Source organism: Diadema antillarum, unplaced genomic scaffold (genome assembly GCF_040938485.1).
Source record: "Diadema antillarum isolate AM-2024a unplaced genomic scaffold, OU_Dant_1.0 seq00000981_RagTag, whole genome shotgun sequence".
Taxonomy (NCBI): domain Eukaryota; kingdom Metazoa; phylum Echinodermata; class Echinoidea; order Diadematoida; family Diadematidae; genus Diadema; species Diadema antillarum.
In genome coordinates this window covers 293,185-345,490 of record NW_027271821.1, presented here as the reverse complement: position 1 = coordinate 345,490, position 52,306 = coordinate 293,185, and the positions used below count along the sequence as shown (strand labels likewise).

At 37.3% G+C, this 52,306-nt stretch overlaps 2 protein-coding genes across 2 annotated transcripts; both read right to left on the bottom strand.

The window, feature by feature from the left end:
- Positions 1 to 15,964: 15,964 nt before the first annotated feature.
- Positions 15,965 to 27,391, bottom strand: LOC139742156 (15-hydroxyprostaglandin dehydrogenase [NAD(+)]-like). Its single transcript, XM_071652725.1, has 8 exons — positions 27,335 to 27,391; positions 26,344 to 26,462; positions 25,587 to 25,713; positions 21,209 to 21,315; positions 20,261 to 20,357; positions 19,472 to 19,548; positions 17,648 to 17,799; positions 15,965 to 16,105 (listed from the first exon to the last, which is right to left on the bottom strand). Exons 2-8 carry the CDS (start codon positions 26,434 to 26,436, stop codon positions 15,979 to 15,981), a joined length of 780 nt encoding a protein of 259 aa, XP_071508826.1. The 5' UTR covers positions 26,437 to 26,462; positions 27,335 to 27,391; the 3' UTR covers positions 15,965 to 15,978.
- Positions 27,392 to 29,835: 2,444 nt separating this feature from the next.
- Positions 29,836 to 39,955, bottom strand: LOC139742155 (15-hydroxyprostaglandin dehydrogenase [NAD(+)]-like). The gene is made up of 7 exons (XM_071652724.1): positions 39,863 to 39,955; positions 37,902 to 38,028; positions 36,337 to 36,443; positions 34,557 to 34,653; positions 33,385 to 33,461; positions 31,552 to 31,703; positions 29,836 to 30,057 (listed from the first exon to the last, which is right to left on the bottom strand). Exons 1-7 carry the CDS (start codon positions 39,953 to 39,955, stop codon positions 29,949 to 29,951), a joined length of 762 nt encoding a protein of 253 aa, XP_071508825.1. The 3' UTR covers positions 29,836 to 29,948.
- Positions 39,956 to 52,306: the final 12,351 nt, after the last annotated feature.

Sequence of the window (52,306 nt, the reverse complement as noted above, 5' to 3'; positions counted from 1 at the left end):
CTTGTGGATCCTTAATGCTTCAAATTACAGGAAGTGTCAGCTTTCTTTTCAGTTGTGGTTCTTTGTTGTTTCCTGTTTGCTAAGTGTGTTAAGAGTGCTCTTAAAATCTGACACCAACACAAAAGGAGGAAATATGTCATTGTAGAAACATTATTTGCTGGTTGTATGTTCCACAGACATAGTTTCAAGTTGAAAGGCAGCAACCATAGTGTTCATCTCGACATCTCAGATGTTTATGGAAAAAGATATCTAGCAAGTCACTCTGAAGACCAAATTCGTCACAGCTATAGATAGAACAGAAGAAAAGGAACCCATTTTGGCACTGTTATATTCATTTCCCCAGTTACAGGATATACAGTAGACTCTTGATAAAGCAAACTGTGGTATTGAAATGTAGTACATATTGACATTTTATTGTATCAGGATTGCGAGAGCATTAGAATACACAGAAATTGTGATTTTTTTGACCAGTAATTAGTGTTATGATGAGATGCTCCCTTATCACTCTGCTTTTACCGAGAATCTATATGTGTCTCATCACTGCAGATTTAAGAGTTTCTATTATTGTGATATCTCATTTGATTGGAAGGGTCTGTATCAATATATAGCCATTATTTCCATTGTCAATGTCAAAATTATCATCGGTCTTGTCTTTTTTCTTTGCTTGGGCAAAAATACTTATGTACCATTTACTCAACTCATGTTCAATCCCTCATTGTGTGGACTTTATTCATGATACCACTTCATCATAGGGTCTGTTTGCTTTTATTTTCCCAAACATGAAGTTGAGGCAGGGGAGTCAGCCGCTGACCCCCAGCCTGAAGAGAGAACGTCCAGTGCAGCGTCCAAGCGGACGGCTAAGCGGTCATCGAGCCAGAGCAGCCAGCACAAGGCCGTGAAGCCGAAGGAGAAATATGACCCGAGGACCGTATATGCCCAAACTGCCCCAAAAGAAAGGTACTTTTCCTCATTAGAAGTGTTAAGTTGTTTTATATCTGCACATAGCCTACTTCCATTGCGTTAATACTAGGCTCATGCATATACAGACCGAAAAAGCATAAGAAAACTAGAAATGTCGCTACGGCGACTGATGCCTCCGCCATAATGCATGATTCTCCCCTAGGTGTATAGTACAATGTCTTCAAAATGTGTGATGACACTTTCACATAACTGGCAAAATATCGAAATAACAGGTTTGTCAGAAATATCTTGAATGTTCACTTTCCACGAACTGGGTTTGCTATAGTCGTCTATTAAAGAGTGCAGGTACACATATTTGGGGAATTGAAAATTTTTACTCGACTTCTGACCGACCTTATTATAAGTTTATGCATTGAGTATAATTTTCAAGGTATGAAGAAAGAGTTTAATTACAGTACAAAATATATATATTTTTTCATTTAAACCTGACCTTTGACCCTTAACCTTTGACCTTCTGGCTGGAAATTTTCAAGAGAATCTCCATTAAGTAATACATGTGCATACATCTAAATTTTAAAACTAATAATGCAATCATTGCATATACTAGTATATGAGGGAAATAGTAACATTTTGAGGAGTTGACCTTGACCTTTGACCTCCTGACTATTGACCTATGACCCCTAAATTCCCTAGATAATCCCTGCCAGTCAGTACATGCATATGTACCAAGTTCCATGAAGATACATTGAACCATTTGCGAGAAAAGTGATATTGCAACATTTTCACCTAACCTTTGACCTTTTGACCTTTGACCTTATGACATGAAACTCTCTGGAGAATCTTTACGCAGTAGTACATGTCTACACTAAGTTTCACGAAAATAACTGCAGGCATTGCATAGATATGGGAGAAATAGCAACATTTTTAGCATTTGACCTTGACCTTTTGACCTTTGACCTCTTGTCAATGTCACTAGAATCTACTCAACTAATTGTTCCATCATACATCATCCTTGGACCAAGTTTGGTGAAAGCTGCTTCATCCAGTTTTGAGTTATCACGTAAACAGATAAATTTCAGGATTTGACCATGATCTTTGACCTTTGACCTCTGTCCGATTTCACTGAAAAACTAATTAAGTAATTGTCCCATCATACATCATCCTCCAACAAAGTTTGGTGAAATTTGCTCCATACAGTCTTGAGTTATCGCGTAAACGGATATAATTTCATGATTTGACCTTGACCTTTGACCTTTAGCCGATTTCACCCAAAATCTAATCAAATCATTGCCCCATCATACTTCATACTTGGACCGAGTCTGGCAAAATTCCAGTAAATATTACTCAAGTTATCGCGTAAACGAAAGCGGACGGACGTACGTACGGACGTACGGACGGACAGACAACCCGAAAACATAATGCCTCCGGCACCACTTCGTGGCGGAGGCATAAAAAATTGTGATCTAAATTGTGCACTAGTTCATGAAGTAAAATTGTGACAGGCACTGGTTTATATTGAAAGCCAAACTGTGTATGAGTCAATCTTGTGATGTTAATTATGGGTTGTAAAAAATATATATGATCTGGCACATCATTCATGCACACTTCACACTGTAAATAATTGTGACTTTTCAGAAAGAAAAGCGCAACTCTTTCAGAAACTAAAATAAAACTATTTAGAAACATTGCACTTGCAGTTACGCATGGATGCCAATTTGAATCTCACTGATAGTTTTTAGCGTCGCAATCCAAATCGCCACCCAAATAATTGGGACTATTAAAATTGTTGACTGTGTGAAAGGGCTTTATGCAGACCTCCCAACCATACTGAATTTGGAGGAAAGAATCTGATTTTTGACCATTCTCATCAGACAAATCATTACTCTACTACACCTACTTTGCCCTAATTCTAACTTTCCTGGGATGATGTTCCAGCTTTACTGTCACCTATTGCCACTCACATGGCAAATCCATTCAGCTCTTCCAGTCAGACATGAATTTGTACACTTGTCTGAGGATGGTAGTAGGGAGGGCACTGGTGTCACAGGCAGCTAAAGCTTGAACCCTGGATCCGCCCACTTGACCGAAGCGCACTGCGCCTCAACACTGTCACCCATGTACATTGGTTTTTGTTGTTGTTATTTTTGCTGTTTTAATGTTTCTCTCTTGTCAAGAAATTGAAATTTTGTTGCTTTATCTTCTCTTAGCCCTGCTGTACTCAAATCAGAGTATCGTTCATAATGCTTTAATAGCTAGGCATGGTGCGTGAAAGACATAATATGTGCATGAATGGCCTCATATCCTCCTTGCAAACAGCTTGCCAGACATTTTATGTCGATCACTACTGTAATTTAATACAAGTAGTTGTCTTGAGTCACAGCTAGACTAAACCATAAGCCTGACCTACACACCCCTTCTCTCAATCTTTCTGTCTTTCTTTCCTTCTCTCGCTCTCTCTCTCCTCCTCCCCCTCTCTAACTATCTTTCACACCACTTTTCAATCCTGCCTTTGAGATGGGGGGAAGGGGGGGGGGGGCATTCACCCCTTTACCCAGCTTTATTCACTGATTGGCAGCATGCTGGGGTGCTTTGTATACCTATTGGCGCAGGTGTCTGTACCCTAATTGTCAATGAATAGAGATTGCCTAATCCCCCTAATCCCCCTAATCCCTATTGTGTGACCCCCAGCCTTCCTGTTGGACTTGGAAACCTGGCTACATGGAAAAGGATTTCTACTAGACTCACTTCTAAGAGCTAAAAAAATACAAACAAAAACAAAACAGCAGGGGCTGATCCAGGAATTCAGTAAAGGGGAGGCGCCTTTACAAAATTAAGGGGGGGGGGGACCGCACTTGCCCCCCCCCCCCCCATTTTTTCTTTTAATTTCTTAGGTTTTAACAAAAAATAAAGAAGGGGTGCGCACCCGGTACACCCCTCTCTGGATCCACCACTGAAACAGTATGTAAAAAAAAGGTTTTGATATATGTAATGCACATGGAATTATCGCTCAATTGATGTTAATTGATCTGCATCTTAATTCTTCCTCTGATAATCCTGTATAAACTGTGACTTTGACCTGTTATCAAAGAATCTTTGCATCCATGTCTTATCTAAAAAAATTAAGATTCATGCAACTGACTGACAAATTGCCCTACATTGACGTAAATAAGCACTGAATTGATACGAGTACGTACACCCATGATTTTTTTATCATGGCTACTACTAAAATATTGATCAATTCAGTGCTTTTTTACGTAGATGAAGGGCAATTTGTCACTCAGTTGCATAAAAAAACCTCTCGACGGAAGAATTTCATGAATTTGAATAATCTAAGATTCCATGGAATCAGATGCCATCTTCACCAAAAGTTGTCATATAGGCTTCCAGGTCCGAGTAGCAAATATGCCACTAACCCCCTAATCAAACATATGAAATAGTACCATTAAGTCATGAGTTGTGACTCGCATTCTTCACTGTTTACAGTAAAGTTGTGAGAAGATACCAAGCGTTGTACTGATACACTAAATATGAAAAAGGAAGAAATAGATTCACAGATAACAAGAGGAAAAGGCTAGAGATCAAGGACCATGAAGATGGTCAATGAAGATAAAGGGAAGTTTGATATCTAATCACTCCCTGATGGATATGACGTCTGTGCCTTAAAGTGTATGTGGTAAAGTTTTGGTTGAGATGGGGCATTCAGATTTTAACTTTTTGTATGATATTTAGAAACAACTCACAAAATATTTAAGAGCATACAATTAAGAGGTATTCAAAGTGTATTTGATGAAAATTGTTTTTGAAATAGCTGAGATATCCCCAAACAAAGTAAGACAAAGTGGTCCTTTAAATAGCTAATACAAGGTGGGTCCCACCTGCTATTAGGACTTCTTTCTTTCTGGATATCTCAGTCATTTCAAAACCTATTTTCATCTAGTAAACATTGATTTCCTCTTAGAATTGTATGCTCTTATATATTTCCTGAGAGGTTTCTCATTATCTCAAAAAAAGGTTGGAAACCTGAAGCCCCATCTCAACAAAACCTATACCATCCCTTCAAAGAAAAATAAAATTTAAATCAAGTCATAGTACTATTCAGACAAAGTACTTCTATTGGAGAGATTTTCCTCTTAATTGCTTTGATGTTATTTATGTTCTCTAAATGCTTGTTTCCCTTGTCAAAGGCACTCCAAGAGTAAATCGGCTGGAAAGGGTGGGCGGACGAAGAAGAACAGTCACGGAGAAAAACAGAAGAAGGAATGACAGTACAACAACAAGGCAAATTGATTTTGTGTGTGTAGGATCTTTATAAAGTGTTTTAATGGTCCAACTCATTGAGTTTTGCAAGTTTGAGACATAGAGATATGGAAGAAAATCATGTATTCAATTCTGGCAGGTGTGTTCTCATTCTGATTGAACTTTTAATAGGCAAAGGGCAAAAAGTCTGGAATTCATGAGTTGTTGAATTTTTCTCACAGTTTGTGCACTTTTCTTGATTAGAACTCTGTGATAAAATACATGCTTGATGTAAATGAGGCAGACATTTCCAGTAGCACTTGTGATGGTTTTGCATTTAACCAGTATGAGCTGACCCTTTAAATCCTCACTGTAGGCAATTTCATGATATTGCATCCTGTTGAGTGTTGAACATATTTTTTTTTCCATAAAAGTCTCTTTAATAGGGATGGTAACTACATGTTTCTAGGTAAAGACAGTGTAGGTAGCAGAAAAAAAAATTCTTTCATTTGAACCACTCATTGTTCATTCATGGTTGTGTCGGTTGCAAAGTTTTCAAACACCTCTTATTTGCCAAATTCATGGCCAATTCTTATTGTCAACACATGCTATAAGATTGAAGTGCTTGAAGAGCTGTCAAATTTGCATTGGTGGTGGGGGGGGGGGGGTCAATTTCTTTCTGGTCTTGAGCAGCTTCAATGAATGCAGCCACTCCCATTAAATCTCTCTCAAGTGGAAGATGTGGAATGAAATTCAGTGTTGCCAATTTGATGATTAATTAGATGCTGAGTTTTATAGCAAAATTCCCCATGAACTTCACAAGTTGAGTGCCATTTGCAGACTGAGTATTATAAGAATTGCACCAAGACTGCAAAGAGGTGTGCTAATATTATATTGATTATGTAAAAGACACAAATGAAAGAAAACAAGCATTGAAACAAAAATGAAAAAAAGTCTAGAAAGACAGACACATCTGTTTTTGTTTTTGTTTTTGTTTTTTGTTTTTGTTTTTGGTGTTTTGTTTTATTTTGTTGGTTTTTTGTTGGTTTTTTTTTTTTTTGGGGGGGGGGGTCAAAGCTACTTGCTGCATGAAAGACACTGTTGTAGAATTATGACTCAATAGTTGCGGGTTAAACTTGTGAGTAGATAAAGGAATTTTACTACCTTGTAAAGCTTGTATATCAATATTATTACTGTAAAGGAACTTCTACCTTGAAAAGCTTGTGTATTTCATGTTTTGTGTGAATGATGTTGGATGTGCAATATTGAAAGTGCTTTATCATGTACACAGTTTGTTCATTTGTAACCACTGGATTTGAAACCACATTTATGTACATTATCAGGTATTTTCTTGTCATTGTAAGGGACAATTTCTTGAGTGGTCATTTAATAGGCCTATGTGATTCACTTTGAATGTTTCAACTGCCTGTTTCAGTTTTGGTACCAAATTAGCATACTTCTAGAGATAACTTGATCTAGTGGATAAATGTTAAACATCCTTGTGTTATTAAGTGATTTGCCATAATGAAACATAAACACATGGCTTAATTCCCTGAGACAGCATTTACTCTTAAAACATCTACTATGACAAATAATTTTATGGGACTGTGTAGCATTAGATTATTTTTGATGAACCAAATGTGACATTTTAGTAATTCAATATTTTGTTTGTGAACATTTCGATTTAGAAGCAGTTTTAGTTAAAAACATGTTCCTTCATATCTCTGCAGTTCAGTCTCTCTGAGACCACTTGTGATACACCAGTAACAAATATGTTTCTGGATGTATTTTCTGAGGACTGTGCATACATGTGGGTTCACACTTGGGCATCAGATATCACGCAACCTTGCATTAATGTGTGACTTTGCATTCAATACCAAAGCAATTAGATGTCATCGAAAGAGATTATTATTTTTTTCTTTTTTGTTTAGGCCAGAATTTTAAAGCTGTGATTCTAAGCTTAAAACTGATGTGGGCCCCTGCAATTTAGCACAATGGCACACTCCTAACTAACTGAAATGACTGATAGAAAACTCAAACTCCTGGAATTTTGCATCATTTTTTTTTTTTTTTTTTTTTTTTTTTTTTTTTTGGGGGGGGGGGCAATTTTGAAAAGGGATCAGTCCATGAAGTGCAATGACCCAGGGATCTATAATTCCATGGCAACCACAATATAGGAAGTACAGTGTATTTGATTATCTTGAAACTCGCCATACTCACGTACTACATTCTATTCATATTAGTTTCAAAGTAGAGCCTAAGTGCTATTACTGAAGGTTTTGAAAGTTCTATAGGGTTTATATGGGTTTACGTATAGGGTTTTTATGTTCCCAGTACCTCAAGAATGGACAATGGAGAAAAACAATGTCAGAAAGAAGGCATTCTCCAGCAAATATCAACGTTGTTGGCCAAAAATCAGAGGGAGACATGTGTTTTGAGGCTTTCTTGGAAAATCAACCATTCAAACTCATCATGGTTGATATGATGCCAGGTCTCATATGGTCTTTAAACTAGATTTGGATGAATACCAACATGGCCTAATCCTGATGTCACTCTTTCTCCCTGATATTTCATCCCATTAAGTAAATTCGTTAGAAGGCAAGTATGAATTTGTTTACTGAAAAGATATATATCCATGATATGGTATGTTTCACAAACATTTCCTTGGAGGACAAAGACAGGTAGACCCACAAAACATCTACTCTGTGTCACACATGCACACCCGAGTCTGAAAATGAGGCCTGTAAAATTTGATGATGTGTGACATGCTGTAGGAACCTAACCTATTGCCTCTAGTGTACAGCAACAGAGATGATACAAGGCATGGTTGTATGGTTCCACGAACCCAAGGGGTAATGCAGCTATATGCAGCTGAGAATAGTTAGGTGGATCCTCTTTTCATATGTCAATATTGAATCTCCATGCAAACACTTGGCACAATATCTCCCCATTTGTTGACATGGAGGTCTCTTTCTTATACATCTAGTGTTAATTTCCATGTGGCTCCGATACAAAAGCTATGAGCCACACAACACATCAGTATTTCACAGAGAAAACCCACAATGATTTTATCCTACAAAATGATAAGATGGGTGTAAAAAAAAAAAAACACCACATAATATGGATGGCTGTACTATGTCATGAATAATATATCCTATATTGAGGCAAACTCAGATTTAAATGTGTTTGGAGGAAGAGATATCTAACCACATACTTTAGAGGGGAGGTATTGTTTTGAAGAATCCAGGCAGTACATAGAATCATAAACGGCAAAGTGTGAAATTTATGTGATTGGGGGATTGTCATTGTTGGAACTTGTGTTGAGGGTATCAAAGGTTAATACTGTACAGAGAGAACTCCTCAGATAGTTTGGCACTAGGCTTGCTGTGTGTCAGTCTTTTGTTATAATTGACAATGAAAGAGACCTCAACGTGCTGTTACCATGGCCACCAAGGTCAGGTGGAGCAAAGTTTGCCCAGTCATTGTGTGTGATTATGTGTGATGGTATATGTGTCTCTGTGTGTGTGCGTGTACATGTGTTTGTGTGTGTGCTTGTGTGGGTGTGTTTCCCACGTTTTTCCATGTGAAGAAGTTGTAGCTTGCACTGATATTAGTGATTCCCCTCACTCAGTGACTATCTCTTGAATCAGTTAATACAGCAATTTTGTTGTGCTTGTGTGTGTTGTGTTTGTGTGTGCCTTGTTTCAATGCTATTACTTGAGAGTACAGTGTACGAACAGTACTGGATACTGGGAGATGGTTGATCACCTTGCTGAAGACTGAAACCCCCATCCCACCCTCATGGTCTGGACAGCAGCTAGAGTGGACTGGAGGGCTATCAAGACCTCTCCTGTACCCAGAAAGTACCGTGGCTCAAGAACTTTCACTTTCAATGTCAGTATGTCACATCTCAATTTTACAGACCAGACCACAACAGGAAAAAAAAAGAAAAAAAAAAAAGGAAAGGATTGGTGTGTGTACACAATGATAGCAGGAAGGCAATGTTCCTGTTTACAGTTTAAGAAGAGCAAGCAACCAGTAAACTTGCATGATGATTGCATGATGGGTGTCGGCCTGTGTTTACTGTATGTGCAGAGCTGGGTATCGGTATGGATGTTGGGGATCTGAAACCCACTGTGTTTTAGGAAATCTTGTGCTATAATTATACTGTCAGTGTGTGAAGAAAGGGGTTGATATTGGATGCCAAAGTGAACGAGTGGAATCAGTTCCATAGTGGAATTAACCCGTTCCATACTGAATACCAGATTTCCCATAGACTTAATACACAGGCCACCAGGTTCCCGTATGGAAGAGGTTAATGGAAGAATGCACACAAATGAACAAAGGTCACGTGCTGGCAAGAGTAATCTCATGGTAACAATTATTGATGTGACGTTACAAAGGTTTATTTATGTGTTTTCTGTAGTGCAATCTTAAGAAAAAAATTTGTCAACCCCAAAATTGCTCCAAAACGTGATTTTGTGTACAAATCCAATGCAAATTGTGTTTTTTCAATTAATTCACATAAAAATTCATATCTTGACTTAGAATGGACGAAATTAATTTATTTTAGCATAATAAAGCTTCGAAAAATGTCTGTGACAAATTTTGGCCAAAAAACAAACAAAAACAAAAGGTCGAAAAACAAAGAAATACATAAGAAATTAAAAAAAACAATCAAATACATAAGAAATTAATTTCGATACAGATTTTTTTTTATCGTATGTCTCAGGAGAATGATACAAGAAACATTTTAAAAAAGAAATAAGCTTAATTAGAGCATTAATAAGTGATTTAGAGCCCAAAACTGATTTTATGCATAAATTACAATAATTAATTAATATAAAATATAAGAAAAATTTTTCGGAGAAAGCAACCATACATTTTGATAGTATACGTCGCGGGCGTCGCGTGTGCCAATTTTCGGCGCGATCACGGACATTTTCTAATGGTGCAACTTAAAGAAAAGTTATACTGAATCAAAAATTTCATGATCTGTACAAGCTATATATTTATTCTTGATAGTGCAATAAATGCTATAGCTGGCTATTAGTTTAAAAAAAAGTGACTGATATCCGAGTTGTTAATGTACATGTATATTTGGTATGTCATTACATATTTGTGTGTACCTACATACAAATGTATGTGTGTGTGTGTCTGTGTCTGTGTGTATTTTTGTTTTAAATCACATCTTCTTGTCTAATATTCTAGACATGAATATAACCCTAGGTTGTTCCAAAGGGTCCACAAGGATTGCAAACAGCTTCACTAATTTGTCAATCTACCAGTAATTTTCTGTGGATTCAAATAATTGTGCATGTTTTAAACAACCTCCATTTCCAAAGAACCCTTTCTCATCAACTGCTGTCTAAACCTGGATGTATTAGGCAGGGTCCTGCCATGGTGGTGACATAGTCTTCACTTAACCCGTTGTAGACAAGTCCCGAGAATCGCGGGCAAGTGTCTATGGGAAATGCATGTTATAGCAAAATGAGTCCGTCCTCAACAGGTTAAAATGACTAACACCTCAACAGGTGGCAGCAGGAAGGGAATTTTCAAAATGTGGAGGTGGAACATACAATACAGCAGTGCTGAATTATTATCATGCATCCACTGAATGAGCGATAAAGGGTGAAATCACAGGAAATGATGACTCTTGTGTTGTCTGGGATGTTTTGTAGTCGCCTCTCATTCCCTGAACAGATTCTAAAATCTCTATGTATGGTACATCAAGCGGGGCCCAATTCCAGTCCCCCTCCCCTCCACCCCCGCCCCGAGTCAAGAAGTTAGATCTAGGCACATGAAATTTTTGAATAAAGTTTCACAAAGATTTTGTTGTACAGAAACAAACATCCAACTTTACAAGCACATAAAGTGTTCTAGTCACAAATCATTTATTCTGAAAGGTATTTATGATGCATGGTGCCAAATACACAGTGTTAATATCAATGTGATAATAATATGTGAATGTATTATTTGCAATATGAGCATACGGTGCTTTTGGGAGTAACTGCTATTGCATATAGTATATGAATCACATTGTGAAAGAAACAATCTTTCTTATCACAATCACATGTGTATTACACTTAAACATTTACGAAATTGTACAATCCTTACTCAAGCCTTATTGAAATTGAAATCAAGGCCAGACAAAATTACTGTTTTCATGTCTATCAAGATGAGACTCGCTTGTAAAAAATAAATATAAAAATAAATTAATCAATAAATTAATTAATAAATTAGACTGATAATAATGATTATTAAAAAAAAAAAAACTTTACTATTTATCACCCTGTAACAAACATCATGAAATACTATGTTCTTGAACATGCAACACTGGAATGTAGACAGGGGGTTTATTTCATTACTTTTGATAGCAATATAAAATCCATTATCATATACATATGAATTAAGTTTGTACTTCGAAGTAGAACCTTCAAGCTGAGGTACATTCTTGACAAAGGGCCCCAAATAATTGTGCTTCTCATATCATGGTTTCATTAAATTTGGTCCAAAGGATGCCTCCTATGATGCAAATGCTACAACCAAGTTTCTGATAAAACTGCTTCTCACCAGCATTTGCTGACCAAATTACATGTACTATTCATTATTATTATCATTATTTAATTTACATGTATTTATCTATTTATTCATTTATTTATACATGTATTGCATTTAAGTCGGCTTTCAGATGATCAAATTGTTAGGACATGCAAGTTTTGCTGCATCTGTTCAGTTTATAAACCTTTTAAGCTTGTACTTAGACTTTGGCAAGACACCAGTGGATCATAAATAGATGTAAGATGTATAGCTTTGTAATCCTGTGTGGCTAATACCGTAAATTACTTCCCATAGTAAAGCATTCACAATCCATTATATTAAGAGTGTAGGTTCTCAGACATAGGCCCTGATTTGGGAATTCCTGGATATTCTTCTTCATCAGTGTTCTGTGGTTAAAATCTCAGACATGATTAAAAGAAAAAAAAATGGTCTCAAATGCACAGTACTGCAAGATCATGGCTTCAAACTGGCAACTTCAAAATCATGGCAACCAACTGTTACTAATTAGTGCATCAAAAACCCCTAAGTTTCAGGACAAATCTCTGGGAGTTTCAAGTAGGCTCTCGACTTGTACTGCTTGTAATACAAGCTCCAAGAAACTGTCGCAAGCACCACCATACATGCTGAGTTCCTGGTAAAAATATCTAGAGCTAAAAATTCTTTGAAGAATTGAGCATTTAATATTGGTCTGTCTCCGATTGTATACATGTATACATCCCTCACATTTTAACCTGTGGCACAAAAACAATGGATCTCCAACAATGATCGCAGTACCATAAGTACTTTTTTTTTTTCGTCATCAATATTTAGCATGAAACTAAAAGAATTACTTCCATTTGTCTGAAACCACAATAAAACACATCAACAAATTACAGCATGACATATTGGTACTTTCACTTTCCTGGCGTAATGAAAGAGCACTTGACTTGCCTCCTTCAGAAGGCATGGAGAATACCACAGTATCACCCATAAAATTATGTCAGTAGCAAATCGAGTTAGTGTGTACTTTTCATATACAATGAAATTTCATGGAAATCTTTATATTCTCTATTTATTTTCTTTACATCATTTGATTGCTTTGACATCACATATTGTTGTAGCCTTCATAGCCAGCAATGGCAACATTGACTGAACCAAAGTTGCAAAAAAGAAAAAAAAAAAAACACACAAAAAACCCACATAAAAACACAAAACACCCAAACCATAACATTTGAACAAATGGTATCGTTTTCCTCTAACTTCATTAGTTACTGTTTTTTCTAATGACAATTGTTCTCACATTTACTGAATCCATATATTCATTTGGATTGTTTCCCCCTTTTAAAAAATGTTTAGAAAATGAAATTTTATTCTGTGATTCAGGTATAGAAAAATCAAAGAAGAGCAACAAAAAAATTTATCTATCCTTTGGATTTCACCTTAACTAATGATTCTACATGTTACTAAAGGAAGCCCAATATAAACTAAGAATATTGCAAAGCCAATATTAGCTTGGGCAACCACGGCTAGTGAAACATACTGTTTGGCCAGTTTAAATATGAATGGGCAATTGCCCAAGGGTTCATGTTGGGCAAGTGGGAGAAATGTCTGAAGTCTCTATTCTCCCTCAGAAAGGCAACATTTCAATTGTGATATTTTATCATCTAAAGCTCAATTTCTGCCACATTTCATAATTACAGAGTGAGCCTGAATATGGCTGGAATCCACAGAAAATTCTGCATACTGTATACACCATATACAGTATTTAGCGAGTCTAAAGTTTTGGAAAGCTGGGCTTCCTGATAATTCCTTGAGTGGTTAAATTCGCAGTCATGCAGTACAGTAAACAAATGGAGAAATGTTCGCGTGTATTTCACCATCATGTCGAGATTAATATAGTTAATATCTTCGTGGGTGGTACATTCCCAAATACATGTAGCACCAACTCGAATCATTAGAGAAAGTGAAAATCCCAAGAAATATAATGTCGTATACAGTATACAGATAGCAAACAAGAACCTTCTCTTTCTGGTATTAAATCTTTGTCATTTGAAAAATATATCTCACAAGATAAGGCATTTGTTACATTTGCACTTCAGTGAGGCACCATAGCCAAATCAAATTTTTTATGACAAAATGGCAATCATTAAATCACTCCTAACACACATACTGCATTCTCCTGCATATACCATCATCATACCCGACAAAAAATGAGCTGCATCAAATATATCACTATGCATTTACATAATTCAGTATATTTCAGTCAGAGAGCATTAAAAAAATAAGCAAAATACAAATCAAACTAATATTTTGTGAATACAGAGTACACCACCTTACACCCATGATATAAAATTATTGCAAATACCAATATTGCAACAACATGATGCAAATTGAAAGGGTTTAAATTTTATAAATTGACAAGTCCAAAATTTGTTAACATGATTCCATTGCCACATCAAATCTACACGTTCGGTATAAACACTTTCATTATATAATCTACCCCTTGAAAAATAATATCGCAGTGGCGGATCCAGAGGGGGGCGCAACCGGCGCACGCCCCCCCCTTTATTTCTTGTCAAAAACAAAAGAAATAAAAAGAAAAAAAAATGAAATGAAACCCGGAAGTGCCACCAGAAATATTAGTCACGCCCCCCCCTTTACAGAATTCCTGGATCCGCCCCTGTATCGGTAATCATAATGTCACGATACTTCTCAAAATTGGCTGGAATTACTAAATCATTAGTATTACTAATCTCATTAGCCTCGGTCACCCTGGCAAAAGATCCAGATCTTAGGGATTGCTTTTGAGATCCATATCATATGAATCTCTGTGAGTAAAGAAACTAAGATCAAATGGTGATATTATGTAAGTAGGTAGGTAGATAAGAAAGAAAGATAGAGAGATAGGTAAACAGATGGATAGATAGATAGATAGAAAGATAGATAGATAGGTAGGTAAATAGATGATAGATAGATGAATAGATAGAAAGGTACATAAACAGATACAGATAGAGAACAGAGAGGGAAATAGAGATTAAGAGAGAGAGAGAGAGTGTGTGGCTACATCTGAAGTTTCGTCATAAAATGGCACATTGTGGCAAACAGCCTTTGGCTTGACTGGCAATGATCAACAGTGACATAATCAGACATATCTTGCACTGCATCATGCTGTGCATTCCATTTGACAAGAATTGGTTATAAAGAATTAATCTGGCAGAATTGCTGCCCGAGACTATAACTCAAACCTTTCACGCAGTCACTAATCTAAATTATTCACAGCTCTACCAAAATTTGACCAGGCATTCTGAAGTAGAAGATGAAAATGTACAATAAGGGCCCAAATTTTTAAAGATTCCTTAATTTGGGGGATTGGGGGCCCCCTGGGGCCCTCTGGGTGGGGCATGGTGCCCATTTTGATAAATTGAGATCCTGACCCCCTAAGGATGCTACCTGCCAAGTTTGACGAAAATCTATCATGAGGTTTTCAGGAAGAAGATGACAATGTACGATTCAGGCCCCCATTTGGACCTTCCTAACCAACCCCCCCCCCCCAACCCACCCCCCCCCCCCACCCCTGCCCCCAAGAGGGGCACCCCTGGATCTCCTATGAACAAACTCGAAACTACAGTCATTAATGTACTCACTCATAGTATTATCTTAGCTGTATAACTTCTGATTCTAGAGAAAATTTTGAACGATTCCTTCATTTGGGGGGTTTGGGCCCCCCTGGGGGCCCCCTGGGTGGGACATGGTGCCCATTTTAACAAATTGAGATCCTAACCCCTTAGGGATGCTACCTGCCAAGTTTGGTGAAAATGGGTCATGGGGTTCTAAAAAAGAAGATAAAAATGTACAATTTAGGCCCCATTAGGACCCCTCCTCACCTCCCTCCCCTGGGTCCCAAGGGGGGCATCCCTGATTCTGCCATGAACAAACTTGAAACTGCAGTCATCAATGTACTAACTCATAGTATTAACTTAGCTCCATCACTTCTGGTTCTAGAGAAGAAGATTTTTAAAGATTCCTTAATTTTGGGGGATTTGGGCCCCTGGGGGTCCCCTGGGGGCCCCCTGGGTGGGGCATGATGCCCATTTTAACAAACTGAGTTCCTAACCCCCTAGGGATGCTACCTGCCAAGTTTGGTGAAAATGGGTCATGGGGTTCTCAAGAAGAAGATGAAAATGTACAATTTAGGCCCCATTAGAACCCCTCCCCACCCCCCTCCCCTGGGTCCCAAGGGGGGCAAATCACTTAACTTCGAGAGCCACGGCAGGATACGGCTCAGAGCTTGGCTAAATCTCGGAAAACTTTGAAGTCAATGCCCTTCTGTGGTGTGATCCTCATTACCTCACCATGCTTGGAGTCATCCTCTACCAGTTGTGTAAAGCCTTCAGCAACCATGGATACTCTAAACAATAATAATAATAATAAGAAGAAGAATAATAACATCAATAACAATAATAATAATAATAATAATAATAATAATAATAATAATAATAATAATAATAATAATGATAATAATAATAACAATCATAATAATAATAATGATGATAATAATAATAACAATGACAATAATAATAACAATAATAACAACAACAACAATAGAATACTTGCAGGGTAATTACATAAGCAGTTACCAGAACCACTGCTTAGGCAGGTGGTGAGGTATTTTGTCTACGCATGAAAAGGCAAGCAAGACCGAAATTACGGGAATGCAGAAATATTTGCAGAATATATCAGCAAAGTTTGAAGAAAATCTGACAATATTCGTTCGAAAGTTATGAATTTCTTAAGTTTTGGTGCAGCCATTGCTTGATGAGAAGACGGCAACACTTTATGATGCAGCATGATATGGAAAATGGTATGCTAATGTTGCTGCACTCACTCAACCCACACTTAAATTTGGGTTTCATTCCCTTTACTGGTCGGATTCCCTTTTTCTTACAGTACATTTCTTATCCATGTCTTATCTTGTAAATGATGTGCCACACTGAGAGGGATACAGCTATATTACCCATATTTTGTCTATTAATCTGAAGGACATATGATTTTGTTTCTTTTTAGTAAATTGAAAATCATTTCATACCTGCAACTTTTGTTTCCTTTCATGATCAAGTCTGGTTGACTCAAAACTAGGATATGCATGCACACTCTGCATATGAATGTTGCATCTTGGCAAAATTATCAACCAAATGTATGATAAGATAATGTAAAAATATATTTGCAGTCGACTTTTTTTAAGGCATTTGCTCAAGATAATGAGTGAAGTGTCAGGAAAGCACATTGCTACTACTGTTATGGTTACATGTAAGTTTAATAGACAAAACTGTGCAAACATACAAGATTTGTATTTGTTTTTGTGTTGTTGTTTCTCCTTTTGCTTTGTGTTGTAAGTTTTCACTTTTCCATTTTTGTTTTGTTTTGTTTTTTTGACAGGGGCCTTTTGTTTGCCTTTAAATTCCTGTTAAAGGTATCAAAAGTAATTTCTAGCATACTACAGCACAATATGACACTTCTATATAATCTATTTTTGCAGGTAAAGATACTCTTTGGAATAGTTTCATCTCTTGACTCTTCCCCCCCCCCCCAAAAAAAAAAAACAAAAACAAAAACAAAAAATGAACAAACGAAACACCCACAAAAATTGAAAAAGTATATACTTCTGAAAAGGTAGTATTATATCCCCTTTTATGTAAATGCTTGTGAAAACAAATGTTACAAAGTCTTTGTGAGGTACAAGAGGTATGAATGATAGTCTTGATGGGCTAGTGACACAAAGGAGATTGACATTTTTTCTGTCACTGTCAATCTTTTAAGATGAGCTCCCGAGAAAGCAAGGACTGACTGGCAGCAAAGCACCCATATACAGAGTCTCTCGCATTTTCCCTCAGAATTAACAAGTTATCAAGGTGAAGATTGGTATCAATATGTTGTGTAAGTAAGTACTCACGGCACTGTTTGCAGCGTCTTTCCGTATATGGCTTCGGCAATAGGGTTGGCATCTACGAGGTCCCTCATACCCTGTAAAATGGCTGTCTCGCTGAAGCTTGGACACAAGGCGTTCAGACGGACATTACCGTGGTTGAACACACTGTCGGCCATCTAAGTTGGGGGAAATGCCAACACTGAGATATTATGATCATCCTAATTTTCACCTTGGGCATCACTACAATCTTCATCCTTGCCATCACCATCACCATTACCATCATCACTATCACCTCCATCATTACGTCTATCATCACATCCATCATCATCATCATCATTACCATCCCCATCATCACCTTCACTAACACCTCCATCATTACAACCACCATCACCACCATTTTCATCATCATCACCACCATCACCATTATCATCATCATGATCATCACCACCATCACCATCATCACCATCAACATCAATGTATAATCATCACATACTTTATGTACTCTTGAAATCGATATCATTTCCTTGATATCGTTTGTCATCAAGGGCTTATTTAACTAAGGGATGTCAAATTGTACTTTACACAAATACTACCAGTTGAGATGACAATATGAAACTTACTCACAGCTGATCGGATGCTGATTATCCATTGGCATAATAGTGACAGTTACAGTACAAACTACTGTAAAAGTGGAAATTTTTGCGCATTTCGCGCAACCAGTAACTAGCATGAAAATACAAGCACGCGAATATTTTTGCATGCCACATATTCTAGCAGTTAATGTCCTGATTCCGCAGAATTAAAAACATGCGAAATCCATCTTACCTGGCTGAGCGCGAAAAATTACTCGCGCGAAAATATCCACTTTTACAGTAAATGTTCTTCATTATGGAGTTCTTGATTCTGATCTGTGCTCTAAACTTAATGAACACAATTTGATTTGTTACTATTCAGCGTTGTCATCAAATATTAATCATGAAAAGTTTGTTAAAGGAGACAAAACTAAACGTTTGCCACCAACTTTCTAGTCTAAATAAGCATAAGGAATGATTATCCACTTAACTGCCTTTAAGATGTTAGCAGAAATGGATGAGTAACATTCCATGAGATTTTAGTGTACCTATGCTCTAAACTAACCATTAAAGCCAAAACATTGTTTTTGTATGCCAGCAGAACTGTCGATGTATTGCTCTGAAATGTACACATAAGCATAAGAAATGTGTGAAATAATGTAATTACACAATTTCAGTTGGGAAACAATGAAAATTAAAAATATTAGCAAACAAGGATCGCCAGAAGTCCACAATCTCAGAGCTTACCCCATTGTGGTTGCTACATAATTTTTCATAATTGATTAGCGGTAATTAACAGATCAGATCACAGCATTATCCATCGATCTTCAATGCTAGAGTGAGTCACATGCAGCCGGGAAATACGATTGCAAGGGCACAATTAATCACTGTGTTACATTCTACCTTCCCACAATGCTGAATGTGGGGTTAATGGTGAGGGCTTTTCTGCACTAAAAGTTGTGTATTATGATCAAAATTAATCCACACTTTCTGATCTCAAAACACTCCAAAACAACTCATTAACCTGGCAAATCGCATCCAACGGGTAAGCTTCCTAGTAGACCTTTTCAGTGTATTGGAAGCAAATGCCAAATGATGAAAGATGAATTTTTAGCCCCTCCAAGAATCATTTTTAGGCTTTCACAGTAAATAACTTGAATACCATAGAGTATCTGTCTCTTCAACCAAGGCCCTTAAAATTTTGCAGGTAGGAGCTAATAACTGAAACAAAATGGCTGCAGTATGGAACACTCAATAATAATTGATCTGTACTCACCGCAAAGCTCCTTGTAAACCCAAGAACGCCGTGCTTAGCAGCAGTATAAGCTGGAGCGAACGGCATTGCCAATAAACCTTGGGAGGTGACAATACAAACATCAAAATCTTCATTATTATTAAATTTGATCAAACTGTAGAATGTAGTGGAAGTCAGCACTTGTTGCAACAAAGTTGACATTATTTATTACACTTATCTTCTTCACCATTCCAAAGAACTCTGGAGATTATTACTCATTTACTCATTATAGCAAATTTCCCACAAGAACAAAAAATGAAAAATAAATGAAAATATAAATTGATAATGTAACATATTATGTCACTACCAGGTACAATATTCTAAGAGTACAGGACCCTGTTTCATAAAGCTGTTCATAAAGTTACAAACAACTTAAGAACGACTGGTGATCAGTTCTGATGTGCTATACTTATCAGAATTTCCATAATTGAGCATAAGAACTGATCACCTGTTATTCTTAAGTTGTTCGTAAGTTTACGAACAGCTTTATGAAACACCCACAGGTACACATACACTGTAGAAGCTCTGTCTTTTTAATTTAATGTATCGTTCTACACCTGTGACATCATAAGCTGTGGTGGTCTTGTCATCCAGCAGTGGCAGCATTTAAACTTTAAAAATTCATAATTTCTGAATAGATAGTACAATTTTTCTCAAACTCTCACTGATGTGTTCTACTAATATTGCAGCATTCTCTCAATCCTTATGCATATTAAGGTGAACTTGTCCTTTAATGGCAAGTCTGAACTACCCAGTGAGAGGACAACTCACCAGCCATGGATGCAATGTTGATGACCACCCCTCCTCTGCCTCCATTCTCTTTGTCCATGTACTGACGAGCCAGATATGTCCCCCTCATCACTGCTACCTGCATGGGGTGGTGGCAGAACATTTTGAAATATAATAAGATATATTACAGGGCTCCACACTAACTTTTATTTTTGGTGGCCCAAAGGCAAACATCCAACCTTTTTTGGCGGCCCGATCAGGCTACCAACTTCTTCATTTGTGAAATTTTGGTGGCCCGACGTGCGGTTTTGGTGGCCCTGGGCCACCGGGCCATCGTTAGTGTCGAGTCCTGGTATATCATTATTGTACCTTATCACATTGATAATATGTTATCCAGCATCATAAAATCCACAAAGACTGTTGCACTGGTAAACATTCTAGTAGGCCTGATGATACATAATCTGGTTCAACTTGGTTACCTTGTTTTTGTTTTTGTTGATGTTAGTTTTTTTTTTTTGCGTGTGTGTGTCTTTTTTACACCTCTCAAAGAGGAATTAGACCCATATATAACAAAAAAAAATTGTGGACTGAGTGAATATGGAAATATCTGTGAAGTTTGAGGAAAATTGGACAATCTGTTCAAAAGTTATAAATTCTTAAAGTTTTGGTACTGCCATTGCCAGATAAGATACAATTCATGATGTCACAGTACAACAACAATATAAAAAAATTATGAAGAGAATTAAGATCAAAATCATTTTGTTTTGAAAATTACACATTCCTTCCAGTTGTTACTGACATATGTTAAGGGTATGTTATTGCCCCTGCCTTTTGAACGATGTAAGTCAAGTGCTCTTTCAGCGAATTAGAAAAATGAAAGTATGTTGACTTTGGCATGACATAAATAGGACACAAATGGATGTTCTTAGTTTAACTTCTTTGACTTTTGACTTTGGACCGACATAATACTCAGGTACCACACACACTTACAAGATCAACCTCCACTGTTTTCTCCCAGTTGTCTTCATCTCCAATGCCAGCGTTATTGCAGACAATGTCAAGGCCTTTGTAGTGCTCCAGCGTCTTGGCAAAGGCATCTTCAAAATGAATAGTGGATCACAGCATGGATTAATGATCATCTTCTTACAGCTAGTAGATTGAAAGCAGCTGCACAGAGGTTGGTTTCACACCATACTGAGTAATCACTGATCTTTTAGTGGTAAAAGACAAATCTTTATTCTGCCTACCAAGCTTTATCTCATCTTGGATAGATTACACACAGGCAGTATCCATATATCCATATCTCATCCTGTTTTGGCTTGCATGAGTGCAGGCTATATGAAGTCATTGACTTACCAGTACTGGTACTCAACCTTTTGATTGTCCCAGCTTAACCGTGCCATTGCACCACAAGTTTGACAGAGTTGCATGTCAGATAACTCCCTGCAGAGCTTGAGCAATGCTATCATAGGAGCTCAGAACTATGTGTAGTGATGAACAAGGGTTGCATGAATAATTGGTGACAGTTCTGACAAAATTCTAAGGGTATCTTATTCACGATACTGATGAGTAATTATAATGATAACAGTATTGTCTGGATCCGACATGCCCTGCCCTCAGTGAGACCATTGTCTTTCACTCTTGTAATATAATCCAAGCTCAGGAAAATACATTAAGGCACCGCAGCCCCCCCCCCCCCCCACACACACACACACACACGCACGCACAGGGTGCCAGCCAGCAAATATTATGTAAATGTGAGGCCAATCTTGAACACTATAGTTTTTGTTTTAATCAGTTTAGTTTGTAAGCTTGTCTTTGTTTTTGTTTATGCTTTTTGGCTGTTTTTTGTTTCGTTTGCTTTTTTTTCTGTATTTTTACAAAATCCTTGACACATTTAGTTTATTCATAAAAGCCCAGCTAGACTTTATGCCTTCCCATATGGGCAATTCCATGGTATGTAGGACACAGATGCCAAAAATTCAAAATGATATTTGTTTCAAACACCATACATTTTCAGACAATACTTGAGTTGAAGTTTTAAGAATCATTATGTTTTTCAATAAAAGCGGCCATTTTGATTTTCAAAATGGCTGCCAAAATATGCCTATAACTCAATGGTAAGAAAGAGTGTATTGTCACATAATTTACCCTCTGTATATCCACTTTACTAGTACTCTAAACAACAATCTTTTATATGCATGCAGTTACCAGACAAGTCTTTTACCACATGATAGAAAGATAAAGCTGGTTGCTTTAAAGAAGTTGATAAAAACTTTTAATTAGTTTGACAATGATGGATGTAACGTCAGTTACCAAAAACAAGGAATTTTTAACTTTATTCATCAAAGAAAGTGAGCTGTATGATGTAACTTAGGATTTGTAATGTATGCCCATATGCCTTCCTTTCAATACCAGAAAATAAGGATACTTGGTAAACTGGAGAGTCAAATGAACACATCAAAATGTGTAACGTCAGTTACCATGACAGTAATTATAACTTAGGCAAATTTTTTGACTTTAGGCCATTTCAATACATCTGGGAAGTCAAAGGTTATCAACAAAGAGCAGCAATCCCTTTGATAGGGAATGATGTCATCACCATGGTACACTGTATGTCCATGGATACATTCTTTTTGGTTCACTTTATCTTATTTATGTATTTATCCTATTTTTTTTTTTGTGGGGGTGCTTGAGCTTTTGATTTTCGGTTCAGCACCAGTTTAAGGTTAAATCATCTGGATGTTTAGGTTTACCACATGCAATATATAATGCACTCAAATTACTATACAGTACTCACTGTCCTACGGGATGATAAAGCTACCAAATTTGTAGGCCTAATCAATGATGTGGTTGCATGGTAACCACCTTTTTCTATTAAACATCTTGTGTACAGCTGTATACCAACAGTTTTATAATCTTTACTAATGACTACTTTTGCAAGCATTTTTCTTTTTTTCTTGAAGCTTAGTGGAGTTTCTACCTCAAGGCAAATGCACGAACAGATATATTTCTTCGCTTGCACTTAAATGTGTGGTTTAGTTAATATGGCACATCTTGAAATGGTACATAAGCAGGCCTGACATAAGGCATGTACTGTCATTACTGTTTGAAACTAATACTGATGTTGCTCAACATTTAATACTGATGTTGCTCAAAGTGAGAGGTGATTCTAGGGTAAAATAAAAAACTGTTCATATTTGTTGATTACTTTATTTCATTCATGCAGGGACATTTTTGTAATACATGATAATTATGAACAGGAAGATTTGTTTATATTGATCTTAGAATTCTTTCGGTGCAAAGTCCTATTTCTTGGTATCTGGGATGTATTTGCAAGCCTTGATATACCAGTGAAAAGGAAAAGAAAAACAATTACATTCCTTCAAGCAAGGAATAAATAAATAAAAAGAAAACAAAAAGCATGTTTCTTCTTCACAGAAAAAAATGTTATAGGTGTAACACTATTCATTGAAATCATTATTGATAATGGAGATCATTTTTTTTATTTGTGGCCCTAACAATGCCTTGAGGGAGAAGGAGTAAAATAAAGAAAAGAAGAAAGAATATATCACAGTAGATTTCATACATATTTATGAATATTTTTATTTGTATACATGTGTTTTTTCCCCATGACCTGAAAGATATTTTTTTATCACACACAAAAACATCTGTGTTTTGTGTAGTACTGCAGGGCATTATGGGTGGGGTACTCTAGATAGAAACTTTCCTGTTCATCAAAAAAACAAAAAAACAAAACAAAAACAAAACCCTTAGTTAGGTCAATATATATACTTTGAACTGCTGAATCTAAATGGCTCTGTGCAATCATAACTGCTGAATAAGCATTCAATCTTAAGACAAATGTCAAGAAATATCCTCTCATGTGCATTTACATTATTTTTGCTGAACTGTGTGCTATGGCATGGGGGGGGGGGGGGAACTTGCCCCTAAGGGCCCCATCCCATTTTTGTCTTTAGATATTGTTTTAATTTGTTGCTAAGTAAATGCCTTGGATTGTTACTGGTATACTGCAGCAGTATAATAACCTGTTAAATAAATTAGTTCTTTGTAAACCCCATAGCAAAAGTATGTGTAACGTCAGTTACGTAACGTCAGTTACTGACATGTTTACCTTTAAGTTTTCATAAAACATAAAGAAAATGGACTTATGTTTCATTTCATTTGGGTATTTGTAATTGATGAACCAAGGTATGATTCCATATCAAACAAATCACTCTGAAAGGTCAGAATTATAAAATATCACAAAACTATTCCTAATCATGATTTTCCGTGTGTAAACCCTATGGCAAATGTAAGCGTAACGTCAGTTACGTAACGTCAGTTACCGTCATGCCTTCACTGAAATTGGCATGGTGCTAAAAGGAAATATCTAAAGTGCACATTATTTTGCACACCTGTTCCTAAGAACCTAGGTGTATTGCCATATTAAACACATAAAGTTTACAAGTCAGGGACATGAGATATTTCCATTTAAATCTACACCATAATTTCCCATGTCCTTTTTCCGTAACGTCAGTTACCGACACATTTTCACTTGCTATGTGATAAGAAATGCAGTTTGAGAGAAAAACTTTCCACCCATTTCTTCATTCTCATGAACTCATTCATCAATGCTAATTACAAGCCCCGGGTTCTTTCATTCACAAAACTACAACATAAACAATTTTATGAAAATCCTTACGCGTAACGTCAGTTACCGTGGAATTGCCCATATGGTGAGCAAACAATTCATTTTGTTTTTACAAAGTGTATTAATGAAGTTCAGCCAAGGCATATCAGAAGAGGGAGGAAGATTTTACATGTGCACCTCCCAAGTGGAGAGCAAGCACAGACCTGGGTATATCATCCCGATCTCCCTGAAAAACGAAAAAGTCCACGATGTGATCTCTTGCTTAACCCCCAAATACTACACAATAAAGAAAACGATAACATACAAAACCAAATGCAGACTGAAAAATTCTACATAAAGTATCCTTTGACACTCATATGTAAACACAAAAAATGTGAGGGCAATATTCAATTAGCCCCGGAGGCTAGAACTTCTAACATAAGTGCTACACTCGAATATCTAATTTGGGTAATTCAAATGTCTACTACTGTAAAAGTGGATATTTTCGCGCTACTAATATTTCGCGCTCGGCCCGGTAAGAAGAGTTTCGCATGCTTTTAATTCCGCAGGATGAAGACAGTAAGAATAGGAACATATGGCATGCAAAAAATATTTGCCTGCTTTTATTTTCGCGCGAGTTTCTTGTTACGTGAAATGCGCGAAAATTTCCACACCGCAAAAATTTCCACTTTTACAGTATTACATCACAATGCTTCTAAGGCCATGTGTCTTTACTTTCTAGCTGTTCCTTGTTGGAGACATCGCAGTGTAGAAAGATGGCCTTGTCTCTTCCATATTTCTCATTCAGTTCATCCTGTGTGGCTTTGCCCAGGGCAACGTTGAAGTCAACAATGCTAACACCCTGGATAAAGTAAGAATGTGAATGAATATTCTGAAATACAAAATGGTACTTCACACTTGGCTTTGGTTGGGCAAGTTTAATAATTATGAAGGCTAAGAAAGGGTAGTGTTTTTTCCCATGTTTTCTTTGTTATTAAGCTATAATTTTAACAAAAAGATCTTTCAACAAAAGATCTGCTCAAATCGATCAAATGTGACACACACAAAGGGAAAAAAACTGTTTTGTATGCACTTGGAAATGAATGCATTTCTGTTTGTTTGTTATCCTCTTCAATCAGACCATCTTGAAAGTGGAAGGGACCTGCACGGGATTATTATTTTCTTTAACATTTCCAGAATTACGGCGAGTTTTAAAATAATAAAAAAATAAATATAAAAAATAATCTCCCTACCGTGGGAGGATGATACCCCCACATCCCTTTACAGAATTCCTGGAGCTACCCCTGTTCAAGATGAGAAACATATCAAAAGTATGATGTTTGACAACCGAATTTTCAGTTTGTCAGCATAATAATCCACAAAATGTTCAAGATGTTTAACTATAAATTACAATGTTGTTGTCTTTTCTTGTTGTATTCTTTTTGCTTTATAACAAACAGGCATATCTACCACTAGAAGAAACTGCACTTACTCTTGCATTCCGCTTTAACAGCTCTTCCGAGAAAGCTCTCCCAAAGCCATGGGCGGCTCCAGTGATGAGTGCTATAGCACCCTGAATCTTCATCTTTCAGGGGAGTCAGAGAGTTGAACCTGTCAAGTTGATAAATGCCAAGACTGCTGAACTGACGAAATATAAGTACAGTGGGCAAATGGTGGAAACTCTACGCACAGAGATATGATGTACTGTAGAAGTACTGGTAGAATCTACCCGATGGTAACACAGGCAGCCATTCTTCCCAAGGACTGTGTGTACATAGAACTCTCTACTAGCAGATGTTAACAGATAAACAGTCTCCATTGGTAGGAACTTTTCATTGAATATTGACAAAATGCCGTGGATAAACCTAAACCTAGGCTAGGTCATGAGGTAGAATCAGCCTGGCAGATTTTTATTTGCACCTTAGACCTGAATAAATAGGACAATCAGCATGCAGCATGCTTAGTACTTCATTTTTTTGTGACAGACACACACCCCCTTTCTGCAATAATCTTCAGGGGGTTCAGGAGTGAAGAAGGAGAAGAAGAAGAGAAGATGATGGATATAAAATACATGATGATAGATAGCATTTATGAACAAACTCTTGGTCCCACTGGTACGCACTGGAATATGATTTCATAGTCTATCGTCACTGATGTTGCCCACATAACAATACCTGGTAACAAGCAACATGCATACACAGAGACAGATTTATTGGCCCATCTTGATTCCCTACGCTATGGCTACTATAGCCTATTACACGGGTTTTGACAACTAACGGCAAAATAAACAGATGGGACTTAACAATGGCACAAACACTTCTTGCTCCGTCCGTCGCACGTTGTCTTTTTGTGTCATTGAAAACAATAAGGAAAAAGTTCCATAACAATTTCCAGAATCAAAATACGTGGATACAACTCAGTCTAACGTATCGAATGTACAACATAAAACGACCCAAACAAGCACGAAGAGCAGGACGACAAACCTTTCCCAATGTAACTTTGAAGCGCAGCTCTCCCTCGCCTCAGTGCCAACAACTTCCCAGGGCAGGATCCCGATCTTTGGTATGGAGTGAGCAGGTGAGTGTTAAACCCGCACAATTTGACCTTTGGTATTTGTTTACAAAATCACAAGGTTAGTTATTTGCGGCAGATGGGGTGCGGCATTACACTGAACCATCACCTACTTTTCATCATCTCCCGCGATTTTTACGTCGAACACATGCATGTCCAACTTATATTGTATCTCGCTAAATGAGCCAACAAAAGAAGTCGATTTAATCAAAGTTGTTCTGCATGGGCCCTAGTTATACAACAAATTGTTAAGAATTAAGTTTTCTTCAAGCACTTGCTTCCTATTAGGAACCACCACCACGTTGACCACCACTTCCTCCACTCTCCCTTATCTCTCCAGCCTCTCTCTCTCTCCTCCTCTCCCCTTCTACTTCAGCTCCCCAGCCCTCTTCTCTCCTCTCTCCTCTCCCCTACCTCCTTCTCTCTCTCTCTCCCTCTCTACACACAAATATATGATTCTAAAAATGCACAATATGTATGTACGGTATATGTTTATTAGACCGATGTATTAGACATATCCATATTTTTTCATACCGAAGTTTGATCATACATAATCATACTTAATTTCTGTGTATAGGACCAAGAGAGATAATGCATGAAATAGTGCATGACTGCGTGTGTGTGTTACTCTCTAAAAAAAATCGAGTGAAAATATTCACTCTTAAAAGAGTGAATACAAAAAAGAGTGAATTTCGAGTGAAATTGGAGTGAATTTTGAGTGAAAATGTTCATTTTCACTCATTTTGGAGTGACGTCAGGGATCACTCCAAAATCTTCGAGTGAGAGTGGAACAAGACAGGATGTGCATGTATGTTCTGAGTTATTGTGATTTACTAAATTTATGTCTTTGATTTGCTGAGTCCTGAAGGACTGCCAAGCCTTCTAACATGGACAGGTCGCAGGTCCATGAAAACATCGCAATTACCAAAATCATCTGCCAGATACACAACACATGATTCAAACACTGTATGTATGTACATAACAGCACGCACACACTTAGTGCAAAGCATAATAACAGACAAGTACAATTCTATTCATGAAGTAACACTTTACTATTTAAAGAACTTTATTTTGGAGGACAATGTTAGAATAAATTCATACATAGGTCTACGTGTAGCCATGATCGGAATGGAACATACTTTGGATGCTAATAGCGTCGAGGATTAATCTACACTTTTCCTTTCATTATACACACAGTGTGGTGACAACTTATAACAGTATATAGAGCAAAATTAGTGAAGAAAGTTGAGAGAGCTTGTATGTACGTATGACAGGCTAAAACGTGTTTTCGAAGTTTTTTAACGATAATTGAGAAAATGCAAACGTAATGATTTTACAAACGTTTAAGATGACACAACAGCTCGAAACGCTGCTGAAATAAGAAGAATATAGATTATGGATGTTCAAAATTAATTTTAGGATATAAAGTAATGGAGAGGAAAACACACTTTCTGTACAACCACCGCATATCATTGCCTTTGTACTGTATTTCGGGTTAATCTTCAATATTTACCGAATGGTGCTATTATGATATGTCAAGGGTATACCCCACAAATTGTCCAGCGGGACTTATACGTATCTTTTTCATTATCAAAGAAACTTGTTCTCACATTTACTGAATCCATATATTCATTTGGATTGTTTCCCCCTTTTAAAAAATGTTTAGAAAATGAAATTTTATTCTGTGATTCAGGTATAGAAAAATCAAAGAAGAGCAACAAAAAATGTATCTATCCTTTGGATTTCACCTTAACTAATGATTCTACATGTTACTACAGGAAGCCCAATATAAACTAAGAATATTGCAAAGCCAATATTAGCTTGGGCAACCACGGCTAGTGAAACATACTGTTTGGCCAGTTTAAATATGAATGGGCAATTGCCCAAGGGTTCATGTTGGGCAAGTGGGAGAAATGTCTGAAGTCTCTATTCTCCCTCAGAAAGGCAACATTTCAATCGTGATATTTTATCATCTAAAGCTCAATTTCTGCCACATTTCATAATTACAGAGTGAGCCTGAATATGGCTGGAATCCACAGAAAATTCTGCATACTGTATAACCATATACAGTATTTAGCGAGTCTAAAGTTTTGGAAAGCGGGGCTTCCTGATAATTCCTTGAGTGGTTAAATTCGCAGTCATGCAGTACAGTAAACAAATGGAGAAATGTTCGCGTGTATTTCACCATCATGTCGAGATTAATATAGTTAATATCTTCGTGGGTGGTACATTCCCAAATACATGTAGCACCAACTCGAATCATTCGAGAAAGTGAAAATCCCAAGAAATATAATGTCGTATACAGTATACAGATAGCAAACAAGAACCTTCTCTTTCTGGTATTAAATCTTTGTCATTTGAAAAATATATCTCACAAGATAAGGCATTTGTTACATTTGCACTTCAGTTTGACAAGAATTGGTTATAAAGAATTAATCTGGCAGAATTGCTGCCCGAGATTATAACTCAAAAAATCACTTAACTTCGAGAGCCACGGCAGGATACGGCTCAGAGCTTGGCTAAATCTCAGAAAACTTTGAAGTCAATGCCCTTCTGTGGTGTGATCCTCATTACCTCACCATGCTTGGAGTCATCCTCTACCAGTTGTGTAAAGCCTTCAGCAACCATGGATACTCTAAACAATAATAATAATAATAATAAGAAGAATAACAACAATAACAATAATAAAAATAATAATAATAATAATAATAACAATAATAATAACAATAACAACGACAATAATATTAACAATAATAACAACAACAACAATAGAATACTTGCAGGGTAATTACATAAGCAGTTACCAGAACCACTGCTTAGGCAGGTGGTGAGGTATTTTGTCTACGCATGAAAAGGCAAGCAAGACCGAAATTACGGGAATGCAGAAATATTTGCAGAATATATCAGCAAAGTTTGAAGAAAATCTGACAATATTCGTTCGAAAGTTATGAATTTCTAAAGTTTTGGTGCAGCCATTGCTTGATGAGAAGACGGCAACACTTTATGATGCAGCATGATATGGAAAATGGTATGCTAATATTGCTGCATTCACTCAATCCACACTTAAAATTTGGGTTTCATTCCCTTTACTGGTCGGATTCCCTTTTTCTCACAGTACATTTCTTATCCATGTCTTATCTTGTAAATGAAGTGCCACACTGAGAGGGATACAGCTATATTACCCATATTTGGTCTATTAATCTGAAGGACATATGATTTTGTTTCTTTTTAGTAAATTGAAAATCATTTCATACCTGCAACTTTTGTTTCCTTTCATGATAAAGTCTGGTTGACTCAAAACTGGGATATGCATGCACACTCTGCATATGAATGTTGCATCTTGGCAAAATTATCAACCAAATGTATGATAATGTAAAAATATATTTGCAGTCGACTTTTTTTAAGGCATTTACTCAAGATAATGAGTGAAGTGTCAGGAAAGCACTTTGCTACTACTGTTATGGTTACCGTACATGTAAGTTTTAGACAAAACTGTGCAAACATACAAGATTTGTATTTTTGTGTGTGTGTGTTGTTGTTTCTCCTTTTGCTTTGTGTTGTAAGTTTTCACTCTTCCATTTTTGTTTTGTTTTGTTTTTTGACAGGGGTCTTTTGTTTGCCTTTAAATTCCTGTTAAAGGTATCAAAAGTAATTTCTAGCCTACTACAGCACAATATGACACTTCTATAAATATTTTTGCAGGTACAGATACTCTTTGGAATAGTTTCATCTCTTCACTCTCCCCCCCCCCAAAAAAAAAAAAACAACAACAAAAACAAAAACCGAACAAACGAAAAACCCATAAAAATTGAAAAAGTATATACTTCTGAAAAGGTAGATATATCCCCTTTTATGTAAATGCTTGTGAAAGCAAATGTTACAAAGTCTTTGTGAGGTATAAGAGGTATGAATGATAGTCTTGATGGGCTAGTGGCACAAAAGAGATTGACATTTTTTCTGTCTCTGTGAAGTTTCTGTCACTGTCAATCGTTTAAGATGAACTCCCAAGAAAGCAAGGACGGACAGGTAGCAAAGCGCCCATATACAGAGTCTCTCGCATTTTCCCTCAGAATTAACATGTTATCAAGGTGAAGATTGGTATCAATATGATGTGTAAGTAAGTACTCACGGCACCGTTTGCAGCGTCTTTCCGTATATGGCTTCCGCAATGGGGTTGCCATCTACGAGGTCCCTCATAACCTGTAAAATGGCTGTCTCGCTGAGGCTCGGACACATGGCGTTCAGACGGACATTACCGTGGTTGAACACACTGTCAGCCATCTAAGTTGGGGGAAATGCCAACACTGAGATATTATGATCATCCTAATTCTCACCTTGGGCATCACCATCATCATCCTTACCATCACCATCACCATCACTATCACCTCCATCATTACATCCATCATCACATCCATCATCATCATCATCATCATCATCATTTCCATCATCATCATCATCATCATCATTTCCATCATCATCATCATTTCCATCACCATCATCACCTTCACTAACACCTCCATCATTACAACCACCATCACCACCATTTTCATCATCATCACCACCATCACCATCATCACCATCAACATCAATGTATAATCATCACATACTTTATGTACTCTTGAAACCGATATAATTTCCTTGATATCGTTTGTCATCAAGGGCTAATTTCACTAGGGGATGTCAAATTGTACTTTACACAAATACTACCAGTTGAGATGACAATATGAAAATTACTCACAGCTGATCGGATGCTGATTATCCATTGGCATAATAGTGACAATTACAGTAAAAACTACTGTAAAAGTGGAAATTTTTGTGCATTTCGTGCAACCAGTAACTAGCGCAAAAATAAAAGCACGCGAATATTTTTGCATGCCACATATTCTAGCAGTTAATGTCCTGATTCCGCAGAATTAAAAACATGCGAAATCCATCTTACCTGGCTGAGCGCGAAAAATTACTCGCGCGAAAATATCCACTTTTACAGTAAATGTTCTTCATTATGGAGTTCTTGATTCTGATCTGTGCTCTAAACTTAATGAACACAATTTGATTTGTTACTATTCAGCGTTGTCATCAAATATTAATCATGAAAAGTTTGTTAAAGGAGACAAAACTAAACGTTTGCCACCAACTTTCTAGTCTAAATAAGCATAAGGAATGATTATCCACTTAACTGCCTTTAAGATGTTAGCAGAAATGGATGAGTAACATTCCATGAGATTTTAGTGTACCTATGCTCTAAACTAACCATTAAAGCCAAAACATTGTTTTTGTATGCCAGCAGAACTGTCGATGTATTGCTCTGAAATGTACACATAAGCATAAGAAATGTGTGAAATAATGTAATTACACAATTTCAGTTGGGAAACAATGAAAATTAAAAATATTAGCAAACAAGGATCGCCAGAAGTCCACAATCTCAGAGCTTACCCCATTGTGGTTGCTACATAATTTTTCATAATTGATTAGCGGTAATTAACAGATCAGATCACAGCATTATCCATCGATCTTCAATGCTAGAGTGAGTCACATGCAGCCGGGAAATACGATTGCAAGGGCACAATTAATCACTGTGTTACATTCTACCTTCCCACAATGCTGAATGTGGGGTTAATGGTGAGGGCTTTTCTGCACTAAAAGTTGTGTATTATGATCAAAATTAATCCACACTTTCTGATCTCAAAACACTCCAAAACAACTCATTAACCTGGCAAATCGCATCCAACGGGTAAGCTTCCTAGTAGACCTTTTCAGTGTATTGGAAGCAAATGCCAAATGATGAAAGATGAATTTTTAGCCCCTCCAAGAATCATTTTTAGGCTTTAACAGTAAATAACTTGAATACCATAGAGTATCTGTCTCTTCAACCAAGGCCCTTAAAATTTTGCAGGTAGGAGCTAATAACTGAAACAAAATGGCTGCAGTATGGAACACTCAATAATAATTGATCTGTACTCACCGCAAAGCTCCTTGTAAACCCAAGAACGCCGTGCTTAGCAGCAGTATAAGCTGGAGCGAACGGCATTGCCAATAAACCTTGGGAGGTGACAATACAAACATCAAAATCTTCATTATTATTAAATTTGATCAAACTGTAGAATGTAGTGGAAGTCAGCACTTGTTGCAACAAAGTTGACATTATTTATTACACTTATGTTCTTCACCATTACAAAGAACTCTGGAGATTATTACTCATTTACTCATTATAGCAAATTTCCCACAAGAACAAAAAATGAAAAATAAATGAATAAATAAATTGATAATGTAACATATTATGTCACTACCAGGTACAATATTCTAAGAGTACAGGACCCTGTTTCATGAAGCTGTTCATAAAGTTACAAACAACTTAAGAACGACTGGTGATCAGTTCTGATGTGCTATACTTATCAGAATTTCCATAATTGAGCATAAGAACTGATCACCTGTTATTCTTAAGTTGTTCGTAAGTTTACGAACAGCTTTATGAAACACCCACAGGTACACATACACTGTAGAAGCTCTGAGCATAGAGATGAAAAATTATTCATCTACACATTATCAAGACAGTATGTGGATTGAGTGAATGGAATAATATCAGTAGAACACATCAGTGAAAGCTTGAGGAAAATTGGAAAATCCATTCAAAGTTACAAATGTTATTAATTTTTTTGTGCAGTCACAGCTGGATGAGGAGACTACTACAGTGTATGATGTCACATGAATAGAACAATTTCAGGAGAGGAAAATATAAAGAGAAATCCACAAATTTCATTTTTTGAAAAAAGTACACATTCCCCTGACTTGTTACTATTGAATGCTATGGGTAATATTATTCCCACTGCCTTCTAAAAGAGGCAAGTCAAGTGCTTTTTTTATTATGTGATAAAAGTGAAAATATGGCGAACTGTCTTTTTAATTTCCACGTACCGTTCTACACCTGTGACATCATAAGCTGTGGTGGTCTTGTCATCCAGCAGTGGCAGCATTTAAACTCATAATTCATAATTTCTGAATAGATAGTACAATTTTTCTCAAACTCTCACTGATGTGTTCTACTAATATTGCAGCATTCTCTCAATCCTTATGTATATGAAGGTGAACTTGTCCTTTAATGGCAAGTCTGAACTACCAAGTGAGAGGACAACTAACCAGCAATGGATGCAATGTTGATGACCACCCCTCCTCTGCCTCCATTCTCTTTGTCCATGTACTGACGAGCCAGATATGTCCCCCTCATCACTGCTACCTGCATGGGGTGGTGGCAGAACATTTTAAAATATAATAAGATATATTGCATATCATTATTGTACCTTATTACATTGATAATATGTTATCCAGCATCATAAAATCTACAAAGACTGTTGCACTGGTAAGCATTCTAGTAGGCCTGATGATACATAATCTGGGTCAACTTGGTTACTTTGTTTTTGTTTTTGTTGTTGTTGTTGTTAGTTTTTTTTTGTTTTTGTGTTTTTTACACCTCTCAAAGAGGAATGAGACCCATATATAAACTAGAAATGTCGCTACGGCGACTGGTATGCCTCCGCCATGATGCATGGTTCTCCTAATAGGTCTATAGTACAATGTCTTGACAATGTGTGATGACAGTTTCACACAATTGGCAAAATATTAAAATGACAGGTTTGCCACAAATGTGCTGAATGTTCACTTTCCTAGAACTATAGGTTCAATTGGATGAATGATTAAAACGTCAGAGTGCAGGTATTTTGGGAACTGACGATTTTTACTTGACTTTTGACCCTTTTATAAGTTTATGCATTGAGTAATTTTCAAGGTATTGAGAAAAAGTATAATTTCAGTATCAAATGGTAGAATAGTATTATCTAAACCTGGCCTTTGACCTTTGACCTCACAGTTCCAAAGAGAATCACTGTTAGGTAGAACATGCATAAATATGTAAGTTTCATGATGATACCTTGAGTTACTTTCGAGATATGGAGGAAAAAGTGCAATTTAGCACTTTCACTTGACCTTTTGATCTTTGACCTTTTGGCAAGAAACTTCCCACAGAATATATATAGGGTAATACATGCATACATCAAGTTAAAAAAAAATCCTTCAGGCATTGCATAAATATAAGGAAAGTAGTGATATTTTGAGGAGTTGACCTTGACCTTTGACCCCCTGACCTTTGACCCATGACCCCCAACTTCCCTAGATAATCACTGCCCATCGGTACATGCATATCTATACTAAGTTCCATGAAGATACTTTGAACCATTTGCGAGATATGGAGAAAAACATGAAATTTCAACCTTTTTTTCACAAAATAACCTGTGACCTTTGACCTTTGACCCGTGACCCTAAAATCCAAACAAAGTATTATCCCCCCAGGATATACCCTCATACCAAGTTTGATGTAAACCCACCATACGGTTCTTGAGATATCGACAAAAACAAAACGGGACGGACGTACGGACGTATGTACGGACGGACGGACGGACGACCCGAAAATATAATGCCTCCAGCCACTTCGTTGGCGGAGGCATAAAAAACATTTTTGTGGACTGAGTGAATACGGAAATATCTGTGAAGTTTGAGGAAAATTGGACATTCTGTTCAAAAGTTATAAATTCTTAAAGTTTTGGTACTGCCATTGCTGGATAAGATACAATTCATGATGTTACAGTACAACAGTATAAAGGAATTATGAAGAGAATTAAAATCAAATTCATTTTGTACTGAAAATTACACATTCCTCCCAGTTATTACTGACATATGTAAAGAGTAATATTATTGCCCCTGCATTTTGAAAGATGTAAGTCATGTACTCTTTCAGTGAATTAGAAAAATGAAAGTATGTTGACTTTGGCATGACATAAATAGGACATAAATGGATGTTTTTAGTTTAACATCTTTGACTTTAAACTTTGGACCAACATAATACTCGAGTACCACACACACTTACAAGATCAACCTCCACTGTTTTCTCCCAGTTGTCTTCATCTCCAATGCCAGCATTATTGCAGACAATGTCAAGGCCTTTGTAGTGCTCCAGAGTCTTGGCAAAGGCATCTTTAAAATGAATAGTGGATCACAGCATGGATTCATGATCATCTTCTTTATACAGGCAGTAGATTGAAAGCAGCTGCACAGAGGTTGGTTTCACACTATACTGAGTAATCACTGATCTTTTAGTGGTAAAAGACAAATCTTTATTCTGCCTACCAAGCTTTATGTCATCTTGGATAGATTTACACACTGGCAGTATCCATTCATATCTCATCCTGTTTTGGCTTGCATGACTGCAGGCTATATGAAGTCATTGACTTACCAGTACTGGGACTCAACCTTTTGATTGCCTCAGCTTAACCATGCCATTGCACCACAAATCTGACAGAGTTGCATGTCAGATAACTCGCTGCAGAGCTTGAGCAATGCTATCATAGGTGCTCAGAACTATGTATAGTGATGAACAAGGGTTGCATGAATAATTGGTGACAGTTCTGACAAAATTCTAAGGGTATCCTATTCACGATACTGATGAGTAATTATAATGATTACAGTATTGTCTTGATCCGACACGCCCTGCCCTCAATGAGACCATTGTCTTTCACTCTTGTAATATAATCCAAGCTCAGGTAAATACATTAAGGCACCGCCCCCCCCCCCCCCCCCACACACACAGGGTGCCAGCCAGCAAATATTATGTAAATGTGAGGCCAATCTTGAACATTATAGTTTTTTTTTAATCAGTTTAGTTTGTAAGCTTGTCTTTGTTTTTGTTTGCTTTTTGGTTTTTTTTTTTGTTTTATTTGCTTTTTTTTCTGTATTTTCTTAAAATCCTTGACACATTTAGTTTATTCATAAAAGCCCAGCAAGACTTTATGCCTTCCCATACGGTGAGCAAACAATTTCATTTTGTTTTATTAATGAAGTTTAGCCAAGGCATATCAGAAGCTCAAGGGAGGAAGATTTTACATGTGCACCTCCCAAGTGGAGAGCAAGCACAGACCTGGGTATGTCATCCCGATCTCCCTGAAAAACGAAAAAGTCCACAATGTGATCTCTTGCTTAACCCTTATCACAAACAAATACTACACAATAAAGAAAACATACAAAACCAAAAGCAGACTGAAAAATTCTACATAAAGTATCCTTTGACACTCACATGTAAACACAAGAAATGTGAGGGCAATATTCAATTAGCCCCAGAGGCTAGAACTTCTATCAAAAGTGCCACCCTCAAGTACCAGTATCTAATTTTGGTAATTCAAATGTCTACTACTGTAAAATTGGATATTTTCGCGCTACTAATATTTCGCGCTCGGCCCGGTAAGAAGAGTTTCACATGCTTTTAATTCCGTGGGATGAAGACAGTAAGAATAGGAACATATGGCATGCAGAAATATTTGCATGCTTTTATTTTCGCGCCAGTTCCTTGTTACGCGAAATGCGCAAAAATTTCAACACCGCGAAAATTTCCACTTTTACAGTATTCATCACAATGCTTCTAAGGCTATGTGTCTTTACTTTCTAGCTGTTCCTTGTTGGAGACATCGCAGTGGAGGAAGATGGCCTTGTCTCTTCCATACTTCTCGTTCAGTTCATCCTGTGTGGCTTTGCCTAGGTCAACGTTGAAGTCAACGATGCTAACACCCTGGATAAAGTAAGAATGTGAATGAATATTCTGAAATACTTCACACTTGGCTTTGGTTGGGTAAGTTTAATGATGAAGGATAAGAAAGGACAGTTAAAGTCTTTTTTCCCCATATTTCTTTGTTACATTAAAGGTAGGGGATACCTTTTACAGACCTCCCAAAATGCAGCAAAACATTAAATATGAACCTCAGGGAACTTGTTTAGGCCTCTGCTGAGAAATTTGGAAGTCAACAGTTATCTACAATTAGAATAATGCACAAAACTCAACTACTCAGTAGTTCTGTGTGTCAGCCACACTTAAGCCTTTTTGTTGCAGTCTTCTGTATTTTATATCTATAAGCACAAATCTAAAAGTATAAGATCTGATATAATAACATATAGAGTGTGTGGCAAGAATGTATATAGAAATGTTTGTAAGTTTTGATGAACTTTCTTCACAAAATATACATGATGGACACACATGCAGTGCATGGGTCTGCAAAGGTAGCCTAGTAATGTACTGGAATTTACGGTGAGCCCCGAAAAAAATTCAATTCAAAATCTAACGGTCAAAAAACTGTACTAAATGTTACCTTCCACTTTCAATACTTTATGGGAGTTTCTTAAATGATACTCTCTTCAACATACCACTGTATTTATACAACTCTTCATTTAAGGCATGCAAATGGGATTCCCTGCCTTTAACACTTCACATATCTGAGCTATGATTTTGACTTTGACAAAAAAAAAATCTTTTGACAAAAGATCTACTTAAATACTTAAAGGGGAAATCCAGTCCAAATATAAGTTAGTCTGACAAGAAAGAGTAAAATATTACGAGTTCAACGGTATAGATTTGATCAAAATTGGATGAAAAATAAGTTATGACATTTTGAAGTTTCGCTATTTTGGGGGTAAACAGTTCTTGAGCAGTCAATATGAATATGCAAATGGCAAAGTGAGCATGTCATCCCCTCACAACTTACCATATAATTTGTACATAAAATTTTGAAATTTCCAGATTTTCAATCAAATGCAATTATGACCGAGGCTAAAATCCTCATATATCTAACTGATTACTACTCTCAAGTTATTCAACCAGGAATAACTTCATGTTTCAGACTTAAATGACAGAAACATTGAATTTTCATCATTTTTGTGTGTGTGTGTGTGTGTGTGTGCATGATCAATGGTAAATTGTGAGGGTATGACATGGTTAGCTCACTCATTTGCATAATCATACCCCACTGTACAAGAACTGTTTTGGAGAAATTATCAAAACTTCACAATTTCATAACTTCCTTATTTTTTATCCGATTTCAGTCAAATATTTACCGTTGAACTGGTAAAATTATACTTTTTTTTTATCAGACTACACATGTAACTTATACATGTATTTGGACTGGATTTCCTCTGTAAATCAATCAATCGTTACACATACAAAGGAAAAAAAAAACTTTAGTGTGCACTTGGAAATGTGTACATTTCTTTTTGTTTTTTATCCTCTTCAATCAAGACAATCTTGAACATGGTGTGGACCTATACTTCACAATGTAGCAAGTGATCACACTTTCAGCACTCAGAACGAACAATAGAGTCAGTTTTCTAAGGTGAAAAGCTTACAATGATAATGCTGATAAAGCTGAATTACTACAAATAATATCTTTCAAGTTGAGAAACATTTAACAAATATGATGTTTGACAACATAATTTTCAGTTTGTCAGAATCCACAAAATATTCAAGATGTTTTAACTACATATGATCGCTCTCTTTTCTTCCTTTTGTATTCTTTTTGTTTGAACAAACAGGCATAAGTAACATTATATATTAAAATATAAGAAACTGCACATACCCTTGCATTCCGCTTTAACAGCTCTTCCGAGAAAGCTCTCCCAAAGCCATGGGCGGCTCCAGTGATGAGTGCTACAGCACCCTGAATCTTCATCTTTCAGGGGAGTCAGAGGGTTGAACCTGTCAAGTTGATAAATGCCAAGACTGCTGAACTGCATGACAAAATATAAGTAGAGTGGTAACTATACACAGCCCAGTCGGTTTATAGTGACCTCGTCTACAGCCACTATGTCTATTTTCCAATTGGTCTACTGGCATATCGTCTATTACCGATTCGTCTAATACCCATTTGGTCTACAACTTGTTTTGTCCAGTACCCATATTGTCTAATAGTCACTTTGCCCACTACCCGTACTGTCTAATACCCAACTCGTCTAAGGAGCATTTCGTCTACAAAACAATTGATCTAATAGCCAAATCGTCTACACTCACAATGTCTATTTGCCATGTCGTCTAATATCTATTTTGTCTACTACTAGTTAGTCTACTCCCACCTCGTCTACAAGTCATTTAGTCTACATTCACTTTGTCTAGTTATCATATCGTCCAACCCTTAGTTTGTCCATACCCAATATGGTCTATACCCATCTGGTCTACTCCCAACTGGTCTACTCCCAAGTGGTCTACTCCCAACTGGTCTACTACCAACTGGTCTACTCCCAATTGGTCTACTCCCAATTGGTCTACTCCCAATTGGTCTACTCCCAATTGGTCTACTCCCAACTTGTCTACTCCCAATTGGTCTATACTCGTCTATACCCAATTGGTGTACTCCCAACTGATATAGTTTTACTCTCAACAATTTACCCAAACTGATCATTTCCATCTGGTCATGCTAATAATGAATATACCACTTTGTCTAGTGTCCAGTCCGTCTCACTGTCATGAACTATTCCTATTAAACCCTGCCCTTGATTAGCACAAAAATCAATATTAGACTATTCTAGTTGTTAATTATTCCGCACATGCTGAATATAAAGACATACTAATCACTGGTGAGACATGACTATCCAGTCTACATTCTGGCCGTAAAATAACTAAATAATGATAAACTAGCTCAGTTACAATCCTCCATCACAAACGATTCGCCCCACATACCTCACGTGTGTTACCGTCTGAATAGGGATTTTACGAACCGGCGAATACGAACATTTGCCGGTTCGTAATGTCACAAATTGCAGCATTTGGACATTTTGAAAATTCGTCATTACCAAAAATACGTGTTTTCGTGAATTTTGCGATTTTATATTTTGGGGATAGGTAGAGTTTGGTATGGACATTCAAAAAATGGAAAAAAGTGAATTTTGAAAAATCGACCCAAATTCGAACATTCGCCGGTTCGTAATGCGACCGACGAGTTGTATATAGTGAAACTTACGTTACCATATTTTAGATCAAGATTTAATTTCTTTCCATCATCGCAAATCATATTTTTGTGTATATGTTTCAACCTTTTTTGTGCATTTAACCGTTTACATACATCAGTACGTGGCAGACAGAATAAAGAATACTGATAATGTACTTCTAATGTGCTGCTTTTCATTTTTACCATACTTATGATTGTGTATCAAAGTTGAATGGATGGAGTGTTGAAGTTTGGACATATAAATGCTGCATGATTGCTTCTGATATAAATTACACATCCACCACAAATATAACACAGCAAGTTTTTCACACTGTAACATTATCTTTTTTCCTAAAAAATTGTCATAATTAGAACATAAAAATTTAAACCAAATGGGGCACCAAGAGTGTTCAACCTATTTCACTGGGAAAAAAGAAACTGGATGAAGTAGACTTAAATAACAAAAAAAAAAAAAACTATAACTAGTAGTAGACCAGTTGGGAGTAGACTAGTTGGCAGTAGACGAGTTGGCAGTAGACGAGTTGGCAGTAGATGAGTTGGCAGTAGACGAGTTGGGTGTAGACCAGTTGGGTGTAGACTATTTGGGAGTAGACGAGTTGGGAGTAGACCAATTGGGTGTAGACCAGTTGGGAGTAGACCAATTGGGAGTAGACCAGTTGGCAGTACACTGACTGGTTATTAGACTAATTGACTATTAGACAATGAGTTGTAGACCAATTGGCTATTAGACAAAATGAGCTGTAGACTATTTTATTCATAGACCTTATGATTAAGAGACGAAATGGTCAATAGACATAATGGGTGTTAGACAAAATGTGACTTAGACAAATTGGACATTAGATAAAATGGCTAGTAGACGAAATGACAATTAGACTAATTGGCATATAGACAAAATGGTTGGTAGACGAGTTGGTAGTAGACGAAGTGAGTTTAGACGAGATGGCATTAGACTAGGTGGACAGTGGACAGGGTGGTTGTGGAGGACGAGGTGCCAATTTACCGCCCAGTCGCTGTATAAACAGCGACAGAGCCGTACTGGAACGGCCCACAACACAAAGAGAGCTCAGCGATCGCTTTACGATTGCTTTGAGTTTTGATACTTGACATCATTTTTGTCACCTCAAACTCATTAAATGTAATCTTCATTAATGACACTACATAGCTATGTTATCGATACTGACATACACATTTCACAACTTATCGAAAATAAAGATTATATACAGCATGTGCGAACAGTACATCTGATAATCGGGAGTTCACGCGATCGGACCATGCGTGCTGCTACCAAAGAGCGCACGCACTCAGTAGATCGCTGCACTTCCAGCCACGCACGCGCACGCATAATTTGCATTTGCTGAGTGGTCAACGCGCCATTTTGAATTCTGCAACGATGAACCCCGACGGTCGGGGATTGCGCTAGAAAGGATGGACTTATCGTGAGGGCTCTCTATGGACTTATGTACCTTCTGTAATATAAGCATGCACTTTACGTGAGTAACGTGCAAATGTCTATAAGTAATGGCTAAATTGCTATAAGTTTTTTAGTTGTGTTGTGGTTCCCCACTTTGATAGTGAGGCCCCGTCTGTCTGACGCTATATAGCGTCAGACAGACGGGGCCTCACTATCAAAGCATATTATATAATATGCTTCGTTTCGCACAGCGTCTGGTCGGGCTAGTAGTAGAGTGGGTGAAAATTGGAAACTCTACGCAAAGAGATAAGTACCCGATGGTAACACAGGTAATCATTAACACAGGCGATCATTTATTACACAGGCAGCCATTCTTCCCGAGGACCGTGTGTACATAGAACTCTCTACTGCTAGCAGATGTAAACAGAGAGAGTCTCCATCGGTAGGAACTTTTCATTGAATATTGACAAAATGCCGTGGATAAACCTAAACCTAGGTAGAATCAGCCTGTCAGATTTTTACTTGCACCTTAGACCTAAATAAATAGGACACTCAGCATGCAGCATGCTCAGTACTTCACTTCTTTAAGTGACAAGCACACCCCCTTTCTGCAATAATCTTCAGGGGGTTCAGGAGTGAAGAAGGAGAAGAAGAAGAGAAGATGGATATAAAATACATGATAGATAGCATTTATGAACAAACTCTTGGTCCCACTGGCACGCACTGGAATATGATTTCATTGTCTATTTTAACTGATGTTGCCCACATAACAATACCTGGTAACAAGCAACATGCATACACAGAGACAGATTTATTAGCCCGTCTTGATTCCCTACGCTATAGACTCTAGCTACTATGGTCTATAGCCTATTACACGGGTTTTGACAACTAACGGCAAAATAAACAGATGGGACTTAACAATGGCACAAACACTTCTTGCTCCGTCCGTCACACGTTGTCTTTTTGTGTCATTGAAAACAATAAGGAAAAAGTTCAATAACAATTTCCAGAATCAAAATACGTGGATACAACTCAGTCTAACGTATCGAATGTACATAAACGACCCAAACAAGCACGAAGAGTAGGACGACAAACGGTGGTTTATAGTGACCTCGTCTACAACCACTATGTCTATTTTCCAATTGGTCTACTGGCATATCGGCTATTACCGATTCGTCTAATACCCATTTGGTCTACAACTCGTTTTGTCCAGTACCCATATTGTCTAATAGTCACTTTGCCCACTACCCGTACTGTCTAATACCCAACTCGTCTAAGGAGCATTTCGTCTACAAAACAATTGATCTAATAGCCAAATCGTCTACACTCACAATGTCTATTTGCCATGTCGTCTAATATCTATTTTGTCTACTACTAGTTAGTCTACTCCCACCTCGTCTACAAGTCATTTAGTCTACATTCACTTTGTCTAGTTATCATATCGTCCAACCCTTAGTTTGTCCATACCCAATATGGTCTATACCCATCTGGTCTACTCCCAACTCGTCTACTCCCAATTGGTCTACTCCCAACTGGTCTACTCCCAATTGGTCTACTCCCAATTGGTCTACTCCCAATTGGTCTACTCCCAACTTGTCTACTCCCAATTGGTCTATACTCGTCTATACCCAATTGGTGTACTAGCCCAACTGATATAGTTTTACTCTCAACAATTTACCCAAACTGATCATTTCCATCTGGTCATGCTAATACTGAACATACCACTTTGTCTAGTGTCCAGTCTGTCTCACTGTCATGAACTATTCCTATTAAACCCTGCCCTTGATTAGCACAAAAATCAATATTAGACGATTCTAGTTGTTAATTATTCCGCACATGCTGAATATAAAAACATACTAATCAATGGTGAGACATGACTATCCAGTCTACATTCTGGCCGTAAAATAACTAAATAATGATAAACTAGCTCAGTTACAATCCTCCATCACAAACGAATTGTCAGTCATACGAAACAGAATTACATTTCGACCGACCACCCCAGTCCACCCGTACCTCCGTGCGCATGCATGCAGCGATCTTGGCGGGATCCGAATGAGGAATTATCGAATACGAGTGTAATTTGATTTTCATTGCGTTTGGTACACTAGTTAAATTACACATCCACCACAAAAATAACACAGCAAGTTTTTCACACTGTAACATTATCTTTTTTTCCTAAAAAATTGTCATAATTAGAACATAAAAATTTAAACCAAATGGGGCACCAAGATTGTTCAACCTATTTCACTGGGAAAAAAGAAACTGGATGAAGTAGACTTAAATAAAAAAAAAAAAAAAAACTATAACTAGTAGTAGACCAGTTGGGAGTAGACTAGTTGGCAGTAGACGAGTTGGCAGTAGACGAGTTGGCAGTAGACAAGTTGGCAGTAGATGAGTTGGCAGTAGACGAGTTGGGTTTAGACCAGTTGGGTGTAGACTAGTTGGGAGTAGACGAGTTGGGAGTAGACCACTTGGGTGTAGACGAGTTGGGAGTAGACCAATTGGGAGTAGACCAATTGGGTGTAGACCAGTTGGGATTAGACCAATTGGGAGTAGACCAGTTGGCAGTAGACCAGTTGGGAGTAGACTGACTGGTTATTAGACTAATTGACTATTAGACAATGAGTTGTAGACCAATTGGCTATTAGACAAAATGAGCTGTAGACTATTTTATTCATAGACCTTATGATTAATAGACGAAATGGTCAATAAACATAATGGGTGTTAGACGAAATGTGACTTAGACAAATTGGACATTAGATAAAATGGCTAGTAAACGAAATGACAATTAGACTAATTGGCATATAGACAAAATGGTTGGTAGACGAGTTGGTAGTAGACGAAGTGAGTTTAGACGAGAAGGCATTAGACTAGGTGGACAGTGGACAGGGTGGTTGTAGACGAGGTGCCAATTTACCCGACAAACCTTTCCAAATGTAACTTTGAAGCGCAGCTCTCCCTCAGTGCCAACAACTTCCCAGGGCAGTCTGGTTTAATCCTACAGGATCCCGATTTTGCTATACTAGAGTGAGCAGGGCGGTACGCGTATTTTTTATTTACACGCAAGCCTGTGGCTTTTGGCAATCAAATTCAATAAAACCGCTCGTAAAACGTCTATGCTTACTCCGCTCGGGTTGTGTGCACAGATATTCTTGTCCATGGGCCAAGACCCGAAAAATGGGTTGTTGGTACCATCTGAGGTGGCACAACCTTTTTGGTGTCAGCTTGTTTGTCGGGCATAGATATGCTTATCAAGCTATGATAGCATTTCCAAATGAGTAGCTTAGTCATAATAAATGAATTTTTAACCAATTTGGTCTCGTTTTTATATCCCTATACTTCTGAATCGAAACTAAACCGCTATACAAAGAAGAGCACTGCCTTCTGTATGTCCACAGGTGTTCTGTTGTAAACGCGGTGCGCTTAGTTTTTATTCAAGGCAGCGAAGGGAATATCCAAAAGGTTATGATGTCCACAGCTGTCACGCGGTGCGCTTAGTCTTTATCTAGACCAATGTACCGTTATCATATCTACAGTTCCTCATAAAAGGGATTATCTATACTGTTTTTATACTGCCCTATCAACAAATACATCAGTTTTAAACAAAAATCACTCTGTTCGTTTACAATATCATTCATTATAATGTATTGTAGTGTACCGGTACATTGTTTTTGCATATCTTATATCGTTGGAGGGAAATAAAGCGACATTGGCGTGGTATCAGCGTTTTCACCGTAGCGTTTCCGCCGGAAAATGATAAATAATTGAAAGTGTGACTGCCTCCGGGACAACTCGTACCACGGAGGAGTTTCCACTGTTCGTTCAAACAACCCTCCTTAGTTGTTATTCACAAGGTCAAATATGAAGCAAGGTGACATCCGGTTACCGTGACAAATACTTGTTTATTACGCTAACACACTGATGTTTCCAATATGAAATTCCAGTCAACTCTTCAGTTATGGACTTCCAGTTACTGAGTTTCACTTTAGATAACGACCTTCAGTTCATACGGACCTTCAGTTCATACTGACCTTCAGATAACAATCTGAAATATAATACACAAAACCAAAGTTTTACAATTACGTTTGAAATATACATAAATGGCTTCATGAAACATTACATGATTTAACACCATTTACCTCATTTAAAATCTAATAACACAATCTACCAATAATCTATATCACTAACTTAATGATACATGTTATCATTCACTTTCACACCAATCATAAACCAAACTTATGCATATTTGATAATTTTCTGAATTAACTGTTCTGTAATCAACTAATTCCTCAACTATTTATATTATTTATATACTTTATTAAAATCTAATTCCAATATTATCCAAAAACCTAATTCACTTTTAAACTTTCATAACTTCAATCATATTTCAACTTATCATTAAAGTTATTGTTGCCTTAATCAACACTGAAATATATTCTCAAACTTTTCTTTATATATCACTGTCTATAATAAAATACACAAAATAAACTTATTCTATTAACTCAAAATTATTAACTATAACTAATTACTATATTAAAACCTCAATTATAACTTCATAAAACTGTAACATAAAACCTAACAATTATAAACACTATACACCAGCTAACAACTTGTCAACTAATGTCAAAACTAATTCGATTACGTTAAGTTGTAATCTAGCTCAAATCATTATGAATGTGTGTCAATTTGTTTCTACTAAACATCCACTACTTTAACACAGAAATCATGTTACACAATCTAATGCTTGACAGTATCAGTACATTGTACTTCTGTACTTCTCTAACAACACTTGTGAGAATATAACTCATTAACCACAACTACCTACAGCAACAGCAAAAAGGTATAATACACTGTACATCCCTACCATTCCGCTATACATCCATACTCTAAGGCACAAGCACATACTGCTTACAGAAAGAGAGAGAGAGAGAGGAGAGGAGAAGAGAGAGGGGAGAGAGAGGAGAGAAAGAGGGGAGAGAGAGACCAGTGTGCATGGGGCATCGCTGGCTTCTTCTTTGTCTACTCCATTTGTCTACAAAGATTTGACAAATCAAATCCTGCCCTGTAAATATTCCTTACAATCTACTCATTCACTAACATGATCACACATCATCATAAGCTATAAAACATTGTAAAGAAAATAGTTTCTTACCAAATTCGGGCCTGTTGTTTTCCCACAAAACTTGAACAAACTTGTTAGACTGCTGCAACTTCGCAAGCTTTCACTGGAACTGTGAATACTGTCACTACACAGCTTGCCACATCCACCCATAATACTGCATACATGTACAAAGTGAATGGTGGATTCTTAATACTTTCTCTAAAACAAGGGGGTAATTGTTCAATGTTTACACTAGCCTCTTGGGGTAGGGGTCTTATCTTTCATTGAACACATGTAGTCTGCAAATTTAGACCTGTTTAACACTTACTAGTTTTCAATCCTAGACCCATTTTGTAGGACAAAAATATAACAAATTCTCACTGCACACTGCTGCAGTGACAGAAAGATACGGTAAAATTCACGAGGAATTGCTTTTGTTGTTGTTGTTGTTTTTAGATAAAAGGATATACACTGTATCATACGCTTTGGATATTCCCTTCGCCCTCTAGAATAAAGACTAAGCGCTGTGGACATCATAACCTTTGGATATTCCCTTCGCTGCCTTGAATAAAGACTAAGCGCACCGCGTTTACAATAGAACACCTGTGAACATACCATAGAGCTGCATTTTACAGCTCTATGGAACATACAGAAGACAGTGCTCTTCTTTGTATAGCGGTTAGTTTCGATTCAGAAGTATAGGGATATAACAACGAGACCAAATTGGTTAAAAATTCATTTACTATGACTAAGCTACTCATTTGGAAATGCTATCATAGCTTAATAAGCATATCTATGCCCGACAAACAAAATGACACCAAAAAGGTTTTGCCACCTCAGATGGTACCAATATCTGGCCTGGCCCATGGACTATTCTGTGGTTGTGTGTTGCGAAGAGTTCTGTGAGTATTTCTGTGGTCTCGCGACGATTCGATTCGTACACGTTCATGTGAGTGTGTGCACGGGCTGTGAAAGTTTTGCTCGCCGTGGTAGACCCTCATCCAATAATTACTAGTAGTACGTATAGATACGTATAAAAACGGGTGAGAGTGTGAAAAACAAGACAATACAAAACAAAACAAAAAATCTGACAAGAAGGAGGAGGGGGGGGGAGAATCATAAGGAAAGAGATAAAAAAGCAATGAATATTCTGTGATATCTCATCAATCATGCACAACAGGAATCAATATTATTGCGGGTTCCATGGAAGACCACAACTTTATTGGTGTATGATGGGGATGTGTAGGCCCCTAATGGGCTACCTGCAGTGACCAAAGATTATATAGTTAACGCTTATATTAGTAGAGCGGTTAAGCCCTCAAAATCATGAGAATTGTGCAAAATTTGACTAAAGCATGAAACTTTCACCAGTGTTAGTATATACCACGAGATTCATTTTAAGATCGGGAGGTAAGTCTGCTTTGACCTCTGATGACCTCCAGAGGTCAATGAACTTCAAATATCAGAATATTGATGTTTGAAGGCATTTGTGAAAGATAGGCCTAGACGTTGGTTACGCTGCACTAAATATGCATTTGTGCTACAATTCTTCTGATTCCACAGGGCATTGACAGGTTTCTACCTTTGACCTCTGATGACCTTTAGAGGTCAATGACCTCAAAATACCATAATAGTGATCTGTGATGTTATTAGGTAATGATAAACATGATTAAGATGTGCAAAACAAGCTATCTGCTTTGCAATGAAACTGTCTTCATATTCCAAAGAGCAAAGACAGGTTTCTACCTCTGACCTCTGGAGACCTTTAGAGGTCAATGACCTCAAAATATCATAATATTGATCTGTGGTGGCATTAGTTAATGATAAACATGGTTAAGATGTACAAAACAAGCATATCTGTTTTACAAGAAATTGTCTTCATATTCCAAAGAGCACAGACAGGGCTCTACCTTTGACCTCTGGTGATCTTTAGAGGATGTACAAAACAAACACAATTATTGTAGCCCAGATGGCTACTAGCACATGTTTATAATTAAAGGATAAAATAGAATAGAATAGGATAGGATAGAGAGTAAAAGAAAACAGATCACTGCAGTCGTTTTCCTAGACACCCTGTGACAATATGCTAAGTATTTCCTCTTCTTGGAGTTTTTAAAACCGTTTGCTAGTATCTTCCTTCCAGCTGTTCCCTTTTTTTCAGACCCCCCTCTTCCAAGAAAATTCTATGGTGAAAGGAATTTATGAGTTTGACATTGGCTACTTTCCCCGCTAGTGGTCAGCACTCTCCATCCCCAAAGCCCCGCGCCAAATTACGGGAATAACGTGATGACGTGTTTTTGCCCTCTGATCCCCAAACATAAATGACCCTCTGAGCTGGAAGGTGGCCCTCCTGCCAGAATGTATCCCTCTATTCTAGCATTTATTGTTTAGTGGAGTGGGTCAAACAGGAACTCCAAAGACAAATTCAGGGACAACGACCCAGAACAACGATGACGTTGGTTGTCATAAGGACACTAATATCCATTTGGTTTGTCATTTTAATATACAAGAACAATAAAGTCTTTACCAGTGGTTACAGAGAAGAAGTGAATGAAGAAACTAAAGACAGTGGGCGAATTAATCAGAAATTGAGATGAATCATTAGAAAATTGAATTCTCACAGAAACGAATAGGAGGAGCAAATTGAACATTTTGACCAATAAGGAATTAATTTCTAGTGAACACCACACCCCAATATAAGATTGAGCCAATGAAATTCTTTAGAGAAAGGAAGTTTGTTAGTAAATTAGTTATAAAAACATGTCTGAGCCGAGAAATCAGTTAGAGTGGCAAGCACAATGGGAGCGGCTTCACACTATATAGTGAAGCAAAGGCTGCAGAGCATTTTGGAACTTTGAGGAACTTTGAGAATAGTTGGAGACCACAGAGATAAAGACAGGAGTTCCCCTTCCTTGGTACATCATGCCCCCTCCAAGTCAATCAACTAATCTTTATCGACGCTGTGAATGTGATGAGGATCTGACTGTCGTAACTGAATCGGCGAGCAGCAGCACATGAGGAGAAACTGTGCGTCACGATAAGACAAAACTTTGGTTTACGCCAATTTGGAGTGCAATTACAAACTCCAAATAGTCACCTGGTGTCATCGGAGATGTTGAAGCGCCCTGTTAGACTGATACAAAGTGGACAGTGATGGTGACGAAGAGCCTAATGAGAGCGCGACAGCATACCACTCAACGGACGGCCCAGCCGCACTGACGAGATCGACAATGACATACAGACGAGGACCTCATTCGTCGACCGTACCGATGTCGAGATGAGTGACCACACCCACTAGCATCATTTCTCCCTACTAACTAAATCCCTCCATTTCCCATAGAATAAGACGGTATATGAAATGGTCTCAAAAGCCGTTAAGACGTTCCTAAGTGATGAGTGGAATGCTAAACTAATTTGTGAGGAAAGAAACTTGTTTGTGAAGAAGTTTTTTGTTTCAGACCTACAGGAAGGCAGGTCGTTGGAATAAATATGCCGTTAGTAGCATTGGTGTTATCCATGTAAATTTTATCATTCTAACGCATTTTGCATTTGGTGTTGTGGAACAATATTTAGTTTCTTCTACTTTTGGAATTTTGGTGATGATTGGTGTCTATGTGAGTATTTAACCCCCGACCAGTACAGAGAGAAGGTGACAGACCAATTCAATATCTATCCGCCTCTGTACAATAATTGGTCGCCGGCTTGGAGAAAGTAGTAAGGAGTTTTGGGGAACTTACACAATAATGACATTGTCTTCATATATTCCAAAGAGCACAGGCAGGTTTCCACCTTTGACCTCTGATGACCTCGACAGTTAAATGACCTCAAATTATCAGAATATTGATGTTTGACATCATGATTAATGGTAAACATGATGATGTTCTATAGAGAGCATTGGATGGTCCTATTTATTAATCTGGTCTGGTGCATACTGAAAACGGAAAAAGCATAATTAAAAAATCGGCCATTGACCCTTGCCAAAAACGCTGCCCCGGAGCCCTACCCCACCCCCACACTTAAAACACACACACACACACACACACACACACACACACACAATTCCGCCGCCCCACTTAAGGTGTACTCTTTAGGAAAATTGAACATGAAATTGTAAAGTGCACATCACCATGTCCCCGGTGAAGAAATATTAATTGCACTGTATAATGCTCTCGCAGATCTGTCAAACCTGTACCGCCCCACCCTGGCAAAAGGCAGCAAGTGACAAATGCGATTTATTTCTTATAAATGAACAAAATAATATTGCGCTGGCGATTCCAATGACATATCTCAAAGGATTGATTTCTAAGCCATTTTTTTTTCAGGAAAATATCACTAAATCGGATTTGAGCAATTTGTCGAACCCTCCCCCCCCCCCCCCCCACTAAAGTAGGACAGTATACGTGTATATATGTGTATATATATATATATATATATAGATAAGAGAGTAATCATTTAAGAGGAATTACTTTAATTTACGTTTGAAGACATTTCAAGAGATGTAGTCTGATTTGTTAAGGGGCAAATCATTCTAATGTTTGCAGCCTTGTAAACATACTTGTATCTTTAG

Coding starts and splice junctions, on each gene's coding strand:
- LOC139742156 (XM_071652725.1), bottom strand. CDS start 26,436: ATGAAGATTCAGGGTGCTATAGCACTCATCACTGGAGCCGCCCATGGC. Junction 25,714..26,343: donor TGTTAAAGCGGAATGCAAGA/GTAAGTGCAGTT, acceptor TACTTTATCCAG/GGTGTTAGCATTGTTGACTT. Junction 19,549..20,260: donor CAACATTGCATCCATGGCTG/GTGAGTTGTCCT, acceptor TCACCTCCCAAG/GTTTATTGGCAATGCCGTTC.
- LOC139742155 (XM_071652724.1), bottom strand. CDS start 39,955: ATGAAGATTCAGGGTGCTGTAGCACTCATCACTGGAGCCGCCCATGGC. Junction 38,029..39,862: donor TGTTAAAGCGGAATGCAAGG/GTATGTGCAGTT, acceptor TACTTTATCCAG/GGTGTTAGCATCGTTGACTT. Junction 31,704..33,384: donor GGTTTACAAGGAGCTTTGCG/GTGAGTACAGAT, acceptor CCCCCAACTTAG/ATGGCTGACAGTGTGTTCAA.